General features: G+C 44.0%; 1 protein-coding gene across 1 annotated transcript; it reads left to right on the top strand.

Annotated features, from left to right (window-relative positions):
- Window positions 1-16,444: 16,444 nt before the first annotated feature.
- pea15 (proliferation and apoptosis adaptor protein 15) lies at window positions 16,445-60,644 on the top strand. The gene is made up of 4 exons (XM_075450647.1): window positions 16,445-16,809; window positions 57,723-57,897; window positions 58,015-58,170; window positions 60,492-60,644. The coding sequence occupies exons 2-4, from the start codon at window positions 57,726-57,728 to the stop codon at window positions 60,554-60,556; spliced, it is 393 nt and encodes a 130-aa protein (XP_075306762.1). The 5' UTR covers window positions 16,445-16,809; window positions 57,723-57,725; the 3' UTR covers window positions 60,557-60,644.
- The last annotated feature ends 304 nt before the right edge of the window (window positions 60,645-60,948 follow it).

A 60,948-nucleotide genomic window follows, 5' to 3' on the forward strand; every position in this document is an offset into this window, starting at 1 on the left:
TCTTGTGAGATCCTTCCCCGTCACCATCCATGCTACGCCACGCCACGCCACGCCACGCCACGCCACGCCACGCCACGCCACGCCACGCCACGCCACGCCACGCCACGCCACAGATAAGTCACAGATAAGTTTCCATGCTTTTGTTTTGTTTCGTCATAGATATTTCCACAGTTTAGGTTTTTGTATCCGGCTCAGCCGCGCTTTCCTTTTGATACTATGTTTTTGTTAAATAAATCTATTTTTACTTTTGGAAAATCCGCATCCGTGTCCTCCCTTAAAAACCCCCACCTGACAGTAAGGTGTGTTAGAGCTGAAGCATTCTCAGGAGGGGTAAGTATTCAAGAAAGATGTTTTCTTTTTTTTTTTCGTTTTTGCATGTTAAAAGCATATCAGCCTCAAAGACGCAAATACATCACACCAAATATCTGATAGAATGTCTCGTATCAGATACTACTTCTGTAAGAATTGTTGTTTTTATATTTTACCACTTTTCTTGGGAGATTTGATGCAATGCCATTACATCTTTTGGTTTCCTGTCATTGCCCCGACTTTCAATCCCAGTCCCAATTTTTTGATCGGGTTAAGGTTGTGACTTTGGGGAAGACGTCCCAAAGGGCCATCGTCTTGAAGCACGCTGTTAAACCCACATTTCAACTGTTCAACTAATGTTTTTGATCATGCCGAGGGATTCTGAGGTAGTTCCTCCATTACCATGCCATCCAGAATTTGCTCTCTACCCATTCGTCTAGCTGTGAAACAGTCCCAGAGCATGATGCTACCACCACCGTGCATACCCATTGGTGTAGTATTTATCGGGCTTTTACCTCTCCAAACATACCTTGGGTCATCTTGGCCAAACAGCAATCTATGTTTCATCTGCTCTTCCTAAAACCTCCATCAAAAGAGAATTCTCTTTGTTTTACAGGTCAGCTCCGAACTTCATTGGATGTTGCCAATCGTAGAGCAGGGACTTCTTTCTTAGGTGGCAGCCTCTCTGAAACAAAGCCATTTGACATAAAAAATGACAATAACACTGCCGATAGCGTTTTTTTTAAACTATTTTGTGTCGCAATTATGAAATCAATGCTACAGAGAATGCAACAGACACATTTTGGCCCACCGCGGGTTGAAAAAGCTCAATAAATCAAACCTTGACGAAGTGGCTGGACCCTCAATGAGTTATTATAGTATTACTTGAGCTGACGATCTTCAGATCTGCACTTTAGAAAAGGTTCTTGAGCTTTGTTCAGTCCAATAAGTGCTGGTTAAGAGCAGGTAAAGAAGCTTCGACTATGAGCTGCAAAACAATTAAATATTTCATTGTTTCCTCCCATATGTTCCTGTGTATTCTGAAATTTTGTAGTGTTTTTGATGTTGTGTTTAGCATCTTTGTACCCAGACCTCGCCTTGTAAAAGAAAAAGAAAAAAGATTTCCATGTCATTAAAGACCGTGATGACCTTTTGGCATAGGTCAGAGAATGGTCAGGCTGCACGGCTCAGGATAGCTGTTGGATGAGAACACCAAACAGAAAACTGAAACTTTCTCTCACTCAATAGAATCCAACTGAGAAAAACATCTTTCCTGCGGTGGGATTGAAAAAAAACAAGGTTAAAGAAAGTAAAGGCATCAAAACAAAGGAACAGAATTAAAGAGGTGCTGTGACGCTGCATTTTCATTGTTTCTTTTTCCACTGACTCATCCCTCTCAATGAGCACATTCACACAGTGGCACAACAGTCCTTCTCCTCCACTCTCTCTCTCTTCTGATCTGTCGTTCCCTAATCCTTCCCTTATCCCCCATTTGTGGTGTATTCTTTCTCTCTTGTCTGCCTTTCTCTTCCTTCCTTCCTTCCCTCCCTCCCTCCTTCCTTTCTCCGCAGCTGAATCCTCGGCGTTGTTTTGGTTTGGGGAACTTCCTCGGTTCGTCTTTCTACCTCCCCCCCAGGCTGGTCTTGTGATGGGAAACAAAAACTTCCCTATTTTAGTCCACTCTGGGGAAAACATAAGCCCAGTCAGGCAAAGACACAAAATCTGAGCGTGCTCATGAAGCTCATGGGCTCAACCTTACAGTTTGCACACAAATGGATATGTTTGGTGTTACAAATCACGTTTAATCCATCTTAAGATTTATGTGTGTATGTGAGATGGAGAGCTTTGTACTATATATAGATCGTGTTTGTCTGTTAGGAAGGCCCCTTCACCATCCCCAGGAAGGACACACAAATGAATACACGCTGCTCCATGCTCCATTTCTGGCCCAAAAGAAGAAAAACCCACACCCAGCGCTGCGGTGCACCAATATCTGCAACCTGACAATACATAGGCCGCAACTTTCCCCTCCAAAAGACCAAAAGAAAAAGCTACAATTAAAACGCAATTGATTCAATCTGAGGGTTAAAATGCTCAACATTTAAACATTTGGCCTAATCCATTACACTCGCCGACTGCTTTGCATGTTGGTTTAAGGAGTCCCTGAATCCTGGTTATCGTGGTCATATAGCGTTTGTGATATAAGCCTCTGACTCTGGGCCCGACAAACATTACTCCCCCGTGTCGTGAAGCGCACCCCTTGGAACTGGGCCGGGCTTAGTTATTTTGCTGCCCACTCAGGAGTCTGTTTTTTTTGTTGTTTGCTCGGTTTCAGGGTGAAGAGGTGTTAGCCCTTCTGTAATGAAAATTGGTTCGGTGACACAGCCTTTTAATTACTTTATCCTCTTAGATTAGAATCGTTTTGTCCCACTTATTTTACTGTTAATTTTATTGAGCATTTTTTTTTTCTGTACTTTTGCCTCCGTTGTGCACGTTTTACATCGCTGTGTTGTGAAACTGACTTCCAGTGACTCGGTACATCTTCCTGTGTCACATGCCTACATCAGTTGTTCCCAAATAGGGGGTCGGGACACCACTGTGGGTCATAAGACACCTTTGAGACCCATCCCAAACTATGCTTTTTCTTCTTTCACTTTCCTGCTTCCCTCACACAGTAACAGGTACGGCTAGGAGGTTAAAAGACAACAAAAAAAAGGAAGAGCTCGGTCTGGTTTACAGCTAAAACGCGTGGTTTGGACCAGTTCCAGTTCAGTTTTATTGTCATTGCACAAATAGTATAAAAAATATACATTAGACAACGAAATTAAGTTACAAACTCTCACCTCAGTGCCAAGGAATAAATAATAAATAAACAAGACATGTAACTTATCAAATAGACAAACACACAAAAAAGGACACTATACTAATTTACACAAAAGTGACCGTAAACAGATACATATGCGTCAGTATGAGAGAGAGAATATTGCACTTTCCGTATATTGCACATGTATTTCCAGAGCTTATTCCAACTGTTATTGCACATGAGAGATGTTGTGGAAGATTGTGTCATGTGTTTTCATTTAACAGAGCTATGGCCCTGTTGTAGAAGCCATCTCTGAGTCTGTTAGTGCGTGTTTTGAGCATCCTGAAACGTCTGCCAGAGGGCAGTAGCTGGAACACCCGATGGCCTGGGTGGGACCTGTCTTTCAGGATGCTGCGTGCCTTTCTCAGGCAACGGGTGCTGTGGAGGTCCTGTAGGGAGGGAAGGGGGTGGCCGATGATTTTCTGGGCCGTGTTAATGACCCTCTGCAGTGTCTTCCTTTGTGCCATGGTGCAGCTGGAAAACCACACACATAGACAGTAGGTCAGCACACTCTCGATGGAGCAGCGGTAGAAGACAGTCAGCAGCTCCCTCTTTAAGTTGGTCCTCTTGAGGATCCTCAGGAAGTGGAGCCGCTGTTGGGCTTTCTTCACAACCGCCGAGGTGTTGGAGCTCCATCTGAGGTCTGTGTCCATGTGCACACCCAGGAACTTGAAGCTGTGCACCCTCTCCACAGACTCCCCGTGTATGTGGATGGGCTGCAGGTCAGTCTTCCTCCTTCTGTAGTCCACAATCATCTCCTTTGTTTTTGAGGTGTTGAGGACCAGGTTGTTGTCAGCACACCATCCCACCAGCCTCTGGACCCCCTCCCTGTAGGCAGTCTCGTCCCCACCCGAGATTAGTCCCACTAAGGTGGTGTCGTCTGCAAATTTGGCAATGATGTTGTCTGGGTGGGTGCTGACACAGTCATGGGTGTACAGAGTAAAGAGCAGAGGGCTCAGCACACAGCCCTGTGGGGAGCCGATGTTGAGGCTGAGGGCTGTTGAGAGATGGGGCCCAACTCTGACTCTCTGTACCCGGTTGGAGAGGAAGTCTGTAATCCAGCAGCAGGTGGTGGCTGGGAGTCCGATGTCCAGCAGTTTTTCTGCCAGTCTGTCCGGGAGTATGGTGTTAAAGGCAGAGCTAAAGTCAACAAAGAGCAGTCTGGCATAGCGTCCCTGTTGTTCCAGATGAGAGATGGTGGAGTGGAGCACTGTGCAGATAGCATCCTCTGTCGATCTGTTCGCTCTGTATGCAAACTGAAGTGGGTCAAAGGTGGGTGGGAGGCAGGATGTGATGTGGCGTCGGACCAGTTTCTCGAAGCACTTCATGACCACAGGTGTCAGAGCAACTGGTCTGTAGTCGTTAAGACTGTTGATGGTGGTCTTCTTAGGCACCGGGACGATTGTGGCCGACTTCAGGCATGGTGGAATGAAGGACTGGGACAGTGACTCATTGAAGATCCTGGTGAAGACCCCGGCCAGCTGGTCTGCACATTCTTTGAGGACCCTCCCGGTCACTCCATCAGGTCCAGCGGCCTTCCTTGGATTCACTGCCCTCAGTGTGCACCTCACCTCATGTTCTTGCACCATGAGGCTGGAGCTGTTGCAGTTCAGTGGACGAGCTATGGCTGCTTCATGTCCTTCCACCTCGAAACGTGCGAAGAAGTGGTTTAGCTCCTCCGCTAGCCTAGCGTCGCCCTCTGTTGTCGTGGTGCTGCTAGACTTGAAGTGGGTGAGGTGCTGGAGTCCCTGCCACACCTGCCGCGTGTTGTTCTCGGTGAAGTGATCCTCCACCTTCCTCCTGTAGGCTGTCTTGGCGTCTCTGATGCCTCTCTTCAGGTTGGCTCTGGCTGCGCTGTACTGCACTCCATCTCCCGACCTGAGGGCATCATCGCGTTGCCTCAGCAGTGCCTTGACCTCTTTCGTCATCCAGGGTTTCTGGTTGGAATATACCCGGAGACGTTTGTCAACAGTGACGCTATCCACACAGAAGTTGATGTAGGAGAGCACAGATGAGGTGTACTCCTCTAAGTCCTGGTGTTCAAACACACTCCAATCTGTGCTCTCAAAACAGTCCTGCAGCTGGTGTAGTGCACCTTCTGGCCATGTTTTCACAGTTTTTGTGGTTGAGGGGGCTCTCCTCCTGAGGGGGATGTAAGCAGGAATCAGTAGCATGGACATATGGTCTGACAGACCCAGATGTGGTAGTGGTCTTGCTCTATAGCCTCTCTGGACGTTGCTATAGACTTTGTCCAGCGTGTTCGGACCCCTTGTTGCACATTTAACATGCTGATGGAGTTTAGGGAGTACTGACTTCAGTTCAGCATGGTTAAAGTCCCCTGCTATGATGTGCACTGCTTCAGGATGAGAGCTCAGCTGGCTGCTAACTGCGCTGTGTAGCTTCCCCAGAGCTGTGTTAGCATTAGCATCGGGTGGGATGTATACGGCCGTTACCATGACAACGGCAAACTCACGGGGTAGATAGACGGGTCTGCATCTCACAGTCAAATATTCCAAGTCCGGGGAACAATGTCTGTCTACAGTCTCTGCATTTCTGCACCAGCTGTCGTTGGTATAGATGCACAGCCCCCCTCCTCTGCTCTTACCGGAGTCGCTGTTCCTGTCGTGGCGATGGACCGCGCGACCTGCTAGCTCGATAGCTGAGTCCGGTATGGATGGTTGTAGCCAGGTCTCTGTTAATAACAAGACGCAGCAGTCCCGGAAACACTTGTTGGCAGCGATTTGTAGTCTCAGCTCGTCGATCTTATTCCCAATAGATCTTGCGTTGGCGAGGAAAAGGCTGGGAAGCGGCGGTTTAAGCGGTCGTTTCTTTAGCCGCGCTAGCGGGCCCGCCCTGCAGCCTCGCTTTTGCTTCCTATGTTTTCGGCTCCTCTTGGGCTTGCCGCTAGGGAGAACCATCCACGGAGCGCCCGGAGTCCTGGCTATGTTCTCCGGTATGTTGTGGAAGCGGTGGTATTCCGACGTGATCGAGATCGTCGTTCCACAGCGGAATCCCAGGCTGAATAGATCCTGGCGGCTGTATGTGGACCTCGCCCAACAGACTGTGGTGTTTACACAAAAGAAAACGTACAAACACACTAAACAAAACACTGAGAGTTGAGAGCCGTGAGCCGCTGCGTCTATGCGCGCCGCCATCTTGTAGACCAGACCTGAAATATATTGGAGTTAATCTGCAAGGACACGTGGCCACGGGAAAGTTCATCGGCTGAAAACATGGAGAAGGTGGGATAATGATGAATCGTCCTTTGCAAAGATTTCTGAGATTAGAGGTGATGGTGGTTATTCTGCCGTTCTCAAGATGGAAACGTTTGAGGCATGAACTGCGTTGGTTTGTTACTCTGCTGTGACAAAACAAGGCCTGCGGAGCCATTGTCTGTCACGTTTTTTGAAAATTCTCATAGACTGCAGCATGGTAATCAACATATGGCCTCCCAGGCAGCCAAAGATCATCAGCTGCCTCATCAATCCCCCACTGAGAGCTATTTGAATATCTGACATGTGACATATCTGTCAGAAACACAGGCTGTTCTTTCCTGTTGTTCTTCTTTGACTAAGTAGCTCTGTATTTGGTGTTGTGTTATACTAAAAGCTGTCTCTTCTTAGATTACTTCGGAATAACTTAACCTTAACTTTAAACCGTCTCGTGGAAAACACCTGCGGCTTATGTTGCCGACAGAAAAAAGAAAGATTTGCATGAAAGATGAAAGTGTGACAGCTTGTGTATCTGCACCGTTGTGAGTCCAAACTCTTTTTTCCCTCCTGTTGCTTCACTGGAAATGACTCCGTGCTTCTTTGCATACATGAACAACAGTGTGTCTATTGTTCCAGTCTGCCAGTGAGAAAGCGCCATTTCACTTTGCTGTTGTCAGGTAGGGGGAGTAGACTGCACTCATCAACAATCAGTTTAAATTTCGATGCTTTGATTTATTAAAGGTTATTTATGTAGGAATGCATCCGTTTGTAAGACCATCTCTTGTGGGGTTTTTTTTTTTTTTTTTGCCCATGACTGGCTGCAGGCTTTTATTCTTTTGTCTTTATCAGATGAAACACTGAAATCTGTCTGGGCAAATGGAAATGTGACCATCCTCTGGGATAAGGGTCAACATCGGAATGGCGTTTAGCTCATGAATGAAGCATACTTTGGCTTTGGTGTTAAAAACAGAGCCCTAGCTTTAGGGTCAAATACAGTTTGCAACCTGGTCTGTTAACACAATGGCAGTCAATCATGTTTGGGCTTGTGTCCAAACTCTTCTCACTGCTAATGATCTCTCTTCCTGCAGATAAACATTATTTGAATTCTTTTGTGACGATGAGCACAAAAGGGATGGACTCGTCACCTCGTAATCCAGAACAAGGAGATGTGTTGTTGGAGTTGGAGCTTATTGATTTTGAAATGCAAATCATTTTGACCAAATGTTGACCGGCACACAGTAAACTCTTTCAAAAATGGCGGTGTTGTTGTTGTGAGAGGAAGGAACTAAACCGGAAAAAGTGATTCTGGAAATGATGTTGTTAGCCGACCAGTCACAACCCTTACGGTCTCCGTTGCCTCAACGGATAGATAGGAATTTTTGCCGAAGCACGCAAGCGACGGAGAGCGTCTCCGGGAGAGGGCTCTCCGTAGGCGACCATAAATCCGCCCTTAACCCCAACACAACTTGGAAAAATGACTTTAAAAGATGACTTTAGTTCTCGGGCTGCACAGGGCTGTGGTGGTTAACCCTGTTGCCTCACAGGAAGAAGGCTCCTGATTCAAAATGAGAGTGAGTGTGTATAGCTGTGTGTCTCTGTGTCAGCCCAGTGACGTACAACCTGTGGAGGCTGTTCCCTGCCTCCCGTTTCATAAGTTTCAGCCTCCCTGCAACCCCTTGATAGGACGAACGACTCCAGCTCTTACTTTCTCTGATATTTACTTGTAAGATTCCATTTGATAAAATGTTAAGTCCCTCATCTAAAATCCTAACCCAAACACTTCCCTACTGCAACATATGTGCGCAGTAGACACATGAGCAATCGTCTTTTTGAAAGCACTGATAAACATAAAGGGCAAAGGTTAATACAAGGAGAATTGTGGCCCAAATTCGAGTGAAATAGATGACAAAGAAAGAAATGTAGAGCTACATTGGGACTGATTGTCTCTCAGCTTGCCATTGTCTTACTTTGACATTTCTATCTGCTGTTTGGTGTTTTGATAACCTGGGCCAGTTCAACTCGAGACTCGTGATAAGATTGTGCCTAAGGAAGGGTATATCTCCGTACAAGCTTTGTGTACAGATACATTCTGTAGTTATACAAGACTCAGACATGTCTGTCATGTGATCTGTGTTGTATTGTATTCAGCAGCGCTGAATCCGTTCACATCCGTATACCTGCATTTGAATAGGTCTCTGTTTTCCCACTGATCTCTGCATCTGCATAACTTTTGCATCCGTGCAATCATTCACTGCTCCTGTGCGCTGTGCTTTTATTGCACACAATCCCACTGGGATGATGTTTGATGTGTTGTGGGTAGGCTTCAGGGCAATACTTCGGGGCCAACGGTTGAGATGAAAAGAGGATATTCGCCTTGTAGCTTCAAGCTCCAAACTAAAACCACGTGCTGCCACCTCGCAGTGGCCCAATAAGATAACCGTGGCTAAAAATGTTGAATCGCAGCTTTGTTTACTCTTAATTGCCATCTAAGTGAGAGGAGAAAGACGCTTGTTGTTGGATGGCGCACAGGACGACACATTCCCTTCTCTGATGCCTGCTGTGAAACAAATGGACCCATTTTTATGAGTCTTTCATTTAAGTTAATTTCGTGCTGCTCAAAGGAGAAGTTTTTTTTTTTTTTTTTTTAAACCTGTACCTTATTTCTGGCATAAAATACGTTCATCTACTCACCGACAACAGTTTGATGAAAGTCGGCGGCCTTCGGAAGATATTAAGATTACTCAAGAACCGCGCACATCCATATAACGGGAGTGAACAGGGCATAGACAATACAGCCTCTAAATAAGGCATTATCTGTCTTTATTTCAACGATACTTTAAACCGAATTAATTAATGAACTCGTACGATTGCACTGTTCGCTCATAGCTGCCGTGTTGTTGTTATCCGGGGCTATCGGAGGGCTTATCGGGGGCTTTCTACACACGCGTCTAGTGGGATGACTTCATTGCCGCGCGCCGCTGCAGCACAGCTTATTCACTCCGTGCTATGTGACAGTCGGCTAACTTCACACCGAGTTTTGGGCAACATGGCAGAATATTTATCCGATTTTGACGACGTGGACGACGACTTTGAGTACGATGGACGTCCTTACCGGAGTGAATGAGCGGTATGTGGAAGTTGGACCTTTGGAAAGGTCAAACTCAGTTATTGTACTGAGTTTATAAAATAATCATTAAAACATTTACCGGCAATATGGTCATCATTCTGGATAGAGCCATTCATCATCAGCTTAATACTTCTATTTGTAGATTTTTCCTTACTAAGTAACTTGTCAATGCTCTTCCACAATTTCTTACAATTTCCTTTAGCGTCACTAATAATATTGAGAAAAAGATTTGCTCTTGCCTTTATGATTTGTTGGGTGACTTTATTTCTGAGATCTTTAAAAATCTGGTGATCGGTACTTAATTTTGATTTCAGGAACTTTTTAAGCGAGGCATCTCTTTTTTTCATTGACTCCCAGAGATTACTGTTAAGCCAAGGTAAATTTTGTTTTGCATTAGTTTTTTTTTTGTGTATTTCAGAAAAATATCTTTAACAGTTGACATTAGATCCATTCAAGCTGGTTCACAGGACATGTTACCAATGGTGTCACTCCAGTTTAATTGCTTTATTTCATTTTTCAATGAGGGCCATGTCTTTTAGTGAAATAAAAGGCATGCTTGATTTCTCCTTCATTGAACTTTGATTTCTATAACGTTCTTTTGTCAGCTTTCTAGAGGCCAGGATAAGGTTATGATATGATAGTCCAGTAATGAGGTTATAAGTCTTTTTAATCCTATCTGGTTTATTTGTAAAAAAAAAAAAAAATAAGTCTATAAGTGTTTGAGAAGATTTTGTTATTCTTGTAGATTTACAAACCATCTGGGTCATCTGAAATGTTTCGACAATATCTTTGAGCTTTTTTCTACGTTTTGTGTCTTGCCAATTTAAATTGAAGTCACCCATAAGAATAACTTCTGATTTTTCATGTTGTTTGAGGATGACACTTAAACAATCAAAGTTCAACGTCATGGTTTCTTTACATATGGAGACTTGAATAGATTTAATTATTAAATGACACTGGTCAGTTATAGTTTCAATGTGGAAAACTGAGCCATGGTGTGCAATTCTTCCACTCATAGTATGTTCTCTAGCATATATATAAAAAAAACATAATACCAACAGATAAAAAAAGGTTAAAAAGTCGATTTTAAGTCATAGAAAAGGTGTTAAAACCAGAGCAAAATGTGGATTTTCATTTTCTTATGTGTTCAAGCTTTTGCGTTTGCGTTAAAAGGGGGATTTCATTGTAGCCTCCGGCTCAAAGATGCTACAACAAAAGTCTCATTCATAGCCAGAGATTGGATGTTCCGTCTCATCATAAGTTACCAACCAAAAGCACAGTCACAGCTCTTTTTCTGATACCAAAAAAAGCCAAGCTCGAAAGGCTGAGGGTCATGAGATGCACAGTAAAAGTTTAGGGAAATGTCTACAGCTGGAACTGCAGAACTGCAGGCGAGTATTAATAATAGAGGAAAAGTTGTCATGGTCAAAAAGGCATGATCGTCCTCTGTATTTATGCTTTGATATGCTATTGATTTATTTGCAGCAATTCTGCCTTCATCGCAAAGTTATGCTGTATTTCCAAAGGAAGTCACAACACAAAATGCACACGCAGACAGACCTGAGGGATGTGAAACCATTGGAATTAGTTGGCGACAGAAGAGTTTCTCTCAGTGGTTTCAAGTGCACCTTAAGGCCCCTTTGGGTCTCCATCGTTTGTGATCATCCACATTAAAGTTACACTTCATAAGAGCCAAAACGGCTGTGCAGGCAACACCTACAGTACACACAACAACGTTTGGGGACTTCTGCAAACGAAATGGTAGACAGGAAGACAATCTTAAATATAATTCTGATGACGTAACCTCGGTAAGTCCTATGTGTCAGAAACTATAAATACGACATTGAATAGGAAAGTGTTTTGCGTGATTCGATCATGGTTTCAAATAGCCTGGTCTTACTCGTCTAATTAATGTTCTTGGTTTATAACTGACTTTGAACTTTTTGTTCATTGCAATGAAGGGAAAGTCCAGCAAGTTCACTCAACAAAATCTGTTTTTCAGGTCTTGTATAGTATATCAAAATGTATTAATCGATACCCAATACTTTCAAAGTACTTGCTCAATCTTTAACATTTATCTGTGTTTTTACGTGTACAGAGCAATAAAAAATCAATACTGTATATGTTACAGTGCCATGTTTCGCAGATCTATCGAACTGAGAAGCTTCAGACGAAATCTGCGAAAACCAACAAAATATACTCATGTGAGAAGAACTTTATTTCCACGTTTGTCTAAAATACACCTGATGTGGCTGATTGAGGCTTCATCTGCAAGACAAGGATAATAATGACGAGGCTATAACCTATATTTCACCTTCTGATGGACAACATTACACAAATTAATGCTTCTGTGTAATGTTTCCCATTAGAAGCACTGAAGTCATTGTCTGGCGTGTATAAACACGAGTTACTATAAACTTTCTTGTCATTAGTTTTACGAAAGGAACCGCCTTGGATTTGGTTTTGGTGTTGACGAAGGTAGTCTGGCTAGTTTGCTAGGTTCCCGAAAATAAAGCGTCTTGCTTCTCAAAACAATATGCAGTTCAAAAGAGTAATCCATTTGCATCACAAAATCCTCCCTCCGGAAAAAGTCAGACCTCACAATCGCTTGGCGCTATTTTCTCTCCCTTCGTATCACTGACCGAAGTGCAGACCGAGCAGTCCCCTGCTTCCGAGCAGTAAACACCGTAACAGGTGCGGCTATCGCTAGGTGGCTGAACGCATTGATATGAAGGGAGGCAAAAATTGCGCCAAGCGAATGTGAGGTCTGACTTTTTCTGGAGGGACGATTTTGTGATGCAAATGTATTACTCTTTTGAACGCATATTGTTTTGAGAAGCAAGACGCTTTATTTTCGGGACCGTAGCAAACTAGCCGGACTACCTTCGTGGACGCCAAAACGAGGCTGGAACTCGGCTCACAGGACGCAGCGGGGGGGTAAGTCAATGTTCATAAATGATATTGCTAATATGGGATGTCATACAGCTTCATGTCAAAAGAGGCGAACTATCCCTTTAAGTCGGCATCCGTCTGTCATTCTGTTTTCTTTCCTCTTAATTCTAACCAGCAGTGAAGATACAAGCTGATGGTCACTCTTGTCCCATGCACAGCTCGTAGACTTTACTTCTCTCTCCTCACCTCCTCCAGTAGAGTTGCCCTGGGTGCTTATTTGCTGTCCCTCAGCCTCCGCGCTTCAGGGCAGTTTCAGGCAGGAGGCGGGTTGTGCGAAGGTTCGCCTCGAGGGAGGATGACTGAGGAAAGTTGAAAGAGCGAGGACCAGACTGACTGGCTCGAAAAGCAGCAGGCAGGAGGACAACTAGACAGGAGGGGCAACAGCAGAATTAAGAATGAGCTGAGTCTGACAGCGTGGGAGAGCAGGAGTGACGAAGCATGGCAGGATGAAAAGCACGAGGGATCAAGGGGCAGACGGGAGGGAACAGATCTACCTTGCTGAATTTCCACATAAGCTTAACAATATAAAAAACAACAACATATCGGTCATGCCTAAAAGAAACAACAGTGATGAACAGTTTCAGACAAGCAATAAAAAGCAATCTTCAACGATAAAGTCCAATGTTTTCTCTACCCATCCATGGGGCCTGACCTCCTCCCTGTGCAGGTAATGTAACACTGCAAGCCACGCGAGTGCACATAAACATTAACATGCAATGAAACATTCTTTTTTCTTCAATGGAACCTCTTTTACCCTCGCATGAAGTGAGTTTTCCCTTGTTTCCAGTACACGGGTAAATCATCTGCAATGCATACTCCGCAACAAACCAGTGGAGTTGATAAGGTGTTTTACAAAGTTGTTTGGTTTACCCTACTATTAGTGAACAAACAATTTTAAATAATAGGTTTTAGATGACACCTCCAATCCCTCCAAACAATGGATTGCTGGCAATTTCTGAGACCACTTTCCAACTGCAGGCTGCATGTTTGCTATTGTTTCTCACACAAAGGTGAAGTAGAGGCTTAGTCTCTCTTTCTAAACACGTATAATCCCGTTTTCCCACAAGTATCCATTTTAATCGTGCTACATGGCAACCTTTCTTCCAGGAGGCCAGAAGAGAGAAACTAATGACTGATTTAACCACATTTGTGGGGTCAGCACCCAGCAGCACAGCTCCTGCTGGCTTGCTCTCCCTTTGAAAAGAATGAAGTTTGTGTTTTAGGTGAAGCTGTGATGGAGAGAGAGAAACAGGGGGAGGGATTTGCAGGCTGGATGGTGCTGTGACATCAGCTTGGAAGAATGTGTGTATGCCTGTGTGTCTGTGCGGAATCAGTGGGGGGGAAAACGGAAAGAGCGCTCACTCTGCTCATTTTGTTGAGGACCAAAGGAAACGGACCCTCACAAACACAGCAAAAGAAGCCCTTCTTCACAAAATCCCATCATCCATTCCATCCCTCTGTGGCCAACCGCCTGCAGACTAGATTTGGATCAATCTTTATTCCGAAAGACAACATGGCAGACTGTGAAGACGAGGACCAGAATAAGGCCAGATGTTTTCAGTTAAGACTTTTGCAGGAGAATAGCTGCTGTGCACACCTTCACGGTGTAGACCAATTACATCCCCACGCATGGGAAGCTTCAGTGTATCTGACCCAAAAATGAACATACCGCGGGCCGCGTGCAGAGCCCCAAACAGAGAGTCACACGACCAGGCCTTCATGTGTCACAAACCTGAGGAGCCAGTCCTGTCAGCTTGTAGAGAGCTTGTTGAACGCGGCCTTTCAACATTAGCAGCACATTACTAGCAGTTTGTCAAGTGGGTGAAGCTGGGGTGTCGAGAGTGTTTGAGCAGAGCCGCAGGTGAGCAGCTGCAGGGAGTCTGAGGAGACGCAGATGAGGTTTTAATGGAATTATGGAAGCCTCGTGCTCAGAGAGAGCAATCTCAGCTCTGATTAGAATAGAATAGAAAAGAATAGAATAGAAAAATACTTTATTCATCCCCCAATGGGGGAAATTCAAATTAGTCAAGTAGCTCAAAAAATTATTAATATTTACAATGATTGTATAGTAACAACAACAACAATACTACTACTAATAATAATAATACAAATTCTAATAAAAATACTACTACTAACTAATAATAATAATAATAATAATAATAATAAATGACTAAATAAATAAGTAAAATAATTAAGGTGGATCATTAGAATTATTGCAGAAGAAAAATACGTAACCTTGAGCAAAGCAACTTCTAAATATAAGAGGAAATGAGAAAGTCAGACTACCCCATTAAACCTGAGGTACCTTCTACTCATGGGGACAGGGGGGTGTTGTATTCTGGGGCAGAATATTTTGATGGGATTAAGATTGAGCCCAATTTGAGTGAAGAATCTTTTCTCTAGCAACAGTGGTGGAATGCAGCTCTTTGTGACTCAGCTCTGATACCTGCATCGATTTAACCAACTTGTATTTTATGGAACCCCTGTCAAAACCAATAAAACTGATGTTTAGCCCAACCCCAGATGGGCTTAATCCTTCATCCTTCATCACTAATCACAGTCCCTTTTCTTTACTCCACATCAGGAACTTTTCCTCACCATAGCGGAGTACTTTTTATTCCTAAACTTAACCAAGTAGTGTTGTTTGGTAAACCTACAGAACCCCTATAGGAATACACTGTGTCATTGCATGGCCACGTATTCTAAAAATGTGATTTCGGATTATTAGTCTGTGGAAACAAGGTGCGAGTGCGAGATCACGCCTAATTAATCCTTGGGAATGAGATGATTAGGTTGTGGGAAGGGTTATGTGGCTGTGACCACAGCTTCATTATTGTGAGGCCACACTTTGATTCTATAATTGAACAAGATGAAACCGATAGTTTGCTGTCACAGCAAATTGAGGTCATGTATTATGTTTTCTTACCTTGGCTTATGATTTTTAAACTGCTGAACCCCAGTATTCTCTGTTCAGTTTAGCCTCTGGGCATCAGTTTTGATCCAAAGATGCGACAAAAACATCGCTTTGTTTTGGTATGTAGGCTGGATGGTATGTCATCAGGTATGTCTCATGCATCTACCTATAGCCATGTAGTCTTTCAGGTTTTTCCAGGTAATGAATGATGAAGTGGACTACTTGCCCAGTGTTCGTATTGTTTGCTGTGGAAACACGTGCCTCTTTCATATGCTTAGCTGCAGGGAATTGCAGGATATCATAAGAATTAACTTTGTTGGTGCAACAAAACAGCATTCTCCTATCTTACAGCCACAGTTATCACGGAACTGCATATCTGACATAAATAAGAGAAAAACATCAAAATGATAAATAAAAGCAAAAGTAACATAAAATAAATTTAAACAATTAAAATCAATATAAGCAATAAAAGTAATTGAGGGAAATGTTCTGGTCTCTCCTGTCAACCCACCACCTGCTGTAGGAGGCCCATAAAGGCTCAGTTCTCCATGGGCTGGTTGGCAGTGTGAGGCTGGGGCGTTCTGATTCCCAGAAACGTCCTTTTCCCCCCAGAAACGTCACAAATTAGTAACGTGTGGGAAAATGATATTTTTGATTTATTTAATTTATAGAACAACCTATATATATGGGTGTTTAAACTAGATGACTTTATTATATCTAGGAATAGCTAGCATTGTAGCTAGCTTCTTTAAACCCTCTTGTAACCTATCAGGGGGAAAATGGTTTTGCTGTTTTTGTCATTGGTTCTTCTTCATTTCTAATTACATAAACCCCGTAGTGCCTTTTATGTATTATGTCTGTTTGCCAGTTGTGTTTAATTCGCGCACGCGTCCCTGTTTAATTTGGCAAATTTGTTCGAAAATCTCGTTTTTCGATGTACTTTTTATGGTTAATTTATTTCCGGGGGGGGGGGGGGGGGGGAGTGGCATATCGTTTCAAATAAACGATCTCTGGACGAATCAGACAGCGCGCTGAGCCGTGACCGAGGAGGAGAGAGACGGAGAGGGAGGAAAAGGCGTTTCCACGGCTCAGCAGCTGCTTTTAGAGCAGCGGACGGCGGTGCAGACACACACACACAGGAGAGTCACGAACAACACTTATCGTCCCCAAAGTCCGCCTGACAGTAAAAACTATCGCGCATCACCCCTTCCGCGAACACGTTTCCCACGCTGATAAAAACTGAGTCAGATACATCACTGAACGACTTGTCACCGCAAAAAAAGACCGACGAGGTGGACTTTTTTCCTGCGCCGCGTCCGTCCCATCTCTGGTCGACATCGAGCCCCAGAGGTGTCCACTGTGAAATTTAGAGGAACTATATCTTCCCGCATCTCTCCCTGCCTGTAAGCTGACTCATTTTGCTGCGCCCGGGGTGAGTACATTTCTAATTTGCTCCCCTTTTTATTCACAGTCGCACCATTCCAAACACGCAGACTTGTTTCCCTTTAGGGGATGATTACTTTTAAATCACAAATCCCCGGAGTGTCGTCCATTCTCTTCACAGTGCTCGGAAGCAGTCCGACTCTTAACATTCCTAGATGTGTGTCGTTTCTCACCCTGCTAACCGTTACATGGAGACCGCTTCATAATCCGTCTGTAAATTGTAGTTTCCCGGCATCAGGTAATTTTTTTTCTGATTTTGTTCAGTAATAAGTTTTTTTTTCTTTTTTTTTTTTTTTTTTTTTTTTTTTGCAAACCAAGTCATAATGACAGTTTTTGTCGGCATATTGTTTTTTTTTGTTTGTTTTTTTTCGGTTTTTTTTTTAAGGCGTTTTGTGAAGCCATTTGAAATGTGCAGTGCTTCGTTTTACACAACACAACCTAATCGTGAACTTGACTTTTAATTGGCCAATTGGCGAATTTACCATTCTCAAGAGGGCTTTCAACACACCATTGATTAAACTAATTGGATTGGGATTAGCGTGGCTGCCAACCTTCATGTATCCGGTGTCCTTTCCCTGCCCAGTATCCCCATGGCATTTCTTCCGACACCATCAGCCATATTTCTCCCTGGCCTCCTGCTTTAACTCAATAGGTCACCTTATTACATAACAAAAGCCTATAGTGGGGGGGTTTGGATACTGGGTAATGGTGAGGTTTGTCTGCAGTTTCCTTTTTATGGAGCAGATAATCTGGAACAGAGGTGTGACCAGAATGGCATGTGTGGGTGGGCAGTTAGCTCATCTGGGGGGGCAGAAAACAATACCTGAAAACCCGGAAAATACCCGGAAAACCACTACTACAACTTCAAGCATAATGATAGTAATAATAATAATACTAATAGTAATACTTCAATTCGGTAATGAAAATATGGTCACACTTGCATAAATCATGACCGTCAATTTTGTTAACAGTGTGGAATTTTTTTAGGAATTTTTTTATTTTTTTTGTAAAGAAATGTAGAGCTTGTATGATGCATGCAAACGCACCATTACAACGCCATCAGGGTCACAAAAAATGTGTTCACCAAGTCCAGCCAACTCCAGCTTTTTATTACCTTCATTAAGTCTACATTTCAGATCATTATATACAACAAAACATCCAAAAATGTGAAAAATCTTTTTTTTTTTTTTTTTCAGCAGCAAGGGGTTAAGGTTACAGAGGGGGGGAAACACGATAACAAAAAATAAATAAAGCTATAAACTGTGCAGATATGTTTTTTTTAAAATCACCACCTGAATTTATTCTATCAATACAAGACACAAACAGAGATAATAAATCGTGGCCTTTTTTCTGGCCAGTTTTCTTTGGATGGACAGGGCATTTCTCAGGGGGGCAGGACTTGTTCCTGGGGGGGCAGTGCCCCCTCCAGCCCCCCCCCCGTAGCCTCGCCCCTGATCTGGAACATTCTGCTTCTAAACCGACACGAACAGTCTGAAGAAAGAGGCGATGATAAACGGCTGGTGACCACCTGTGTTCTGTCCCGGATGGCTGGGTGTGTGCGCGCGGATAGGGTTGGGTTTTTATCTCATGAATGGATTTGACTGGACGGCCAACATCTATGTGTGTATCGAATGCTTCTCTTACATAAAAACTGACCTGTGTTGCCTAATTTCCCTATATTGTCATTTTTCTTTAATTGTCATCGAATGAATGTAGCTCAATATCTGACAAAGCTCCTTTTTTTTAAATTTTTTTTATTTTTATTTTTTTTTTTACAAAATGAAAGTTTGTGAAATGTAATGCTTTGTTTGATCCTTTTTGTATTCGAGCACGTCTAGCTCAGAAGCAGACGGGGCTTTGCCGTCGAGTTCCCGTGAGTCATCTTCGAAGGGCACATTCGCATTCTTCGCCAACGACGTCCATTCGTCTTGGCTTGGAACAAATGTTTTGTCCTTCAGCTAATTGCCTCACTGTTTCCAAGTTTGGTGCCTGGGCAGCGGGTCGAGTCGCAGGTGGAAAGAGAATGCTGACCTACGCTTGTAAGTGGCGCCTTTGGATGGCGAGCTAGCTTTCTGAAGATTTGTCCATCTAACATCTAAAGATGCCACCAAACACTGCTTTTCAGGTGTTTTTGGTGTTGTGATTGTCCTCGTAGGACGTCTTTGCCCGCTAGTTTTTCCTGTATTTGTAGCAACATGAAAAAAAAATAGTTCTTAGCTTATTTCGCTGAACGGTAACCAGGTCAAGCGGATACTAAAGCGCCCTCTGCTGGTTGACACACCTATCTACATCCTTTGGCCTGAAGCGCTTACAGACAGTCATTTTGAAATTGGAATCGGTCACTGACATCCAGAGTTGGCCTGAGTTTGAACAGACAGTTGAACCTGAAAGGAAAAAGTAACCCCAGGTCCCAGGACAGATACACACCCTGGTTGTCAGAATGGTTCTAACCAATAATGGCCCAAATCCAGCAGACCAGAACTACAGGAAATGACTGAATCACATTTCAATTTATAATATTTGCAGGTGGATTTCTTTTCTCCTGAGCTTTGTGCAGCTCCACTTTTTTATTTTTTTCCATTCGTGGGTTTGTCCGAACCATTCATCCCTCGCACCCTTAACCCTACGCGACACACGCATACACTGTACGTTACATGATGAGAGTGTTTGACATTTGTGGAGTGTGACAGCTGTCGGCTCATTTCCTGTGAGGATGCATTCCTCTCGTTTTATCCCCGAACGACGCGCGCTCAAGCGATAAAACATAGCCATGCACTGAAACATGTGCGCCGTGACATTTTAGTGGCTTACTTTTCGATTACACCCATAGAAGCAGGGGGTCCTCACAAGTATGCACACGTGTGTGTGTGTGTGTGTGTGTGTGTGTGTGTGTGTGTGAGCCTTGACTCAGCTTTTTGGGAGCTTGTCTCCTCTGTGATCCACATCGATCTGTCTTCTCGAACAGAGGGGGCGGGGGAAACCGGGCAGCACAGCAGAAATGTGCTTTCTCTCTCGCGTCCACTTCCTCTCTGTGTGTGTGTGTGTGTGTGTGTGTGTCAGTGGTGTTAGTTGACCCCCCCCCCCCACCGCCGTCGGAGGAATGTTTGCGGTTGACTGTTTGCAGGCTCCGAGTCAGACAGTTTTCGGGAAGATCAGTGTTAAACTGTTGGAACTTGAAACAGTCACAACAGAAGAGGAAGCATGTCAGTGCTTTTTTTTAATTAGCCGTTTTTGCGTGGACCGTCCTGTCTGCAAGCTGTTCGATGTCACACATTCCAAAGAACCAAAACTGGACAATGGAGCAGACTTTTGGTTGTTTCGCCGTAATCACAAGAGATAGATTGTTGCCAGCCTGACGAGCAAAGTGTCGAAGGATGTGTTATTTTTAGTGTGCAAGGAAGAGCATGACTCACCACAAAGTGAAACCCGTGAGGTCGGTGCATTTTATGAAAGATGAAAGCCTGGAGTTGAGTGGGGTTGCTTCTGCAGGCACAGGAAATGAGGAATTGAAACTTTGCTCAGAGCAAACCGGACACGTTAACATCTGATCCGTTTCCTCTCCACCACCTTGAGCCTTTTGTTAAATCACCACAGAGCGCAATTTCTTTTTAGCATCGTGACTCCATCTGCCAAAAATAAAGCCTAGCAGTGGGGCCACATCGTACATTTTTGCTATGTAAAAAGAGGGGAAAAAACAAGATCGCAAATACTTTCAACGCATTGTAAAGAGTGATCACCCCATGAAATTTCACATCTATCCATTGGGTAGCAGCCATAGCACTCAACAGTTTTTTTTTGTTGTTGTTTTTTTGATAAACCGTAAACGAAAGCGACACACGAGAATTTGGCAGTTTTTTTGTGTTTTTTGTTTTGCTCTTTGGCTCCCTCTACAGTTGTGGGATGTAACACCACTGTCATAAAAACAAATCCCCGACTGTGAACCCCGCACATGCACAGCCATAAACATGGATTTGTGGTTATATTTGAAGAGGCCACAAAGGCGCAAACAACCGTAACGCAGGAAACTGAAGGTATGAACTGCGGTATCTCAGCCCGCGGGTGTCCTTGGGCAGTTTCAGGGCCGGGAATGTGCGTAACAGAAGTCAGTACTTCAAAGTGAGTCAGAAGAACGTAGTTTTAAGGTTCCCAAACTTCTCTAGTGTTTATTTCAAGCCTTAAAGATTGAATATATGTTTGGTTTTTATGAAACCTCAACCTTTTTATATGGGTGGTGTCAGCTGTTCCTCTAAATATTCCTAACCTGAATAAACTATTATTTAGCTAAAAAAGATAATAAAAACAGTCGTATCAGAATAGAACCAGAAGGAACGCTACTCTGGGTATCCTGAGATGAATGGATCTGCTGTTCAAAGGCTTAGGCCAGGTTAGGAATTAGTGCTGGGCGGTATGACCAAAAATACATATCACGGTATTTTTTCACGGTATCACGGTTTCACGGTATATCACGGTATTTTTTTTTCATGCATAATGAGGTGTTCACAGCATTTTCTACAGATTGAGAACAGAATTACTGCAGTAGATTAACTTAGGATGGTCTATTTTACCGTCATTGAATGACGCCCCACAAAATGATGCTGTTTACAAAGAAGTGCTACTTATGATTCTAATGAAGTGAGGAATCGGAATGCAAACACAATTGCAGTCAAAATACAGAGCTTTTACTGTGCAAATTTCAAACATCTTTTATGAAAATCAATACAAAAAAGTAGTGCAACTTAATTATATTTTTGCAAACGCGTCTTGAAGTGACATTTGGCTCGACTTTTCTTTTGCTTTCCCCGTGTTACCTGCTGATGTGGCGGGTGCTGACCTTAACTTCATGCATTCTTGATATTCTAAGACATGCTTACGGCTAAGGTGATGGAGCAAATTGCTCGTGTTGCCACCTCCAGCGACAACTGTAGCCCGACAAGACTTGCATAAAATGGTTGTTTGGTCGACTTCGGATTTTTTTAAACCAAAAAACTTCCAAACTACAGACACGGCTCCTTTTTTTTTGGCACAAGATCTTCTGTGTCAGCATGTTCTACTAGTTCTGCAGCTTCGATTTCGGAACTTTCCATGTCTATCCTATCCACCTTCACCTTCGCGTAACGCAAGTGCTTATTACCACCTCGCACCCATAGACAGTAAACATGCGTGTTTAAAAGCGCAACACTGAAAAGGGTCCCGTTCCAAACAATGTCGTGCGACACAGCGTTCCCCCCGTTGTGTAATCGAATACACCGGTATGGCGGTATATTAAAAATTCATATCATAACGAAATTATAAACCGGTATTCGGTGTGAACCGGTATACCGCCCAGCACTATTAGGAATCATTTTCCTTTCCAACCCTCTATAGTAAAGTTAGCTTTTTAACACAGAGGATCTGTGGACATCAACTCTGTGGGCATCACCTTTCAGAGGCAACCAAGAGGCCGTTTGGGGAGCGGCAGGTTTTGGTACCTCTCCGTTCATTTTCAGCCCTGGAGGTTGAACTTGATCAAAACTATACTGGAGCCGGACGGATTTGATTTTTTTCCTCCCTCCTGGTTTTGTGTCACGTGAGGTGTTAGTTTTTAAAGCTGCCAGCCTGTTGTTCGGTGCGAAAAAGCCTTTGTACCACGATGAGACGTGAAACGCAGCATAGCCCTCACACCTCATCTTGACTGAAAGCGAAATTTCGCGACGGTGTCCTGATATGCAGCGTGACGATTATGTCGGGAGTGATTCTATTGGTTCAGAGAGTACTCACTTGAAACAGCGAGTTCTCTGGCTCCCTTTGGTTCAGATCTTTGTGGTACGAGTGTTTGGGGTCATAAACCATTGGCTGCTGTTCCACGGTAAAGATCAGCTTCTCCTCGTCCGTTATTCCCTGAGTGATGCTGACCTGTTGCCAACTAGCTTGTCAACAGGAAGCAGCGTGTTCATTTCAACCAATAAGAAGTGTTTAGGACCCGGACTCCACCGCGAAATGTCGTCCAAATAGAGACAGAGCGGGCAATTTTATAAGGGGTCGGCGTCATCGTTGGACGGAGCGACATCGCTCGCGGCATGTCAGGACAGGCTGATTGAAAAGTACGCATTCTAATCACTTTTTATCAATCGCTCGCGTTCAGTCAGGATCAGGTGTCACTGCGTCAGCTTTGGGTGACACGGACGGCTCTGACATCCGATGTTTTCTTTCGTTTTTTTTTTTTTTATATATAAAACCTAACATCAGCCTGATCTGACAACGGAGCGTCTCTGCACAGCACACCGAATGATTAAGATCACATCACTCCTGAAAACCGACACACATCTGTGTGTTCTTAAAGCCTGGACTCGGATCCCATAATCCAAAGTAACGTGCATTGTTTGATTCTGTAAAGGATCACCTCCCGCAGTGACAGACCTGGTACACAGGAAAGAGATGTTTCATTGTAACACTTTCCCTGCCTTTTGTTTCCCATGTCTGCCTATCCCCCGCCTTCTGTTTGTTTAGTTCTTTTTGTTTTTTCCACCATGAGCACACGAGCCATACGCGCCAGCAATAAGCTACAGAGGCACAGCGTCATTATGCCGTGTTACATCACTGCCCGTAATCGGGGCTGCAGCTGCTTGCTGGCATCGTCCACTTTTCTCCGCCATGTTCCAGGCCACCGTTTCTGGATTAAACTGTCGGAGCATGTGCCGCCTTCTAAATCCGCATGAAACAAACTGCATTTACTGAGCATATAGATGGATCGATGGATAGATGACAAAAGAACGTATTAAAAAGATATTAAATACTGATGAATATCCAGACTGCTGGTAAGCGCTCCAGAATCCATTTGGTAGAGACTTTTTTTTTTCTACTCCGGTGTTTATTCTATGAACCTTGAAAAAGGCAATGCTACCCACATGAAAAGGTTGAACACGTAAATTCTTGAGGTTTCATCGGCTGATTGTCTCAAAAGATCTTGTTCCCGCTGAGCTTGGCTTTCTTTAAAAAGGCTGCCATCTGAACATCAATGATTTGAATCGTCCGTTGAAGCCCTTGGAGATTACACTCAGCTGAATCCCTACGTTTTCGGGCACAGCGTGGACGGTTGCACGGAATTTGAATGCAGCTCATGGTGTAGGAAACCGTGACGGTTTCGAACACGAGGGGTTTCGGCACTGCTGAACAACTCGACCTCGCCACCGGGTGAATTCCCTTACGGCTGCCGATACCTGTATGTGTTGAGGTTTTTCCGGTAAAGTTTCAGCAGCAGTGAGTTCGCCCGAGTTCTGACGGAACGCTTTCTGCCATGATGAAAATGAGCCCACTGCATGGTTCAGCTTGGCAGCCATCGCACAATATTTAGGACAATATTTCTGCGCCACAGCTTGTAAATTTGCTTGCAGTTGCAGAGATAACAAACTACTGAATACGTTGTTTCACACAAGATGCTTCAATACTTGAATAATGTATTATAATAGTATGAATTCATAGTTTATATTGCAAAGGAAGCTGGTGTGGTAAACTCGAGAATATCTCTGAGTATTGACTGCATTTGCATGACAGGTTTTGGCTCTGCCGCAGGTCTACTTGATGCATTTCATGATGCATTGTGGGTTACTTTGAATCCATTACACGGGGTATGCGCAATCTGACAGTACATTCAAAACCACACTTAAGTGAGTGGTGAGGGATCTGGAACTCGGGCTCCGTCTCTTGTCATCTGGGTCACTGGAAGTGATACTGCCAGCAGGACGGAATATGTGTGGGCAAGAGTGAAACCAGCACCGAGAGCCAAGCTTGCCGCCCCCACTGAAATAAAAATGTCTATAACAAACACTATTTATTGTGTTAACCTCGCCCAGAACACTGGACACTCTGCTCGCGGGCAGCCAGGAAGTGATGCCTGTACATTACATCACCGCGCGCTATCTGTTTTCATTGCTTTTCCCCGGTGTCTTATGTTCTGGAGTATCTGATTATGTGGGCTTTTTCTCATCAGAATCTACCCACATTACATGTGATGATTAATGTAGTTTTTTTTTTTTTTTGTGTGTGTGTGTGTTCATGGTTACCTTGACAATTACCATCAAGACCAATGTGTAGAGTAAATCTATGACAAAGAATAGACCTTGATACAAAGTGTTTCCGAAGCATGTGAAACGATTTGTGTTCGATTCCCCGCTGCCACAGAGGTTTAGGCTTTTCCCTCTCAACTGTAGCCACCACACGCACACACAGGATGAAATTGGAAAAGATTTAATCCCTCCGGCAACTAACTGCTTGGCTGCACGGGTGGTTGGTTGCTACGCTGCAAGTGATGCCTAAAGTGATTTTGATCTCTACGATCCACACGTTCAAGGTTTTTGTTTTTGGGTGGAGCTGCAACGTGTCGGCGTGCCAGCAAGTGCTTTAAAAAAAAAAAAAGAAAAGAGGGGAGGGGAGGGGAGAAAAAAGTGTGTGTTCTCACACTTCTGACGCGTAGCAGGTGACGGCTGCATTAAAACAGCCACGGAAATGTTGCAAAAGCAGCACCAGACAAATGACAGAGGAACTGAAGAGCACACCTGCACGATTGCTCTCATTCACTTCATGTCACATTCGCATGCACGATTTGATTCAGGCTGCCCCCCCCCCCCCCCCGCCCCCCCCCCCGCCCGTGGGCATAATCTACTCTGCCGCTCGACTCTGAATGAAACGCCTCAGTGGGTCTGATTGGATTTGATAAGACTTGATTCGATTGAAGCAGGATGGGAGGGAGGTGAATACGCTTCTGCATGATGTGTGTGTCTTTCAGGTGTTACAGGATATTTTTTTTATATATAGCTGACCTGGACTGGTCGGAATGAAACTAGCTCTTAGTTGTTTTTAAACTGTAGCTTTCATTCAGATGAACAAACAAAAAGTGTAAAATGGTGAAGAAAGGGATTTCTGCAAGAAAGTGAAAGATGTGTCAAAAAGGCTAATAACTAAGCCTTTTTTTCTTTTTTTTCTCTAAAAACTAGGGCTGGGCAACGACTAAAATTTTAAATCTAATTAATCACATGATTTCCCTGATTAATCGCATTTGTACACAAAATCCAAAAATGAATTCAAAAGGAGTGTATAGCTTTTAGCTTTTAGCATTTAGTTTTATTTTAAATGTGCTGCCATATGAATGAAAGTGCCATAACATTTGTTGTGCAAACACACTTTTAACATCAGCATCTTTCTGTAGTTTTTATGTAGAAGCCTCGCTCCACTGTCTGTTTCCTTGAATGACTTGCTGGTATCAATTGTGTGTTTTGCCTTTAAGTGATATTTTAGACTGGAACTACTACGGTGAGAAGACAATTCAACTTGGCAGTGTTTACAGATGACTTTGGTTCTGTCGTCTGGAAGAACTTTAAAATGAAAACGGCCGAGTAAAAGTTCTGTACCCTTTTATATGTTTGGTGGACCCGACAATTACTTTCTTTTCAGGTTCCGTAGCAGACAGCAACAGACTTTTACTAAATAAAAGCCTGTGAGCAACAGACTTTTACAATAATAAAACAGGGGTGGTCCGTGGTGTAGTGGGTTGAGCAGGCGCACCATGTACAAGAGGCTATAGTCCTCGCTGCAGCTGGCCCCAGTCTGAGTCCCACATCAGACAGCCCTGTGCTGCGTGTCCTTCCCCCTCTCTCTGCCTCCTGCTTCCTGTCTCTCTGAACTTTCCTATCCATTAAAGGAACAAATGCACCAAAAAATAATAGTTTAAAAAAAAACAAAAAAAAAAAAACAGCATTAATGCCCGATAAAATATTTATCGGGGTTGAATAAGTAACGAGTTAACGCGACAATAACGAGCTAACTCGCCCAGCCCTAAAAAAAACCTTTGTTTTTTCTCAATTCTTTATTAGAAACGGCTCAAAAACAACACCTCAAACTGAAAACAAGTGGAAACATCATGTCTGACCATGTTTGAGTCTGTGCTGAGCAGCTGACTTTTCCATCCCAGGTTTTGTTTTTGTCTTGACAGACGAGGAATCAGCAGGTGGGACAGTGGAGAATCTGGCAGTGCCCGTCGGGGGTGCCTGGTGTGTTTGCGCCTCTTCGTCTGCTCCTTTGATGATGATGATGGATCTTTGTGTGTGTGTGTGTTATGAAGAAACTTGTGGCGTGGGTGGAGAAAACGGGTCTGTTGCACTGATGAGCCATGAGGGCCTTGATGAGACACTTTGTGTCGGTGAGGTGATTCGGAGGCGTGGACACTTTTTCTTTTTTTTTTTTTTATTGGACGTGATCAGGACCAAATGTTACCGTGAAAGATGGTCCCAGCAAGAATATCTGATCTCTCTCTCTCTCCTAACGCAGCTGTCTGGGCGTCCATCCACGTCGAAAGAAGTATGTTTGGCGAGGTTAAAAATTCATGCGCACAGACGCACAAGCTTCTCTCCATTTCGACTCAAATGCAATGCAGGCGTCAAACTTGTGCTACGTAGTTTATGTAACCCTCTGGGGACCTGCGTATAGTGTTTGAGATATCGCAGCTTGCACTAACACGTTGTACCGTCACACAACGAGCCGACTGGAAGCTTTTATATAATACCTTTTCGTTGAGTTTTTTTTTTTTTTTTTTTTGAGACGCTGAACACAAAGTGGGCAGCAAGCGGCACCTTAAAGGGATAGTTCGCCTCTTTTGACATGAAGCTGCATGACATCCCATATTAGCAATATCATTTATGAACATTGACTTACCCCCCGCTGCGTCCTGTGAGCCGAGTTCCGGCCTCGTTTTGGCGTTGACGAAGGTAGTCCGGCTAGTTGGCTGGGGCCACAAAAATAAAGCGTTTTGCTTCTCAAAACAATATGCGTTCAAAAGAGTAATACATTTGCATCACAAAATCGTTCTCCAGAAAAAGTCAGACCTCACAATCGCTTGGCGCTATTTTCTCTCCCTTCGTATCACTGCGTGCTGCCGACAGCCGCGCCTGTTACGGTGTTTACTGCTCGGAAGCAGGGGACTGCTCGGTCTGCGCTTCGGTCTGCACAGTCAACACAGCACGCAGTGATACGAAGGGAGAGAGAAAATAGCGCCAAGGGATTGTGAGGTCTGACTTTTTCCTGGAGAACAATTTTGTGATGCAAATGTATTACTCTTTTGAACGCATATTGTTTTGAGAAGCAAATCGCTTTATTTTTGTGGCCCCAGCCAACTAGCCGGACTACCTTCGTCAACGCCAAAACGAGGCTGGAACTCGGCTCACAGGACGCAGCGGGGGGGTAAGAAAATTTTCATAAACGATATTGCTAGTATGGGATGTCATAAAGCTTCATGTCAAAAGAGGCGAACTATCCCTTTAAGCCACACCTGCTCTTGTTGTTGTTTACCTCAGTCTGGTCCCACCTTTTGGTGATGAACGTCCTCTCATCAGTGAGTTACGAGTCAGTAATTATTATGTGAAAATGCGCTGCCATAAACGGCCGCTCTCATCTGTACGGGTTGCACAATGAGTACAATTCTTTCTGCATGTATTAGGCCTTTAATTAGTTTTACAGCCTCATGTCTCTAATGGATATGTCTCTAATATCTCATGAAGATGTGCGCCATTCAGGTGTGATATTACTCTCGGATTAAATTCTCACAGTTTGCTGAAAAATAACGTCGAGTTCGAGCAGAAATGGATATATTGGTCCATCCGTCAGGATGCAACTTTGACAGTTAACGTCAACAGTTTTTGAATATCGTGTCATTTCAGTGAAAATGCACAGATATCTACTTTGATTGACGTTTTTTTTTCACCCTTTTGGTGAGCCAAATGGCAAAAGACTGTTGTTTCCTTTTAATTTCAACGAGCTGATTATGTGATTTCGCCGAAGGTGTTTTGAATTGGAAACACGTACGCTTTCAGTCAAGTGGGGGGAAAAAAGTGTCCAAAATACACATGTAGGTCTCTATTAGTAGGTTTTGTTTATCAGACCAGAGATTTTAGTCAACTGGATGAAGTGTGATTTGCTGGTTTAGAAACGGTTGAATCAAACATAAAGGAGATGACTGATGGAAGTAACCAACTGGCAGAAGTTTGACAGTGATGAGTTCAAAAGTGTTACCTGTTAAAGGTTGTTTCAGTTATAATTGTGTGTGGAATTCTACAATGTAAACTTCTCGCTGGAAATACCCAATTTGGTACAACCTGCATCCACCAAACATTCCAGTTTGATCCCTACGTGTATTCTGAAGGTTTATATCGAAGGGTTTGTTTGTCCCGTTCGTAGTTTGATTCATGAAACATTTTTTTATTTAAAAAAAAAAAAAAAAAAGCATGGAAACTTTTTTTTCCTCTGGTTGTTGACGGTATGTTTTAGTTACTTTAAAAGCAGAAGAAAAGAGACCTTAAGAATCTGCTTTGGAGAGTTTTGAACACGGCTTCATGCCTTCTTCAGATGTCATGGAAACGAAAGAGGATTTGTGCATATTTGGCTGTCTAAGACTTCTAATCCAAAAACAAGAAAGAATCTGAATGTATAGAATCCACTTTGAAAGTTTCGTTGTTGTTCGAAAATTGTTGCATGACCTGTAATTATGACTGATATCTTTAGGCTTTTAATGGTGTTTGCTTTAGTTGTTTGTCATGTTTGGTTGAACGGCTGGAGAGTGGTGGAAACCTAGAATTTGAAAAGAATTCTCCTCATACTGCGTCAAAGGAACTTTTATTGCCCAACATACATCACCACAGATGGTGTTTTCCTTTTTGATTAATAGGGAAAATGCCACGATGCCATTTATGAAGGTGATCTGATCCTTTTTTTTTTTTTTTTTTTTTTTTTTTTTTTTTTGGCGAACAAAATAATCTGTATTTGCTCGCCACGATAGTTCGAAGTGTCATCCAGTTTCCAAACCGTTACGGTACATGAATTAACATTCTCTGTTTGTTAATCCCCGCCGAAGCGGCCTTACAGCCGATCCTCGACAAGCGGTTCAATATCTGAGCGGACGGGCAGATTCCACTCCCCTCACCGCACATTTTGTGCTCCCTCCATTATCGCAAAAGAACGTGGCCTTGCAGTGTTTTTTAGAGGATTCGGGGGAACTATCAAGTCCATTTTAGTTGAGCAGCAACAGGAAAGCAAAAAAAAACAAAAAACAGAACATTGCTTTTGGATCGATTTACCCTGCCGTGCCATTTTTCCTTTTTTTTTTTTTTTCAGCCTGTAGTCTAGCATTTGGAGGGTGTGTAACGGAGCAAATGGGAGTTTAATGGTTGTGTTACATAAGCGGTAATTGAACTGAAGCAGTTGTTGTGATGAAAGTCTCATTGCAGCCACGCTGATTATCACTGCAAGGAGACAGAGCAGAGATCTTCGCTGGTTGCTAAGGCAGGTAGTTTGGTTGGCGAGGAGCTAATTAGTGATGTGTCATACTATTACTACTACTGCCTAGCGTAGTTGATATGATCCAGCGACAATATGGAGGAAAAAGCAGCAATATTCTGTGCTCGAGGTCGTGTGTTTGTGGTTAAATTGATGGCTCCAGAAACTGCTCCTCGTGTAACATTTATCAGCGCTTCCACTGAAAAATGTTCATGGGTTTTAATGTCTTTAAGGAGGTGTTAATTATGTCCATCCCTTCAATTAACAAGTCACAGGCACAGCAGGGCCATAAATGCTGCTTCACCAGTGAGAATCCTCATTCTGGCTGAGTTATTGCCTCGCTAATGTGGGGGAGAAATGGCACAGAGTCCAGCAGTGAATTCACCCGCCGTTATCTCAGATGTAATATCACCATTATTCTAAGCTTGTTACCATAAAATGACATGAAAGAGCTCTAATTTTGAAGAGGCCATGAAGGCAGGCAGGTAAAAGTGAGGCAGTTGAACGTCCGATGTCTGCCTGATGCAGAGTGATGGAGTGAGTTTCATTTTCTCTGATCCGCACCTGCCTTCCTCTCTGCTACCGGCGCGTTTAATCCACTAATGGAGCAACAGGGAGGACCACTCGTCAGAGAAAGAGATGGAGAGGGTAATAAAGGAGGACTAGGGAGAGACGGGAGGAGGAGGAGGCAGTGTAATCTGAAATTTTGAGTCGCACTAATACAGGTTGTTTAATCTTTTATGGACTGTTTGGGGACTGCAGCTCATTTGCGTGTGTGTATGTGTGTGTGTGTGTGTGTGTGTGTGTGTGTGTGTGTGAGAGAGAGAGAGAGAGAGAGAGAGTCAAAGGGGTCAGTAGCTCCAATAGCTATTCCCCACAGTCTGTGACCATTTGGCTCCAAGTTCCCGTTAGCAAAAGAGAGGGTCAAGCTGCCATTAACGATTGCCTCAACTCTGTGTGTGTGTGTGTGTGTGTGTGTGTGTGTGTGCCTTGTCCTCTCTTCGGCTCAGATGATGTTTTTGACGATGACTCAGACTACCCCCCCCCCCCCCCCCATCCTGTTCTCCTTCCTTCCCATGCTCCACTCTGTCCTCTTCTTCTTGTCACCTCCTTTTCCTCCTTCCTTCCCCTCCTCCCTCTTTTCTCTAAGATCCAGAGCTCCTCTGCTCTTCACGTAGATTAGGACTCAGGTTTGTAGATGTACTCCCCACCCACATCCTTTTATATTTCCTAAATTGCTGACAAATCAAGCTCAAGAGTAATCCTTCATTCCTCAGTTGAAACACTTTTCACAGGCTAATTCGCAACCTTCTTTGCCGAATAAGGCGCGCTGTGAAAGGAGCAGCCTATGTAGCACATGAAAATGATTGGAAAATGTTGGAAAAAGACAATTATGAAAGGAAAGATAGGAGAATATATTGGCTGTAAAAAAAAACACAACTGTCTTTACAGTAGTGTAATAGCCCGTTGGACTAGAGGTTGTCACAGTAGGTAAAAGACAGAATTCAGCCCCCATTTTAACAAAAAACAAACAAACAAAAAAAAACCTTTAATGAATGCATCGGCCTGCAAACTTAGAGTTACTGCGTAACTTCAAGCCCCAGATCTGAGCTTGTTAATGTCGGAGCTCTCAATCTGTCACAGGAAAAAGGAGTCATTGCATCCGAAGTACCCTCGGCTTCTGTGAACGTTCAATTCACCCCATCGAAAAGTAGCGTTTGAGTTGCACGCGACCAGAAATGTCCTGCCGATGACCAATGAGTTTGCCTGCATTACATTTGTTTTTAACCACAATCGAATACCAAATGGGCTACGGTTTTATATGTGAAGACGAGAGTACTTGTTGTTTCAGATTCATGTTCCTTCAGAGGGAGAAAGTTAAGCAAAATTCGGCGCTTTGTTTCTAAAGGATGATACTTATTCCATGGTACAATCTTCACTCTTTGTCAGCAGATTATAGATTTGCGTGTTGTCTGTATGACAATGCTGCAGGATTTTATGTGTGTGACTTGTAGAGTTGTAGTGTTAATGGAAACGTATGAAAAACAAAAAGAGGCCCAGTATGGAGCCTTGGGGAACACCAGAAATCAGAGACGACAGTGACGAAGAGGCATTTTCTGTGACCACTGGAAGTTTTGTATGCCAGGCAGAATATAGAACCAATTACAAAAAAGACTCCGTTGCCACTTATCAAGACCATCCCAACAGGATTTGGATGTTGAGCTCAAACATATGAGAACTTGAATCAAACAATCATAGAAGCCAGCCGCAATAGAATATGGTGTTGATTAAAAAGGCTTCAGCGTTGTGGCACAGATGGAAGCTTGATTAAATTCAAACAAAAATATCCTGTATAAAAGGCAGTTTTTGAATAAAAGAAAATAAAGAAGCTGAAAGTGAAACCGAGACCCTCCACTTCTCCTGCTTCTGACTTGTCATTGCTTTCTTCCTTCTTGTTTGACAGCGGAGCTGCATGATTGCATCTGACACGCTTTTGGAAGTGTGCTTCATGTGCAGGTACATAAATATGCAATGTCGGTGGGCACTGAGTGCAGTACTGTTGTGTTTTTGCGGCGAGTGCAGCAGCTATACTGTTACTGTTCCCCAAGCGTCTGTTTCTGTGTTTTAATGTAAATGTACAGCCCTGTATATTGTGTGCCTTTTGTTGTTGTTGTTGTATTGTTTTTTTTCATATGTATGCAAGCATTCATGTGGGTTGGTATAGGCATGGGTGATCTGGCCTGTTTATCCCTGTGTGTGTGTGTGTGTGTGTGTGTGTGTGTGTGTGTGTGTGTGTGTGTGTGTGGCTGCAGCTGTGGCTCCTGCCCTCTGTGTGAGGCCAAGTTATGGCATCCTGTTCCTTTTCCTCGCTGCCTCTCCATCTGGAGCAGGGCCAGCCTCCATGAGCTGGGCTTTACAGTGGGATACAGGCCATTATCACTGTGGAGAATGCCGGCATCCGGACCAGGGCCTGCTGTGTGTGTGTGTGTGTCTGTTTTTCTTCAGTTTAATGAATTTAGTCAACATTTCCTTTCACTAATGTGTAATTCTGCTATTTTTTTTTTCTTTTTTTTTTTTCAAGCTTTTGTACTTTAATATTTGGGATTTTTATGTCTCCTAAAGGGGTTTATATGATCTCCCGTGTTAACTGCATGCCTGATGTTCGTTGTTTTGGGTCCAAATTGCATTGCATTACAACCATTTGGTCGTTTTGCGACTCGTTTTGTTTATTTGTCTCTTTGGGGTCATTTGGTGTTTCTTTCCCATGTTTATGTCTCATTTTTGGGAGTTTTGCATCTCTTCGGGGCTGTTTTTGTGTTTCTTCTTTTCCATCTCTTTCAAATTCATATTTCTGATACAAAACCAGACTGACCCGGGGGTCCTGACTCTGGCACTGGTTCTGACTCTATAGGGAACAGGCCTGTGGGGAAATGCATCATGCTTTGACAGCCATCTTTAAAGTCTTTAAAGTCTTTCAAGTCGACAATTGTAATTTGGATAGATACCATTTGATTACCAAGTATTACTTTAATCTACAGATGCACTGACAGGCGACACAGCAGCTGCTGTAAAGGCATCGAAACACAGGCAGAGCAAACCCAGAGACGCAGGCTAACGCCCGCGCTAACGCACTGCATATGCTTCACGCTCATGAACACCACGAGCCTACAGCACGAGAGGCGCTGATGTTATCTTTGAATGGGTGAGAGGGTGGGTCTGTGAAGGTGTCTGTCAAGTACAGAGCGAGGCTTTAAAATTGAAATCTTAACAGGGGGCGACCATACGAACTGTTGAATGGCATTGGTGCGTCTCAAACTGAATAAAACTCAAATAATAGGCTAGTTTTTCTGCCATTACCTTGTGTGTGTGTGTGCGCCATGTTCCAGCAGCATACTTCCATATCTCCATTTGGGATCAGGTAGGAGCCAGGAACACAGAAAACAGGAACAGTTTTTTTTTTTTTTTTTTTTTTTTGTTCTGCCACTTCAAGTTATTTATGCAGAGGTGCTGTGTGAAAAGGGAGTGGGGAGCGCATCCTGCACCACCAGATCCAGTGTGGATCTTTTATCAGCAATGCTTTGCATGTCTGCGTAAGTCATTTTGATCCTGTGTGTGCGTGTGCGTGTGTGTGTGTGTGTGAGTGTGGCTTGGCCCTGTGCTGGTCTCATTGTCTTTGTTTGCATATTGCTGAGAGAAGCGGAGGAAGTACAGTCCCCAAATGGTGGCGGTGCCGGTGTTCTTTTGGCCCAGGCTGCTCCCCCCTCTGTTTGCTGCGTTCAAAATGTCTCCTGCTGTTTAAAAACAGAAAGCCACTGCTGCCTTTAAAAGACAAGAATCCTCCTCGGCTTTGTGGCAGGTGACCTGGGGGAATGCACTGGGTGCTTCGCCCTCACACGGCAGGATTATGGGTTTGTGCTGCGTGTTGTTTTCGTTTGAATCACGCCTTTAGCTCTGCGTGTCTCTTGTCGGGGCACCATGAGCAGCTTAGCTCAGTCTTGGACACGTTGCGCCGTAGCCTGGCTGTTGTGAAGCCCTCTTCTGTTGTTGTGTTCGTGGCGGTCGGCAAACAGCGTTGCACATTACCACCACCTTGTGGTGGCTTCCGCTTACAACAACGGCACGACTCCAAATCAGGACGACGGTCCCATAAACCATTCAGTGTCTTTGATCGCTAATCGATAAAACCATAGAAAGTTCAATTTCAAAGAAAAAAAACGCATCTATTTGTTTAGGGGTTGTAGCAGTGTTTCTGGTCTGTTAGCATTGCACCTAAAAACACAGAAAGATTTAGAATTAGATTTCAAGTTCAGTCGTTGGCAACCGAAACTAAACTTGCTGACGTCAGGCTAATCCTCTTTCAAGCCTAACTAGTTACATTAAACAATTCATTTTTATATGTGCGAGTTTGGGGAACACAAATCTAAAGACAGGTTTTTGTTTTTGTTTTTTTTTGTTTTTAATCTGTAGCGTAGAAATCCAAGGACATCTTCATTTCGTTCCCATTTCTGTCACATGCCGTCGAAAACAGACTGGGAGATGTTGGAAGAGTGTCAGGTGTTAGACGAGGGGGGGGGGGAGTGTGAGATCGCAGGAGCAGGAACTGTGATGATGGAATGAACGAAAGGAAAGGAGGAGGAGGTGTTTATGATGTTCGGGGGTTAAAGGAAGAGATTAAAGTAATGAGATGAAGGGAGGACGTGAAGAGGAGGTGTTGGAGGCACAATATTTGTGAGAAAAGAAAATGGGTGTTGCTTGGTGTGTTTCTCTGTTTTTTTTTTTTGTTTGTTTGTTTTTAATTCATTCATTTTTTTCCCCCCTCATTTATCTGCAGCTCTCGGCTTTTGTTGTTGAGACACTTTTGGAAGATTCAGTTCAGCGTCCCTCCCTCGGGCCTCACCCTGCGCGCCTTTTTAATTCTCCTGCACAGACACTAACAAACAGCCAGACACGTCATGTTAGAAGAAAGCAGCCAGACCCCCTGTCTGATTTTCGTAGTTATTGGACGACCAGTCAAAGTTTCTGACAGCGTTTCCCTGCAGGCCGACTGTGTCTGAGTGTTTGTGGCTCTTAATTAGATTTCCTGCATGACTACCTGGCCACCTGTTTGTTTGGCATCCTCAGAGCAGGAACGGGGCACATATAGCAGCAGAAGTCACAATGCTGTATAGGCGAGATAAATGGCTTCTGAAAGTTTTTTCTCCCATCTTCTTAAATCGCAGCGTTTGAGCGCCAAATTAGTAGCAAATAGAAACTGAATTTCCAACTGCCGACTGGGAAGAGGTCGAGTTTTCTGATCAGGAACTAGGTCGAGGTTTCTCAAGCCGTGGTTCCACATTCTTAAGTCATTCCTCAGAAAGTGAGCTCAGTGTTTTAGCATGTGATTCGGAATCTTTCCTTTGTTATTGATGACTCAACGTAACATTGAACAAAAGTACTCCGAGGGCAATATTTGCTCATGTCTTTCTCCAGCATCTTCTTTCACCACATCTGGTGAGAAGTTGCCGTTGATAGCGGGAGCAAAAGAGTTCTCCTTTCCCATTCAGAGGTACAGCGAAAGCAGCGTGAACTGAAGTTGAAGATGAAGATAAGGAGGCAGGGTATTTCTGCTCTACTAGTCACACTGTGATGTAACGTTTCTCTGCAAATCTAAACCACTCAATGAACGACACATTATTTTTTTCATCCTCGCCGTCTCCAAAGGGACTGGGTTGTGTTCTCTTTAAGTTTTTCAGGTGGAAGTCGCTTTGGGCTTTAGAGACTTGGAAACATTTTCTATAATATGTTCTCTTAAAAAGCCGGGTTGCTGCACTGTAATTTTTCCCTGCAGGCCAAGGCACAATGATTGCATCTGCAAGGAGTGCAATTTGGCATAACGATGCTTGGTTTGGTCGAAAGGTGTTTTTTACACAGTACGTTGCCATTTTTGCACTTTTCACTTTGGTTTCAGATATTTTTTTTCAATAGTCTCAAATGTGTATGACATTTATTCACCTCCTCCAGGATTTACTCACGACGTTTCCACTTCTTTATCCATGTTTTTTATTCGCCAACACGTGCTCTTCACATCTCCATAGAAAGAAAGCCGGCGGGGTGGTTCTGTGAGGAGGAATCGGTGTGAAGGTGGAGGTATTTCCGACTGAACTTCGGTCGAATAACTGAAGAAGCTGGCGCCGGCTCGGGATTTAAACCTTTTGTGTCGTTAACTCAGAAGTGTAGCTTGAAGCGACGTGGCTGTGCCAGTCTCAGCCCAATGCAAACAACACAGCCCAGAAAAGCGTGCACATTTTCAGAGAAAAAAAAATCCTCTTTCTGTCTCCGCAGACATGCTCAGCCCCTCCCCTCTCCGTCCTCTCTCCTCCCGGAGGCACAGAGATATTTTTATCTTCCCACGAAGCCCAAGCGCTAATGAAGCATCGATGACACAAATGCATTTTTATGATTCTCGTCTGGCCTCGACCATTACGGCTGTTTGCAGCCCTCCCGTCTGCCTCTGTGACCACAAACTGTCGCGCCACATGAGAGTCAAGATTACTCCGAGTCGAGCCTTGTGCATCCCGGCAAAATAACCTTGAATCGTGCACCCCAGTCTTGAAACCTCGTCGGATGAGAAAGAGAGGCAGTGAAGTGAGGGGATTCGGCTTCTTTGCGGCCCGTTTCCTTGTTTTGACAGGGGCCACAAAATGAGACCCAGAGCTCTTCCAACGTAATCTGGCAATTTACTCAAAACACTTCTGGGAGGCGATGGGGAAACATTCAGAAACAGGGCTGTCATAACAGGACTCTGTCACCTGACGCTTGCAAACTCGGATGTTGCGCCACATCATTGTCACGGAGGAATGTGCTTTCAGTCTGCGGGATGCAACTGGCCGTCAACGAGCGTGACGCTCGGCGGCCGCGCCGCGCGGGCACCACGCCGCGTTCCGGCCTCGCTCCACTGCGCTGTCAGGTTAGCTTTAGATGATGGGATGCACCTGTTCTCTGTCATTAGGCATTACGTTGCATAACCCTCCACAAACATACGCATGCATAATGCAGCGTTTCTGCGGTGAAAGCTCTTTGCTCTGAATGCCGCATGTTTGCTCAGGTGTCGCAGTTATGATAGTTATTACATAACGGCCGGATGGCAATTGTCTGACCTTGAACATTTTGCATAATTGTTAGAATAATTTCTGTTCAGCCATAAACGGCAGGAGGAAAGTGAAAGGAAAGCATTTCCGCCGCTATTTGCGTGTCATCTTTCACCATTTGTGCCCCCTTCTTCCGCTCTGGGTTGATATTAACTAACCGATTGTCGCCACAGAGCTCGCTGTTTTAAGATTTAGGTACAAAGACGTCTTTGTGGAGTTTGCACGTTCTCCATGCGCGTGGTGATCCTGATTCCTCCCACGGCCCAAAGACAAGTTCCCACTGTTGTATCTTTAATCATTATTATTCAAATTCAGATTTAGTTTAAATATTAAATGGATGGTATTAAAAGAACAGTTATTTCTAAACCTGATATGATGTTTTTTCTTGTATTTGGTGTTACATGTTTAGACCACAAGGGGGCGTTTCTTTGTTTGTCAGTTGAGAATAGGTCAATGTTCGAATGGAAGAAGAAGAAAATGTTCAGTTAGGAAAACGAACGTTTATATCTCGAGTTGAAATTTTGTCGTTGTTTTATTGTCCTGTGATTGTCTTTTTTTGTGTCAGTAAAAACCTGAAACGACAACGAGAAGTACTGCTTCGTTTATACGAGAAGCTGCAGCTAAGTTCCCACACCCACGTTTGAATGGATTTCGTCGAACAGCCCACGGTGCACACAGTGTGTTCTGGCCTAACACTTTCCAACACGGAGATGAAATGTCACGTACTTGACTATTATTATATTCATATTTGAATTTAGTCTCGTTTTTATCGCGGCACAAATTATTGGAATTTGATTCAAGTTGAGCTTTCGACAGAATTTCATTCAGGCGGCTTTGCTGCTTGATTACTTACTGAAAGCTTTCACAGTAGTCGGCAATAACGGGTATTATTCAGGGTTACCCGCGCGAATGCTAGCTTTGTGCAGCATTTTAGATCAGCCTCCACTCCTTCTCTAACTCTCAAGTGCACAGACACACACAAACACACACACACACACACACACACACACACACACACTTGTTAACCCTAACCCATTCTTAACCATAATCCTGACCCTAAAACCAAGTTTTGACCCTCAAAAATCCCTTTAAACACCACCACTTCTCGCTTTTGGACCTTATGAATAAACATAAACAAGCCCGTGCACACACACATACATTATTACGGCCCTTCCACCTTTGATTCACACACACGGGATGAATGCATGATCACACACAGAGGAATACTCCTTGGGCCGCACTGTTGCTACTTAGATTCGGCGACTTTCGGTTCCCTTTTTCTTTTGAAACGAGTGCCCAACGAGCAACGTTCTGTCTGTCAGCACAGCCTCTTCAAACGCTGAAAGGAAGGCCACGTATCTGCGCCGAAGGTTCACTGTTCTCTGACTGTGAGGCGCAACAAGGCGCAGCAGCCGACGAGGACGCAAAGGTGAGCGAGAGGAAGGTGAAGGCGTTCTGCTTCTTCGAGTGAAAACGTGAGGACGGATGGACGAAAACCAATGAACATTTAGCCCACAAAGGTGTTAAAATGAAAATAAAAGCTAAATGCAACGACAAAACGCTTAATAAAAGCTTCTTTTTTACTATTATTACAGTTTTTCTAGACGGGGGGGGGGGGGGGTCTACCAAACAAAAACATGAAAAACGAGACTGAAAACTACACCGAAGCTTAGAGTGAATGTCCCTTTAATGACTGTTGACTCTGCCGACATTTCAGGTGCTGAAGGTTAGTGGGTGTTAGCTCAGCCACATGGAGGCGGGATTGGAACGGATTAGAGATTTAGGACCTGATGGCGGGTGCCTCGGCAGCAGCGGCACGTTGTTTCGGTCTGACCGAGTCACTAAATCCTGAGGGGTGTCCCAAACGAACGAGGCTTTGCTTCCATTAGAGGAACACATTCGCATTTCTCCTGTATCCCTGCAGCCGCTGTCTTTATCAGTATCTCCAATGCCACATCTGGACTCTCTCTCTCTCTTTCTCTGCTTCTGGCTTTAGTCACGATCATCTGGTCTTTTTCCGCTGCCATAATGAAGTGCTTTAGAATTAAGACTAAGCAGAAGCCATCTGCAGTTCCAACTCATTCTGTCTGTCTTCAGCTCACACACATCTGCAGCTGCTCCCATTCATGCAACGACACGGGCATTCAGTCAGATATTGATATATTGTGTGTGTGTATATATACGAATCAGCTGGTTTAGTTTTGGACAAATTATTGTGTTCTTGGGCAAAAAGGCGAGACACAGCAAGAGATGTTCTCATTTTCATGCGCAACACATTTTTCTTTTTCTTCTATTTGACTGTGGAGACGTTTTTTTTTATTTCCCCTCAAAAAAACTGAGAGCAAACTGTTACACCAAAATCTGTCGGTTAGATTCTCCAGATTTGTCTTTTACAACGTCTGTAACAAAGTTGGGGGATGAATACTGGCCTTTATAAGGAAGGGGATCCCGTCGGAGGGATTCCAAAATGTGAGAATGAAAAAAACGACGAGAAAAGTTAAACATGAGAACTTCACAGGAACTGATTTTTATTTACAAAACAAGCTTCAAGGCAAGAAAGGCTCGATGAACATGGCGTTTGAGCCGCCTGATTGGAAGTTCAAAAAGCTGAGTCCCGGGGGGGGGGGCAGGATTGGAGGAAGACGAGGGTCGTGCTGAGCAAAGCAGACGGAGGTTAGCTCCAGTTTTAGGTCCGATGGTAAGTCCAGCTGCTGCCTCTCCCCCCCACTTCTCCTCCGTGCATCCTCTATGCTCTCCCTGTCTCAGTCTTTATTCCTTTTTGCCTCTCTCCCTTGGCGGCGGCTGTTTTTTCCGCTGACTTAAACCTGGGGCCAGGAAGTGTGTCCATGGTGATGGCAGGAAGTACAGCCGCGGCTGTTCAGACGCGGCCAGGTCTCCACGGCACGAAGCACACACTGCCTGAGCTCCTCAGGAAATCTTGTTTTTCTCATTCGCCTCGGCCCTGAAAATGTCCCTACCGCATATCTGACCGCTCTAATTTGTCTTAATGTTAATTTTGGGAACAAAATCCTATTGTTACCTCTGACCAAGACAGATTAAAGGAGCCGTGAGGCCGTTTTGAATGCATTTTGTTGGCTCACTCAGTGTTTTGTCGGCGACATGATGCTGTGTGCACGATGTTGCTTTAAATTTAAGAAAGCTTTTGTCAATCAATCGTTGTCTGTACAGAACGGTCTTTTTTTTTTTTTTTTTTCCACTGCTGAACAGGAAATCCAGGTATCTTCGTTCTTTTAACACCCGAAGTTTGAATTTCTTCCAGATTCAGCTGCTGAAAGTCCCCTCTTCTGTTTTCCTCTTTCAGTGACCTTTACCCTCTCGCTTCCCCAAAGCTTGTGCCAACAGAAAAAAAAAGAGGGGGGGGTATCTGTATGCGGGACACATGCACACGGTGCCCACAGTGGCACCGTGTGCACACAAATTCCCGCAGAGATTTTGGAACATACGAGTAAAGGCATTTCAGTTCAGCTCCTTCTCATTTGGTTTGTTGCAGAAGCCCCAGCTACGAGCCAAAATGGGCCTCTAAAGGTTCAAATACTGTTCCACGGTCATTTTTGTGATTTATCCCCCCTGACCCCAGTCCAAATTATCAAATTTGAAATCCTCCACTTTCCTTAAAGCTGCAGTCTGCAACTCTTTTTCAAGCATAATGCCTGGAACTGTCCGGGGATTCTGAGAGTAGTACATTAAATACCCCAATACAAAAAAAAAAAGAGTTCTCTAGGTCCCCTATATGTCCCGCTAGGTCCATCCAAAGCCAGCAGGTTTGTTTACAAAATTGCAGACCGGACCGGTAAAAGGTAACCAATCAGGTTTACGAGCTGGGCTCTGCTGCCTGTCAATCACCGATTGTGCACGCGCGATACAAGGTAGGCTCGTCCCCACGCTTATTTATCTGGACTATTGAACTTCATTACGGGCTAGTCTACTTACTGTGTCTTCCATGATCGCAAATGACAGGTGAGTTGATGAATGAGGAGTCGTGTAGGCGCATCTGGCGTGCACGTCTACGTGCACGAGTTCTCATGTGTTTTGAAGGGGCGGGACAGGAAGTTGAATAACTTTTTATTTTTCGGTTAAAAAATAAGCATTTCTTGCATTTTGCGACTACGGAGGTCACCGTTTTCAACTGCAAGCGTTCTGATAGATCATGTAAACTCTTAAAATGCCAAAAAGTAGGACTTTACATATGACAACAACAAATCTTGCAGACTGCAGCTTTAACCCGCTGCCGTCTTGAAAAAGGCTCTACTTGAAGAAAAGGGCGCCAAACAAGCCTTGTTGTTTTTTTTTATCAAAACGGCGGGATTAACCTTTAGCCCTCTACAAGCGTTAATCAACTTCACATTCAACTCGCGCTCCAGTTTAATCCATGCTGACTTTTTGATTATTCTAGTTTTGATTGACCAAGCCGTTTAATCCCGGAACGTATTCTTTGACGAACGTCTTGGATTAAGTGTGTTTATCTCACTCTGTATAAAGTCAACGTCGGCCTAATCATTACCACTGACTGGGGGGAGAGAACAGGCGTATGACAACAGTAACTGATCCGTCTGAATTTATGCTTTATTTTGAAAGAAAAATCTTTCTCAACACTGAGAATGGTTTAGATTTGGGTCTTCCGCAGCAGATGTAGGTACACTAGGTGCAAATGTTTAGGCTATTTTCAGCTGCATTGGAATAAAGCTCCAAATCTGAAGCTTGAGTTTCAAAACTTAATCATATTTTAGCTACTGATTTGATCTATTGTTCTTACTTCTTTCTTTTTTTTGTTTAAAATTTAAATCATGCTTTTTATTTCTACTGTTTTAATACATCTGTAAAGCACTTTGAATCACCTTGTTGTTGAATTGTGCTATACAAATAAACTTGGTGATATTATCTTACAGTCACTAAAGAGAAAACGATCAAGGTTACGGTCAAATACTAAAAGCAAAAAAACAAAACAATTTTAGTCTTACTCGACTTTTTAAAAAAAATTTTTTTACCTCGTTTGTGAAAACATGTTTAACTCATGAAGTTGAGACGGCGTAACCACGAGACTAAATTATCCCTTCAAAAAACACAATGAATGAGATATTAACTCGCGTTGGTAATGAACAGACCACAAAGGAGAAAGATATTGCCCACTTTTGCTGCTCAACCTCCCGCGCTTCCTATGCTAAAGGAGATGGTAAAGAAAAAATGCGAAGCTCCTTCGCTTACCGCTGCATTTTAGACAGTTCGACCAGCTTTTGTCATGGCTGCTACTTGGATACTTCAGGCCACATCACTTGACTCATATCAGCCTTAAGGCTCTAGCATGGTTGCCGCGTCTGCTAGCGAGAGCGGTGTCGATCACGTCACGATTTAGTGCCGGCTATATACGGTAGCGCAAGTCGATGCGCCAGTAGTTGCAATTTTCTCCGTCACAGAGGTGTCGCTGCTACGTGAAGGTTACCGCTACGCTACAACCACGAAAGTGGAGAAGAAAACAATGCCGCTGTCAAGAGCAGGAACACTGTCATCAATGATACTGCTGCAGTATCTGGATCATTTTAATTTTTTAATTCAGTTAAAAGAGGTGAAGGTCTGAAGCCCTTGGAGTCTTTTGTACAGGTGCTGTACAAACGCACCTACTGACTGAGCCTGGTCTCAACTTGGTCCATCCGGTTTGTCGTTCTCGGCACAGCCAAGTTACAAAACTCGACTGGTGCACGACAACGTGCTGCGCCGTCTTTTCAAGGCAAGCGCCAGGCCTGAAACGTCATTTTGACGTCATTTTGACGTCATGGGCCGCCACCGCCGTGACAGACACGTCAACTGTACATCCGCCTCAACCCTTCCAAAGCAAAAAAGACTGTTCGATCGGCTGCATGTCTTCCCCCTCTCTCTGCCCCCTGCTTCCTGTCTCTCTCCAACTGTGCTATCATTAAAGGCATAAAAAGCCCCAAAAAATATAAAATAAAAAAAAAAGAATTGCCAACTTTTTCTGAGCAGTCTAAATACTTTGTTGTTCTTTTGACAAGCAGCTGCCAGTGCTACTTAGCAGGAGCACGGTCTGTCAGGCTTTGGCTGAATAAGAAAAATGGTGTTAACGGGTGTAATCCCTCTTTTTGGATTGATTGACCATTTTACCAATTTTTGATGGTTAATTCTCAGACAAACTCTATGCCACATAGGGCCATCAGTCAGGAGAAGTGTTGCAGCTCGAGATAATCAGTTGTTGAAAATGAACCACACCTGAGGAGGAAGTTATCAATAAAAAGAAGCAACGTGGATATAGTTAGTTAGCTCTTTTCTCAAGGGAAACACTTCTAACAGTAACGTTAAATCATGATGTAATTGTTTTATTTCCTGGCACGCCAACTTGCTTTTGCTTTGTTTTCTCCCTGTTTTGGTGGCCTCCTCTCCTTGGAAGCTTTAGCTGCCGATTGTTGACACAGACGCGCTTACATCGGAGAAATGCACGATCGGCCCAATGCACGATCGATGGAAACGTTTTTTTCCACAAACAAGGAGCCAAACTGACGTTTGCGGTACGACATTACTTTTGTCGTCAGACTGCTGCTGAAATGAAGCTTTTAAGGGAATCCAATGAATAAAACAATCAACTGAGAGAGAGGAGGGGGTTTTAAAAAGGTCAAACCGAGAGATTGTTTAAAAAAAGATGAAAATATCTGAATCAGAGGCCCTATTTTTACACACAGCCAATCTTCTTTTCTGCTCAGTGAAAAATGGGCCATTGGCCTATATTCTCTGGTGCTTTGCTGCTTCTCCTCAGATTAGCGCTTCCTCCTTCCCTCTGTCCCCCCCCCTCCCTTTCTCCCGCGCTCTCGCTCAGGGCTTTTGAACTGATAAGTGCTGGCAACCCTTTCTGTCTCATTGGATGTGAGGCCCTCTGTAAGGAAAAGGACCAGCCGCCCCCCCCCCACACTCTCATCCCGTAATCCTGTGCTCAAAATCTCTCTTTATCTCCTCCTCAATATTCGTCTTTTCACTGTCCAGGCCTGAAAGATGAGGCTTGCAGTGGGGGAGCATAACCGGCCAGGCAGAGGGGTTAATCCTTTGGTACAGTGCAGGGACATCAGAGAGCAAACACAGACGGACTCGCAAAGAGTAGACGAGGACGATAGAAACGAGCAAGTTAAAGCAGGAGAGATGGCGTAAACACGGGGTGTTTTGTTTGGCGGGAACACACGGGCAGCTTTCCCAACAAGGGAGAGATCAAAGTAGGATTGTTGGGAATCAATGAGAATATTTCCCGGCAAAAAATGTGCTCCTGTGATGAAACTTAAGAGCGTGTCCAGGAAGTCTGAGAGCGGAGTTAGGATGAATCAAAGTGAAACAGAATGGACACGATGATGGTTGAAAGAGTGGCGTGGGTCTTGAGGGGTAGAATAATCTTGAAGCTTTGTGTTTTGACCTTTTTTTTTTTTTTTTTTAGACGGGATTGGGTTTTAATTTGTGGTGTGTGTGTGTGTGTGTGTGTGTGTGCATAAGTGATATAACACGTGACAAATGAAATGTTTTGCGAGCAGCATAAACCTCTTCCCGGCTTGAAATCCACATCAATGAAACTTGCCTTTGCAAAACAGGACGTCTGCTAACAGGAAGCAGTCCTGCTGAGTGCCTCGCCATCAGGTTATGTGTCCATTACTGAATGCATTTCATATTCACAGAGAGGATTTTTAGGAAGCTCATCAGCGAATTTCTGATAACTGCTGGGCTTGGACGTACATTACCAGAACTGGTGTCTTACAGACCCGACTTTGACTTTCTTTACGTGGCTTTGCATCATTATGATCGCTAGCCTGGATGATTAAGCTTTTTTTTTTTTTTTGCTTTCAATCATCACTTTATTTAAACTACACCTCTGACCCTACTGTCACGGGCACTTCCTTAACTGTGTTTGGCCATTACGGTCATCTGAAGGGTCCGTCACTGTTTCTGCTGTCTGGCCATTCTGAACACCTAGAAACACTTTTCCAAAAAAGCCTTGATTTCAGGTAAACCCAAGCTATGAGAATATAGCACACTGATTTAAGGCATTGCGGTGTTTCCAGACACAAAGTTATTGGTGCCTAATAAGTCATTTTTTATTTATGTCTCTCCCTAAAGTGTCCACATGGTGAAAATGAGAGCTTTTATTGCAGCGTTTTGTCAGTACTGGCGCGATGATCTGGAAACCTGACTTCCAGAGACTGAACAGGAGCCAAGATAAGCACAGACTGACCTCGCTCCCAGATAAAAAGCGGAGGCACAGCTGCGTGCTAACGGCGTTGCGTCATTATCCAGCTCCTGAAGACGACACGGTGCAGCAGCAGAGGTACAAGCGGCTGCAATGGTGGCGTGCCGATCTTCCACATCGGTCGCTGTCTGCAGGGGGCGTCTGTTTGTTGTCTGTTTGTTGTCTGATGTTGCGATGGAAACCTGGAGGGAGTTCCCGCTGACACTGCAGAACTGATCAATGTCTGAGCCTTAGTAGGGCGTCAAGTCAGATTCTGCTTTGGTTTACACATAGATAAACTTATCAGAAGGTGTACATCATTTACTTTTTGTTGCTCCCTCTTAAATCCTGAGAGAAGCTTGGGTTTGAACTCACACGTGGCTGTTGCATTAACAGCACTGCAGCATCGGCATAATGAGTCATAAAAGTGACACTTTATTCACAGCGTTTTTTAAGTGTAGTCATACTTTTTAGGACAAAGTTTTATGGCAGTAGACATAAAAATAAAAATAAACTATTATCTTTAGGTGGCTCACACAAGTCCCCCACAAGAGGGAAATTGCTAACAGTAGCTTAAGTTCACCTAAGTTTGAGCAGGAAAACCCTTGTATCCTTTCATAACCAATTAGAAGTATCCCCTTACTTCAAATGCTGCTGGGAAAATGGAATTTTTCCTCGGGGTGTGTGTGTGTGTGTGTGTGTGTGTGTGTGTGTGTAAACGATAATAGAAAGGTGATGACAGTAGTTCTGAGAGATGTAATAAATCGTTCTGGCTGTGGTAACGTCACCCAAGAGGTTTGGAGCCGAAAATGTTTAACCAACTTTTTTAAATTATTGCTGCAAACAACGCCAGCGCCCACATCCAGTTAAGTACCGCTATTAAAATGGAAAACCTACCATTACCTCGTCCTTAATGACTCACTTCAGCCAACCTTAGCATCCAACTGAGGAAACCTCCCTGATTAGTTAAGTACATCGTAGCAAAACTGTTTGCTTTTGTGCAATGGACTTCAAACGTCCAGTATTTGTCACTTTTAGAGGGATCAACAGGCAGAGATGTAAAATAATATTCTTAACTATGTTTTTATAAATGTAGGCTTGCATGGAATGATACCTCATAACAGCTCATTTATATCCACAGACGAAAGAAGACTGTTTATCCCCATAGGGGGAGGTTTCTGCTTCAGTACAGAGAGAGGATAGAAATAAGCATTAAAGTACAAAAACAGTTAAAAAACAACTTAATCTCAAGATTAAGACAGGACAGAAGCCCAGAACAGTGGGCCTTGGATATTTTTAGCGGCTAACATAGTTTCCCGCAAACATTTGCAGCAGGCGGAGGCAAAGGGTATTTAGTTCATTGCAGTCTTCAGCTGAACCACTAGATGTCACTAAATCCCAAACACTGCTCCTTTTAATGCATAGAATTGGTTTAGATAAATTACTAAACTATAATACACAGGACTTAAAGATACATCAGCACAAGTTAAAGTCGGGTTGTGATGATTAAAAATGTGCCGAAGACAACGTGATAATTCCATCATAAAGGAGTTGGAGCGTAAAAGAGGGGATCTAATGAGCGTAACCTCGGCACACAACCCGAGGCCTTTTGTAATAGTGGGGCTAAATCTGATGTAGGCTGCCCCAGAGCGTGGCTGCAACAAGCGAAAAGGATTTAGTTTTTCAGTGAAACATTACTAAACGTTCTTTCTCGGTTGTTTACTCTACCGTCGGTAGTGCCTGTCTTCACTTCCGTAGGCTGCATTAGGCTGCAGTGCAATAGCAAGATCAGCAGTAATGTGTCTAAATTCTAATTAAACTTTTAACATCAGCGAGGAGTTCCATCTCTTTTAAAGATTAATTCACAATCAGCTTGGCCACATTCCTTCGGCTTAATTCTCTTACAATGCGTTTTATAATTAAAGAGTATGAACATGTGGAGGAAAGAACACCAGAGCACGTGGGCTGAAGTGAAATGCTTGAAAGAAAAGGCAATTAGTTACGCTCAGCGATTGCTCATTTCTATCTGGCTTGGGGAGGCTTTCTGACCTGTGAGGTAGATTTTTGGAGGCGAGCGTTCAGCGCAACCTTCGACTATGAGCTCCTCTGCCTCCCACTCCATCACTCCCCGCCTCCTGCTGCTCCTGCAAGATAGATCCTGAGAGAGGGCGGGGCGGGCTTTGTTGCGCTAAGAAGGAGAGATACAGGAGAATGAGACCGATTAAGAGAGCTTTAAGATCACACAAGCGGCGGTACGCTTTAAAATGGCATTGCCTGAATTGGAGAATGATTACATCATGTAATAATGTCTTTTTTTTTTCTTTTTTCTTTTTTTTTTGGAATAAAAGCATCGCTGGTTTGGAATAGACGTTGCCATACTTGGAGGGCTGAACAGATTTTTGTGATGTTATTCATGGGAGATGTAAAGATGGAGTGTGGGTGGGACTCCCACTCTCCGCCTCTGTCCATCTGAGCGAAACAAAGAAATATAAAGAGTGTGAAAGAGATTAGGCAAGTATGTCAGTGGTTAGGGTATAGTTAAAAGATTCTACGAACAAGATAGAGACACGCCGCTTTTCTGAGCCCAGTAAAGCATGAAGGAAACTAATGGAACGATTAATTAAGAGAAGATTGGCAGACTTTACAATGTTTGTTTTGGCTATGTGCTAAGTAGTTTAAAGACTATGTTCTTTAAGTACCGTTTGGTGTGAATGGCTCCCCTCTTTTTCACAGGGAATATCCACCCATACAGTTAATAGAAAAGAAGCAGGGGCCTCTTTTCATGGGAAAGTCTTCCTCTGCAGACGTTTTCACATGTCATTGCAAGAAATGGTGCTGCTAAGTTCCATTTTACATCCCCAAAAAGCCGGTAAAATGAGCATCTGTCAACCGGCTCACTTCAATGGAATACGGTTTTTGACAGCGTCTCTTTACTTTGTGTTTTGTAACTCTGTTTAAGGCATGAAGACTTCTTGATTGTGTTCAGGAGAAAGTTACGAAACCAATACGGAGAGCAGGGAAAATAGATGATTTGCCCAAAAGTGGACAGTGAACAGTACAAACTCTAGGAGAGTCCGTACAATTAGCACCCAGTTGTACACAAAAATGGTGATGAAAGTCGCGTAAGGAGTGAAATGGACAGAAAACAGACTTTTAAAATGTGTGTGAACACGTTAGTCTGGCTGAAACTGTCCAAAAATGGAGCCTCTTTAAGACAGGCTAACGCACCCAGTAATGCAGCTGGGAAGTGAATCCCTCATACGCGTATAAGCACAACTAGACTAAAATGGGCAAAGGCACGTCGGAAGATTTCCATCGTTTTGCAATCTTTTTGTAAAAGCGGCAGAGTGCCAGTTTGTAATTAAAACAGCTGAATACCCAATAAAACTTGTAACTTTCAGAAATGCTTTAGAAAGTGTGCATGAAAATCAGCCCATTAAGACTGTCGCTCTGCTCTAATAAAATCCTGATTTTTGTAACCTGATCAGTCACTCGATTTAAAATCGGGTGACCTGCAGACTACGCTTGTGCAGGGAATTCAGCTATGCTGACACGTACGATGATGGTGACCCTGCACGGAGAAAGTTGGAAGCAGAATGTCATTTCCACCTCGTTCAGCCGTCACGCAACAGCTGACTGACAGCTCACGCCAAGCGGAGCCGGAGTGTCACTCTTTATCGCCCTCCACCCGAAGCTATTCCTGTACTATTGGACTTTAAAAATGCTGGAATATTTTAGCAGTTTTGAAACAGAGGCTTTCTAATATCGCAGTACGCAGTAGTTTTTTTTTTTTTAATAGCCTTTTGTCATACAAATGCTGAAGTAAAATGTTTGCTTTATAATGAAAAAACTCTGAGTCAGTTTGAATTTAGAGTTATTAGTTCAAGCAGCTGAGGAACTATACAGCCTGAGAAAGATGAGCGAGGGGCTTACAGTAAAAAGACAACGTACGTGTGTGTGTGTGTGTGTGTGTGTGTGTGTGTGTGTGTGCGCGAGGGGGCAGGGAACGGACAACAAAGGAAACGGATAGCTGGCAAACACAAGCCAGACGCAGAGTTTGGATGTTGTGTGCAGAGAACAGCAGAGAAGAGTCTGCGGTTCATTCCAGAACTCAGTGGGAGAGATTTTTTCTGAGCCGCTATCCCGGTGCTTTGGTTGCTATGGTAAAATGTAAAGGCTCGTCTCCACGCTGAAGTCCAGCACAAGCCGGTGCTGTGTGTGTGTCTGAAGAAAAGTGTGCTTCTGTTTATTTATCTTTTAATTGATTTAAAAAAAGAGAGGAGGAAACGGTTTCAGACCGTGTGAGCATATTCGTTGATCACATGACGGTCGAGAGGTCAGCACCCTCAGAATGTCTCTTTGTCCTCACATGTGTATCCGGCACTCTCTTAAAATGGCATCGCCGTGTTTTAAGAACGTTGGAAACGGTTCAATGAAGAAAAACCTCAAAGTCTTAACTCGGAACTTTAAATGAATCGTGCACAAATGTAAACAGGTGTGTCAGGCATCGTGGTGTGGGGGCGTTTATCCTGAGAGAGGTGGGGAGGGTGCAAAGTGGGCTAAAATGTGTGTGTGTGTGGGGGGGGGGTCTTGGCCCTGTCGCTAGGTAACAGTCTCCAGGCCTAAAGGCAAAGCCAGGCCTGGTCTCTATGGCAACATCATTAGTGTGGAGAGTGAATGGAGTTTTGGTGGGTTGTGGTGTGTGCGGATGTTTCTGTGTCTCAATAAAGAGAGGCACTCAGCGGGCTAAGTATCGGCGTGACTGAGAACTGAAAGAAAATGGAGAAATAAGAGAGCTGGGGAAAAAAAACGAGACCATGGATTTGACATGTGCCAGTGCTCAAGCTCTCAGGCTCTCAGACCAAGGCCGCCCGCATCCGCTCCTCATATCGTCTTTGTGGGCGTTGTTGTCTTTAAATGAACATTCAGATCCACCACTGCTACTTCCACTTTGTGCGCGGATGTGCAGCCGCTCGTGCCTCCGCTGTGCTGTTTCCTGAACCCGCCCCTCCACAGTTGGACACAAAGATGAAGGCAAATGAAGATGTGAGGCGGCAGAAATTTAGAGGAAAATGGCAGCCGGGACGGAACACAGGGTCGTGTCTGGTTGGACAATGGTGTGATTGCACAGTGTAAAGCAGCAGAGCATTGGAGGTTGTTGGAGGGGGTGGGGGGGTTAACAGTTTAGTCATTGAGTGGAAGAGACTGCTTGGTTTCCATTTACACCGAAATCTGTGGGAGTGTAGCTGTGACAAAACTACTGAATCAGAATCCGAGCGATAGTAATTCAAGCTGTAAACACCACGAAGAAGGGAGTAATGATGAGAGATTGTGTCCCATTTTCTTCAACTGAAAGAAAAACACACATGCTTTGCCATCTGAAGCTCAGCTAATTTGGCTTTCCTTTTTGTGGCTTCATTTTTTTTCCTTCATTGTCGAGTTGCACTGATACGGCTCGTAGCTTTGCATCAGCCTCAAATGTCTGCGCGGAAGAAGAGGCTGCGTCTCTTGGTGTCACTGAACTGCAGGGCTTTATTCATACTCTTGTTTCACTGTTGCTGCTGTTTGGATGACCGCACACATGCAAAACCAGCGCCTGAAGCAACACATGCACTCTCTTTTAAAAACCTACACCCAGGATGTGGTTACCTTGGCTTAACATGAAGGCCCACAACAGGAAGCGCGCGAAAGGTTTCCGGTCGGCAGGTTTCCCCATTCTATCCACGACTATAACAGGTGAGGTTTCATAAAATAATGATTTGATGCTGCGCTTTAAATGAAGTGCTCCTCTGCAAATAGTTGAAGAACCCAAGCAGTTTTTGATACGTGCACCAGTAAGTCTGTTATCCCGTGGATCGGCTCCAACATCATGGAGAGCCGTCCTCGCAGTTCCGGGCTACTCAGAACTAGGGGTGTAAGAAAATATCGATACACTTAAACACTGCAATATTTTATTTGACGATACCGTATCGATATTCAACGGCACTGTTTCGATTTGTTTATTGACAATTAACATGCAAATATTCAGTGTTTGTTCATTTTTGTGTTGCAATTAAACCTCCGGTCGCTAGTTGGCAGCAGTCATTATGTCCTCCTCGCCAAAGGAACAATGAAATCCCGCGAGATCAGTTCTCACAAAAACATATAACAGTTCACCGGCGAGGCTACAGCAGCTTTTAAAGCTGATGTTTGGGCATATTTTGGTTTCAAAACGCAGTTACGACTATGACAAGAGCCCTGCGGTGTGCAAACTCTGCAACGTCAGAGTCAAGTACTCAGGCAATACTACAAATTTGCGAGCACATGACAATGTAGCATTACAGGCTAACGTGAAACGAGTGGATCCTGCTCAACGAACTATTCAAGATGTAAACCTTTCGAAACTACCAGCGACCTCAACTCGCGCAACCAAGATAACACAGTCAGTACTGTCTTTTATTACGCAAGACATACGCCCTCTGAGTGTTGTGGAGAATGAGGGATTCCGTAATATGATGACAACCCTGGAGCCCCTTTACACCATCCCTTCCCAACAACACATCACGGACGTCGTTCTCCCGAAGTTGTGCAGAGAAGTCAAAGCGACGGTGCTGGACTCACTCAGCTCAGCGGAGAGAGTCGCTTTGACATGCGACGCTTGGACTTCGAGGGCCACTGAATCGTATCTAACTCTTACAGCACATCACATAGATGACATTAAATCCTTTCAAAGAAACTCAATATATCGTTGTTCCTACAGTATAGCAAAATATCGCAATATATCGTATCGTTGCCCCTGTATCATGATACGTATCGTGTCACCAGATTCTTGCCAATACACACCCCTACTCAGAACCCCCCTGTGCTTCCATCAGAGGACGAAGGATACTTGGGTACCCGAAGGTGCGTGACGGACAGCCGGGGTGAAACCGCCACACAAGGTTAAGCTTCAGAGAGGCACACTGGGACGGGGGCCTCCGTGTAGGCCCTGAGGCTCAAGGGCGTCGAGGCCTGTCAGACCCTAATGATGTTATTTTTATGCATGCACATGGCATTGTGCAAAAAGGAAAGGAAACAAAAGAACATAGCGGTTGAGGCGGTCGCTTGACATCCCCTGCAGTTGACCTTTCAGTAGCAGGATATCAAATTTCTGCCATTATTGTGACAGCCCCAACCTCGGCGAGCTGGTTGTAGAGTCACATGATCCACCTGCTGCGAGCTCTGGCTGAAGCGGTCCCGCAGCTCGTGGCAGATATCCTGGGAAAGCTCAACAGCGGCAGTTCAAGACTTGGAGTCCATCCATGCACTGGAGAAGGGAGCTTGATGGCACCAGGGATCACCAGACCAGCCTCCTGATGGGTCACGGCAAGCTGCTGAACAGACTGCAGATTGATCACGATTTAAATAACCGCACTGCTCCTCCAAATGTTTTGGCACAAAATAAAAAACACATTTATTCCAGCAGACATGCCATATTATGGGAATATGATTTTTGATGACACAAATACGATCTGGATATTTAACAGCTTGCATGCATAGAAATGTTTCTTTTTTTTTAGCCTCTCCTCATTTCCTGCTTCGCAGTCGTTTGTGGAAATGCTTTTTTCTTCTTCTCTGCTTTAAGCCACCTCTGTACCTCAGAGTTTAAGATGTAATTTTATCAAGTAGTTATGCTGACATGGCCATTTCACTCCATTATGGGAGCATGAGTGACAGCTCTTTCTTTTGCTCTGTTGCTCTTTCTGCCACACACACACACACACACACTCACACAGGCAGCGCAGACAAAAGCATGTTTGTGTTCATGAGAATGTGAAGCACAGTGGGTCGCTATGTATGGGAGCAGTGTCAGGCTCGTCCCGGAGAGACCAGGGAGGATAGGGGGGTGTGCAGTTTGAAGGGATTTCACAGACTCTTTTCCTTTCGAGCACGGCCACAATAATGCAGATCATTTGGGAATACAAATCTTCCTTACTTTAGATTCAGCATTATCAAACAGATTCAAGCACATTTACAATACGCTTCCACGTGGAGTAATCTACGTGGGCATCTCAAATTAAGGCGATCACTTTGTTTGGAACAGTCCACCGTGTGATAAAGGTTTACCGTTTTGTTTTTATCATTTTCGCACAACGCACGCATCTCATTGGCCATCTGCGTCTGGTGTTGGATGTTTTATCGTAGGGACCGTTTTTCAATTCACGCAAAGCATGCGCAAGTGTCCAGAAGAGCTCCCTATGTGAGGAGGGCTTTTTTTTTTGTTGTCGTTGTCAGGCAACAGCAAACCTCAGTTGCCAAGGAAGTGATGGGAACCTCTTGTCAAGTATGGAACCCTATTTGTGTCAAAAATGAAGGCCATCTTCCTCATAACTGTCACATAGTGAGTCATAACCAGCTTCTTTTAGTCGTGGGATTGGATCTCCATAAATGTAATGTGTGGAAAAACTAAGTACACCCGGGGAGGGTACTTTTTTTCCCCATTGGGCCATAAAGACTTAGTTTATGGAATTGACGGCATGTCTGAATTCAAACATGTCTACATAATGCTACCAGTCACTGTCATACGGTCTTTCAAAAATTCACCATTTGGACAAAAATCATACTGACTGGGAAGAGTGTTTACACACTGGCCGAAAACATTCGCCCTGGCATGCTCACCCGACCACGGGTGTGGCACACTTGATTTCGGTGACAGCTTTGCATTTATCCGTTCACCTTTTCGGGTAGAATCGGGTTTTTTGCAAATTGTTGAAAAGCCAGAATACTCTTAGATGTAAAAAGTCAGGTAACTCGACGTATCATAAGATCATGAAATGTGGAAAAACCAACACTAGGGCAGAAATTGGCTCAAAGTGTATGTGAGGACATGTTACAGATGAGAGTAGTTACGGCCGAAAACGAACAAGTTAAAAAGTACGTACTTTAAGAACAATGGCCACGTCTGCTCATTTCCCAACAGAGACGTCTTTAAGTCGTGGTTGGGAAAGGGTTAAAGGAGAAAAGGGGGAAAAAACATGAAGGAGGCAGGAAGATAAAAACACTAAATGTAGCCACTTCATCCATTGTTGTGGGGTTTTTTTCCCCTTCTCCTTTAAAAGTACACAAAAGCAGTGGCAGTCCATTGTGGTGCAAAGCAGGGAGCAGTCAGGGCGACCGGGGTCGAGAGAGGAGGCTGGGGGGGACCGGCTCATACACACTCATTCCTTCAGTCAGCATCCCTCCACGACTGCTACGATGCGCAAGCACATACGTGCAAATGCACACACGCAAACCAAAGGAAACACACACACACACACACACACACACACACACACACAGACTCTGTTGTATTCAGAGAAGCAGAGGTGCACATCGCCGGCTTGTCCCAAGCAGAGCTTTGTGTTGATTAAAGAGGTTGGTCTATTCAGAAGAGTCATGAATGGGACATTTAAGACTATGATAACACTCACTCTCTCTCTCTCTCTCTCTCACACACACACACACACACGCACACACACACACACACACACACACACACACACACTGTAAAAGTGCTCTGTCATCATTGTGCTCTCACCCTGAGGCTGAGATCATGGATCAGCCAAACCAAATCAAATGCCGCCGTTAGCCATTAAAGAACAGACAAACACACACACGTCCCACACACACCACGTGCTGTTTAGCTGCTGTTTTTCAGTTTTTTTAATGAAACAGTGATTTGGAATGAATTAATCTATCCTGTCCATGCCCCCCCCCCCCCCCCCCCCCGTGAGGAGACGAGATGCTGATACTTTTTTAAAAAAGGAAAAAGAAAAGATGCTCTGCAGCTAATGGGGGCCCTCTGGTGGAAGCAGCAGGTAACAATGGATCTGTTATATAGGTCACAGCACTCCTCCCAGAGCTCTTCTGGGCTTTCTGTTCTCCGTGTTTATCTGTGACGAGACTGAGGGGATCAGAGGCAGACGGAGCTGCGTGCTAGTGCCCATGATGCACCGCACAGAGCGCCAGCCGCTCGCCAGCTGCGTGGATGCCAGGGACTGGGGGGGTTGGGGCTGCTATACACAAACCGTGCGTTTAGATGGGGACGCTGAGGTAGAGTGAACACAGAATGCGGCTTGTATCCTTCTCCAGGGTCGCTAAAGTTCCCAGACAAAAGAATTAACAATGAATCTAACGGAAAATCGCATCATGACTGAAATGACCTCCAGTTTTGACAAACTCATCCATAGCATCAGCTCTGCGGCTTCATCCTGAACTTTAACTCGGCGTCTTCCTGTCCTGAGAACGTATAACAGCCGTGTATCGAAACATATCCATTTATGCATTAAACTATATGTCAGAGTTCATGTGAACAGCTTGATCCAGATGTGCTAATTGGCATGAAATCATCTGTATTCTGCACTGTAGCCCTAGTTTACTTTGTGAGGTATTTTCTTTGCTACTTCCAAAGTGACACAGCTGAACAGAGCAGACGTCTTCACAACATGTCTGAATCACTGTTTTTCAAGCTTTTTTTTTCTTTTTTCTTGTAATTCTTCGCTGGCTGCCTGCTTCCGAAAAGCGACTCTCATGCCAGCGCTCACTCGCACACAAAAACACCCCGCCTTTCATGAGGCTAATCTTAACCCCTCGTCCTTGAAAGCGGTTTCTTTTTGCTCTCGCCCGATCTGTAGCCGCTACATTCTTGTGTGCTGACTCTTTCAGCCGCTGCTCCTGTTTCAGGGCTGAAATCTGAAAACTGTAACTCCCTCCCTGATTACTTAGAAGCAGTTTAAACGGCTCGAAAGTAATCAGTTATCCAAGCTCATCTTGAGGTTAAATGAGGACACGTGACATGCTGAGCTCTGGAGTCATAAGTGTCAGGGAAGTGTTTGTGTTGGATATAATTGGAAACAGTAACGTTGTTATACTCGCTCATTTATATGCTGATATGAATCACAATATACACATTCTACAATAATGACCCAGCGTCACATATACTGCATATTCCTGAAAGACTGTGCTGAGGCCTGGGTTTGCTGTCCAACTCAACACCAACTCAACTGAATTTTAGTCATGATTGAGTCGCACCATCTCCTACTGATCCAGCATATTGAATTGGCACACCCCTCCCCCCATTTTCTCTGTTCAGTTGTGGTTCCCATTGTCAACCAAGTTGGATAGGCTTCTGTGACTGTAGCGCAGAAACTCAATCAGCCCACTAGAGGGAGACAGAGAGCCGCAGAGGCTCGCATTGGAGTCGATGTGACGCTTTTCAATGCTCTTACTGGCTCATGGTGTCTGCTCTGAGGATACTTGAGGGTTCACTGCAACGACATTAGTGCCTGACATGTTGTTTTTTGCCATCGAATGACAAAAAGATTAATCAGGACCGTAGGCAGTTTAATTTTATTTGCTAAAGCTCAGTTCGGGTTTGAATTCACCTTCATTCTGCGGGTGGATGGATACATCTGTCCTTTGGGACTTTCTTAATTAGGGTTCAAGCTGGTGTCTTGTCATGTTTTTTGTCTCGAGTCACATCTCCTCTTTCAGCTATCTAACAAAACAAGACCGCATCAGTGCCTTTGTGCTTTTTCCATCCCACCCTGACGGTATGCTATTGTCATTAGCTAAGACTGCCGGACAGTTTTTCCACTGTGGAGTCTGGGAAGTAGGTGGGCTGCGGCACACTGAGCAGTTTGACAACATCAGGATCATTTCAGTCGCTGGCCTTTTGTTTCTCTCCTCTCGATTGTTTCTGTTGAAACTTGAAAAAAAAAAAATAATAATTTTCTTCTGTCTGTCTTTGACTAGACCATGGCGGAGTACAGCTCTCTGCTCAGCGACCTGTCTGAAAACATCACCAACGAAGACTTGGAGCAGCTGAAATCGGCCTGTAAGGAGGACATCCCCGAGGACCAGAGCAACAACATCACCTCCTCCAAGGAGTGGTTCAGCTACCTGGAGAAGAACGACAAGCTGGCCCAAGGTGAGAGGCGCAAATTCAATCCCACAGCGTACAGTGAGTTTGATAATGTCTTGGCATGTGTAAACGAGACATTAGCTTGAGATCCTTATAGACTGTCGCATGATGCCTCCCATGTAGATAACCTGTCGTACATCGAGCACATCTTTGAGATTTCGCGGCGACCCGACCTGCTGACGAGGGTGATCGAGTACCGCACCACTGTGCTAAAGATCTCTGAGGATGACGAGATCGACACCAAGCTCACACGCATTCCCTCTGCCAAGAAATATAAAGGTAGGAGACTCGGAAGGCTCCTCTCATTTGTCTGATTTGTGCCTCCTCGTCTCTTCTCTGATCCGCCCTGTGACCCAGAAACTGAGCAAAAAATGCTTTGAAGGATGTCTCGGTTCCTATATTGCACCAGGAGGAGAGAGGAGGGCGGCCGAATAAGCTATGAGGGGATAGACGGGTGTATTCTTGATGAATTCTCTTTGGCATTCACAGCATCTAAAGTGGTCATGACAAGTTTGATCCTACATCATGAAATGAGCTAAAAGTACACACACACATAAATATATATATATATAGTGCTGTGCAAAAGTCTCTAGCCACCCTCATTTCTTCATATTTTTGCTTCCAAAGAGCACAGCAGTTTTGTAATCTTTTAAAGTCTTTTCCAGTCCTCGTAAATGACCACTTTCAAAGGAATAGTTTTTTGGTAAGCCACTTGAGACTGACCTATGAATCATTCAGGCAAGACAAAAAAAAAAGCTGCAACACATAACAGGAAATGTAGCAAAGACCACGTTTGAAATAGTATCCGTGGGCACTTTTTGACAGGCAGCCTGCTGCAAAGACGCGTCATTTGTTCCCATTTCTTCAATTAAATCCAAAAGAACCGCCAAAGATTAATGAATGCTGAATCCTCCCCACAGCCCGGACCTCAACATTACTGAAGCAGGAGAACTATTCCTGGAGACGACTTAAAGAGATGACAGAAAAGCTTGTCTAAGAGGGTTCAGGCTGTGCTTCTAAGCCTGTTTCTCCCCATAGACACCCATTTATTTCCCATTTATGTTTGCACATTTCAATAAATCGGTGCACCCATTTCCTGTTTTTCTGGATGTGTATGATGAGGAAATGAATGTATAGATAAATGAAGAGTAGCTCAAGACTTTTACACTTTGCTGTAGATTTTACAAGCACAAGCAACTCTAACTTCCATCTGACAGAATATTAAAACACATTGGTAGCAGGACTTCATAAAGCAATTGTTAGATCAAGCGGCTGTGTCACACACGATCAGTTATTTAAGGATGTCTCATTTCTCATCTACGTACCGCTTTGCCTCTTATTTTTCACAATGTCCGTTTATTGCCTCCTCAACTAGCAAATGTAGTGGGAGGGACTTGGATTGGAGGAGAGAATTATGAGGCTGCATAAACTGGGAAATGGGGGAACTGATCCTCCAAATGTGGGAAAAGTCTGCCCCCTAGTGGCCAAACAAAAGCATCCTCAACAATAGTGTGTGGTTGCCAGTCATTGGGTCAGGAATGAAGGAAAAAGTATAGAGATATTTTTGTTCATAAATGGGGGCATTTTGTTACATTTTAGCCACACTCACGGAAGATTTAAAAAAAATAATAATAATTTAAAACACAGAAAGGCTTTGAAAGTCTACAGTGAAAACATTACAACGAAGAAACTGTTTGGAATGCTGAGTGCAGCTGCTAGGAAAGCAATTACAAGGGAATGGCTTAAACCAGATACGCCATCTATTAGGGAATGGTATGATATTGTATATGAAATCTATCGAATGGAGAGAATTACTTTCTCTGTGAGGCTCCAGGACTGTAAATTTGAGGAAATTTGGAAGAAATGGAAAATGTATATTCTCCCGAGACGCCCAACCTATGTTTAACAAGAAAGAAGCATATTAACATCTTGCTTGTATGTTTTAGTGTTTGTTTTTTTCCCTTTGTGGTTTTATATTTATATATCACCTCATTTTCTGTTCTAATTATAAAAAAAAAGAAGTAAAAGAATCAGACTGTAAAGGGATGTAACCTGTGATAATAGTATGATTGACATGTAACGATCCTAAATAAAGACAAAATTTAAAAAAAAAAAAGAAAGAAAGTCTACAGTGAACTACAACTGGCGGCCCCGCGGGTAACATCCGGCCCGCTAGAGCTTTTCAGCCGCCCCCCAGAATATGACTGCTCAGGAACAGTCTAGTTAGGAGGGAAAAGTATGATCCTATTTACACACACGCACACACACACACACATAAATATTTACAGCTATGAATCGCTCTTCTCATGGCCCCTTTCTGAATAGCTTTTAGCTTGGCTCACTCACCAGACTTTATTTGTGATTTCCCCAAACTGAGAGCACTCTGAATGCTGTGTAAGCAACTTGTGTTTGCCGTCTGAATCATGTGAAGAACTGACTACTAATGAAAGGCAAAGGTGCTAAAATGGAAATGATTTGCTGTCTTTGAAGTTCTGCCTACAACTTGTTTGAATTCTAATTTTCTTATTGCATGTCCCCCCCCTGCCTTTTCTCTCCACCCTCCCTCCTCCTCCTCCATTCCCCAACACCTGGAAATGAAGACATCATCCGCCAGCCGTCAGAGGATGAGATCATTAAGCTGGCCCCTCCCCCTAAAAAAGTGTGAGGTCAAAAGTCACGGGCCTGATCTTTGCACCTTGATCTCACCACCCCTGGCACGCAAATCAACCAACCAACCATTTGTAATCAACCCCGTTACACCTCAGCCACACCCCCACACACATCCACCTGTGCCCCTCCCCTCTCTCCTCCCAAGGTACATCACGCCCTGACGCAGGACCATGCAGGCTGCCACCATAAAGCAACTAGTAGTGACACGGCCTCTTCTTGGGAAGCTGCAGAAAAAAAAGACATTACAATATGAAATCTGGAGACGGACCAACAAAGTATGTGGGTGTAAGGAGAGAGCCAAAGTCTACCCCCCCCCAATTCAGAAGCTTAGTGGGTCAGTTCAGAATGAATGTTTCTGCGATATTGTGTGTGCATGTCATTGTAGGT

Source organism: Odontesthes bonariensis, chromosome 19 (genome assembly GCF_027942865.1).
Source record: "Odontesthes bonariensis isolate fOdoBon6 chromosome 19, fOdoBon6.hap1, whole genome shotgun sequence".
In the NCBI taxonomy this organism is placed as follows: domain Eukaryota; kingdom Metazoa; phylum Chordata; class Actinopteri; order Atheriniformes; family Atherinopsidae; genus Odontesthes; species Odontesthes bonariensis.

Bases quoted from the DNA above. Each gene is read 5' to 3' on its own strand.
- pea15 (XM_075450647.1), top strand. From the start codon at position 57,726: ATGGCGGAGTACAGCTCTCTGCTCAGCGACCTGTCTGAAAACATCACC. The intron at 57,898-58,014 runs GTGAGAGGCGCA...CCTCCCATGTAG, and splicing joins GAACGACAAGCTGGCCCAAG to ATAACCTGTCGTACATCGAG. The intron at 58,171-60,491 runs GTAGGAGACTCG...CTGGAAATGAAG, and splicing joins CTCTGCCAAGAAATATAAAG to ACATCATCCGCCAGCCGTCA.